Here is a 72,089-nt window from a genome sequence, read left to right as displayed (position 1 = left end):
TAACCTCAACCATTAAATCTCCTTGTACACCTTGCTGACTTTTTTTCCCTCTATCATGCTCAACCCTTGGCTTGTCCCGGTTCAATTAACCTGTTCAGATTATACACGGATTTGTTGAACATGCACTGATGTAAAGCGCTCTGATGCCCTCAGGCATTGCCAATGCTATATAAAACTCTTAAATAAATACATTTGTTTTATACATTTTTTATTTTTTTAACTGACTAATATGTGGGGCGGTAGGTATTGAAGTTATACCATTACTACCCAAGTGTGTCTGTAAGGAATGTGCTTTGGAGTATAGCATAGTAGCATTGTAGGAAGGTTTCAAACTACTGTCAATGGAAAGAGGTGCTAAATTAATCCACCAAGCCGAGATAACAATGCAGTTGGACACTAATGCTCATCCTGAATTTATGCACAGTTAGTCTTGATGATGTCCCCCCCTAGAATTATTTAAATGGATTAGTACAAGTGGCACATAATGTGCATGATATCCCAGAGAGTTTGGTGGAAGAAGCTTAGTGAAGCTGTTGTCACCAAGCTTATAAAGGTGTGTGGTCTTCAAAAAATCCTGATAGGAACAATAATTGTGTGTGACCGTCTGAAGGTTTGTTAAGCATGCCATTCAAGAGGAGTGGGCCCACAGTTAAGGTGAATAACTTTAGCTTTAGGTACCAAATGATTCAGTTCTTCCTTTGTGTATGTGGTTGTGATGGTGTGAAAATAAACAGGAAGCTGCAAAAAACTATCATTTAGGCAAGGAACAAAATCTTTCTTCCCCATGGTGAAGTTCTTTCTAAAATTGTAAATAATTAGATAGAAAGAGCATGAGAAGGTTAGTCAATAAAAGAGCTGAATTTGAGTGAATGAGGAATTTCTGAAGTTGTGATAGGAGGCCAGAGCAATGTTCCTCCCTTAAACTGATGCTAGTGCATATCAATCAATCAGCATTTCGAGAGCATGGCACTGTTGCTCCTGGGGGTATCTGGGTGCTGGTGTGCTAGGTCTCTGTCGAAAAGCAAGGGCTTGACAAAACAGCAGGAAGGGGAAAGAAACAACCAGAAAAAAGCAAAACAGAGGGCAGAAAAACAAGGGAGCCGCCGAAAAGACAAAACTGAGGGCAGAAAAACTAGCAGAAAAGGCAAAACAGAGAGCAGAAAAACCAGCGGAAAAGGCAAAACAGTGCAGACGAGGGCAAAACAGAGGGTAGAAAAACAAGCAGAAAAGGACAAACAGAGGGCAGAAAAACAAGCAGAAAAAGGCAAAACAGAGTGCAGAAAAATGTGCAGAAAAGGCAATACAGAGCAGAAGAGGGCAAAACAGAGGGCAGAAAAACAAGCAGGATAAGTCAAAACAGGGGCAGAAAAATTAGCAGAAATTGTAAAACAAAGCAAGAGGAGGCACAAATAGAGGGCAGCAGGTAGACAGGCAGCAGAGGGTAGTGGATTGAATGAAAGCTGGACAGGAGAACTGTCGCTGAGGGAGCTGGAACGAAGTATTGCTGGCATATTAAGGCAAGACAGTATTAATGCAGTTGAGAGGAGGTCATGAGGTCCCAGCAGGTTTGTGATCGACTGCTAAAAGGTACCAAAATCAGGATTTTGATAATAGGAGCCAGTGGCAGTAAACTGTGATATTAGGAAGTTAGAATGTCTGAGCGAGGGGCAAGTATTAAGGTACGAGAGGATCATAAACATTTTAAAGATGTTTGTCAAAGGGTGGGGCAGAATGCTTTCTGGGATTCGTAGATAGGTAACTCATATTCAGAAGCCTAGATTTGAAGTGTAATTAGTGTTAAGAGATAAGATTTTTTTGGTTAGATTGCTTTCCTAGGGGGCAATGTGGTGTATTATTATTATTATTATTATTATTATTATTATTACCACCACTACTAATAATAATAATAATAATAATATATCAGGGCTTTAATAGCCTAAACATATCATTATTATTATTATCATTATAATTATAATGGATGATAATAAAAGTAATCACAATAATAACAGTAGCAGTTTGTTCAAGCTACTAAAGCCCTGATAAACATATGCTCTATGCTCTATGCTCATTACTTTCTAGATGTATGTGATGTGCCAAGCTGACTGTAGGAAAGTGCCTCTTGTGGACATGGTTAGCCTTTTGGACATGGTTTGCCCCCACTTTTTGCCTGGACAATTATGTAATTTTGACTGGAAATGCACAGGGTCCCTGCCAACTAAGACCCCTGTGCCAGATCTCCTTCCCTAAACTGTACCTATTGTTTCCATAATTGGCACTATTGGTACCACTTTAGCTCCCATATAAGTCCCTTGTAAAAGGCCCAGGTACCAAGAGCCTAGTGGTTAGAGAGGATCCCTATAGGCTGCAGCACAAATTGTGCCACACTAAGGGACCCATCACCAAGCACATGCATACTGCCACTGCAGCCTGCGTGTCAAATAAAACTGAAGAGTCGATAAGGCACAGATCCATGTGTGAAGAAATGGGGGTTAGAGGAGCACTCCTGTTTTTCCTATATGCCAGAAGCTGAACTGCTTAACACTTAATCTCAACGGTGCTGCAGTGCTGCACTTGCTGACAAAACATGTGCTGAATTCTAGATCAATTATAACAAGCTCAAAGACTTGAGTGCGCTGCGCACTGTTCACTTACTGATTGTGTCCAAAATACACATACTTTGTATGTTTTCCTTTTCGTTCAAAACAATAAACAATTCTTGTTTTTATATAAAAAGATTCTTATTCTTGTGGTTATCCTACAACATTACAATCATTTATAAAACAAACAAATTACAAGACACCCCTATAGCGGGCCTCAGCCCTAAGACAGGGTCACAATTTCTCCTGTCACGACATGTCTGCATGAGCAGATATGCCTGTGCAATATCCTTGTCGATTCCTGAATATTGTAAGTGACCAGGGAAGCCATAGTAAGTACCTGGGCTGGACACGCACCATTACGACTTTCTCAGCTCCATGGTGGCTTCACTGAAGTATGAGATGTTCGGTACCAAACATCTCAGCATAATAAAACTGTACTGATTCCAGTATCATATTTATAAAAAATTGCACACAGAGAACCTACCCATCCTTAGTGTGTTTATCGACTGGCCGCTGATGGTGAAGTGTTGGTGCTGCTTTGGGCCCTGTCCAGTGCTTGCCTCAAACCCCGGAGACTGGTCCCCCAAGCGGCTGCTACGTACCTGTAAGACCCCCTGTCCGATTGCCCCAGTCCCCATTGATTTGTATTGTGTGCCCCACCTCAAACTTGCACCCTACATCCGGCTGCCCCTGAGCCGCTGGTAGTGTACTGTTTGTGAACTTGCCCAATACTGACCTTAACACTCGAAGACTGGTCTTCTAAGTCGACGTTATCTATATGCATGCTGAATGTTTTCTCCCTCCCATAGGGTAACATTGCAAAGTTTGAAAATTGCACTGTGTCCACTTTTTACATTGAAAAGTATTTCTATTGCAAAACGTATTTACCCAAGACAAAGTTCTGTGGTTATGAAAAATAAGTATATGCAAGTATTATTTTTATGAATTGGTCTCAGGTTTATTCATTGAGTGTGTGTCTCATTTATTGCCACTCTGTGTACAACAAATGCTTAACTCTAACCTCCGATAAGTCTAACTGCTCGCCCACACTACCACAAAAGAGAGCAATAGTATTATCTACTTTAGCCTCTGTAGAGCCTTTGGGGATCCACTGGACTCTCTGCATACTATAACTGTTTTTGGTACAGCATATAGAGACAGCTTCCTTCACTGACTTTAAGCGACTTCCAGATAAAATTATTGCTGATGCCAAAGAGAGTTCATAAAATTCATGAAATCATATATTTCTGCCATTCTGAATGTGTTCCATGTTGTAGGGTAAATGAATATGGTTTGAAGAAGACCTGTTGGAGGTTGATTCAAGCGTTTCCCCTGAGAACAAACAGTACATGAGGCTACATATTCCCAAACATCATCGATCAGTAATGGCTGCCAGAAATATTTCTGTACTAATTGTCTTTTCTCCTAGGTTACCTGCCAGGGCAACTGTATGGCACCACTTTGATATTTGTTTCTGTAATGTTATAATGGGCAAATCTAGAGTTACATCTTTGTAATATAAGTCACCATAATATGAGCCAGCACTCTGTTTTGACTTGCCTTATAAAGACTGTGGGCCCGATTCACAGAACTAACATAGGACAAAATCCTAAACTTACTACCATTTTGGTATTCACAGAAGGCACTTACTCATTTTGGTATTCACAGAAGGCACTTACTCATTTCGGTATTCACAGAAGTTAGGAGTCCTAACTTTAGGACTCCTAAATGCCTTCTGTGAAAACCGAAAGTCTTAAAGTTAGGATTTTTCTCAGTTTAGGAGTAGTAAAGTTAGGACTCCTAACTTTACTACTCCTAAACTGAGAAAAATCCTAACTTTAAGACTTTCGGTATTCACAGAAGGCATTTAGGAGTCCTAAAGTTAGGAGTCCTAACTTTACTACTCCTAAACTGAGAAAAATCCTAACTTCAAGACTTTCGGTATTCACAGAAGGCATTTAGGAGTCCTAAAGTTAGGAGTCCTAACTTTACTACTCCTAAACTGAGAAAAATCCTAATTTTAAGACTTTCGGTATTCACAGAAGGCATTTAGGAGTCCTAAAGTTAGGAGTCCTAGCTTCTGTGAATACCAAAATGAGTAAGCGCCTTCTGTGAATACCAAAATGGTAGTAAGTTTAGGATTTTGTCTTTAGTTCTGTGAATCGGCCCTGTGGTAGTTAGATATAGTGTTTTTTCTTCTAGGACGATCAATAGTGGTCTTGATTGGTGCTTGTGATTACATCTGTGTAACTATATTGAGACAAAGCATCACTTTACAAGTTTAAAACCCGATTGATACTGCATCACAAAGTCCTAGTCTTTGATAAATTGTGACCATCTCTATTTCTAAGCAGATAACGCTTTGGCAGACTTCAAAAATTGTAAATTCATATGGTCTTTCAACGTAACTGTACGGCATGCACAAAAAAGATGCCTTCATTCTTGAAAGCCAACTTTATGGACCACAGTTTTCCTCTAGCAACTAATCTGGGATAGAGTTTGTGATGTGAAGCAAGACAGACTGGGGCAGTGAAATTGATTATGCTAAAGCCTGAGAGTGTGCTGCTGCACTGAAGAGAGTGCATTAGTGAAAAAGGAGCTGTGGTTTGGAACTGAAGCTCTACCTTTCACTGGAGTCGGACCACCCTCACTTTGAAGGGGGAGTAGAGATCCCCTCTCAGGTGGGTACATTGAGTTCCCATTTCCCAGATGCATCCGCAGGTGAGCGTTGACTGAGTGGTATCTTCAACCTGGTGCACAATCAGTGCGCCTTCTGAAATCTTCTTTGCCACTGCACGCACGTCTGTCATATACAGCACAAAGGCAAAGGATTCCCCAAGATGTGTGCACTTCATGTGCATGATCCATAATACAGATGGGACATCGCAAACATCTGCGGCCCCTTCTATAGTACCACAGCGCCCCTTTGGTGCAAACAACAGATGCTCATGCCTAGGACACTTTTTATAATACAGCCCCGGTTCAATTCCGTGTCAGTGAACCACTCAGCGAGATGGCGAGTCCTACGGCACAGTCTACTTTTAATGAATCTAAAAGTTTCAGTCTTCCCTGTACCAGAGGAAAAACTGTGTTCCCTATTACACTAATAAGCGCCACTTAACTTGAAAGGTGTTTCATTATAGAAGATGCTGTGATTTATTGAGTTGTCATGGCAAGGTAAACTCATACCAACAAGGTACCGCAGGAGAAAGCTACAGACTTCAGATGATGGTAATATTTAGGCTTAGCTTATTGAATGGTCCCATTGCTTTAAAACGGCACACTAGACGTATAAGTCTGCGCAGTGATGACAAATAAACTGTGATTTTAATGAATTAAATGCAAAAAATGTCAGAAGGAAATTATGTTTTCAAATGCACAAAGAAACCCAGAGATTATATTTGAAAACAAACACAGAACAGCACATGCTATATGTGCTGTCGATTGACTAAATGAAAAAGCAATTTAGATCTACAGTGTATCTGAAAGGCAAATGTCATTGAAAGCAGGTCTTAAAAAGGTTGCACCTCAAGACTGAAAATGAACTTTACTGTGTTTAGGAGGGACGTAAATAATTATGCATTTAATAATTATTGGTTAGTCTATAAAGCATTTAGATCAACTAGTATTGCTTTGGAAACCATGTATTAATAATAATTCAATAGTTACACGAAGTTAAGTATTTAATATATGCTAATTACAAGTTTTATTTTAACTATCGTTGCTTGCTTGAAATGGCATCACTTATGTTCATGGATATTTTATCAATATAGTATAACTTTACAGACGTTTGCTTGCATGTGGAAGTATTTCCAAGCTGCTTGTGTAACTGCATTTATCTGTTTATGTTATAGATTTGACATGCATACATGATCATGAACTTAATATTACACTATAGATTTAGATGCACACATGCATACACCTACAAAGTTACCCTCAGTTTAGTGCTTACTATGTGGAAAGGGCTACGGTTGACTTATCCTCAGATTAGCAAAGCCTAGTAAATGTTTAAAGGTGAAAACCAGACGTGGAGTTGTGAAGTAAATTGCCACTGATCCAGCGCGAAGGACAACATTTACATATTCTCCTTATGTCACAGATTCTTATTCACAAAGGTTCATTCATACATTCATTAATTGGTGGGGCCCATAACACCAACACGCTTCTCATCCACACAAACTCACTGAAATCTGTACACAGGAGAAAGGGCTGCTGGACAACATGTGTACCTTATTACCTATCAGGACTAATTTTCTACTATTTATATATACATTCTATATACAGACTTCAGAATCCTGACTTTATCATCAGGGCACTCCACTGTTTGGTCGATGGACCAACTAGTTGGACTGGTTGATGGTTAATTAGAACCAGCTAAAACACAATTAAAGTCTAGAAAACATTTGATATCTTCAGTGACTAATTTAAGAACCACAAACTCATTTCTTGTTATCTTGATTTTGTTTACCTAAATCATTAATCAATCCTTTTAGCCTTACATTTATATACTCCAGCTCATAATTTGAAATTTAGATTTATTAAAGAGTAATTAAACATTTAGAAAACTCATTTAAGCATGAAATTAGAAAATTGCAGTAAATCATTTACCAATGAACAGGCGACGAATAGCTTCAGGTCGAACCCCCCAACAAGAATTCCCTCTCAAATAGTAACCCAAAGACAAACGTAGCCGCAACTCCAACTGCAACTCTCGAACTTCTCCCGAACCCACTAACTCCAACTCCAACCAACTCTAACTCCAATAACCAACTGCAACTGCAATTTCCGAACTCCGAACTCCTCCGTAATGACAGATGAGGGGTTATGATACCTTTTTGTGCCTTACTTCACACAAAATATGGCAACTTTAGGGGCAGACCAAATGTTATGATTGGACAGTTCGGGGTTATCAATAGTTGTCACAGTCCCTTCCGATTCCCATGCAGGGACCAGCAAATGTATCTTTTCAAGGCGAAAGGGTCCTATTGACAGGTTCATTCTTTGTCTCTTCCTTGGTTCTCATATGGTCATCTTCTGGCTTTCGGTCAAGTCCCCATCACATCGACCTTGGCAAGGAGCACGATGTCAGGAGTTCATGTCACCTCGTGATCTACAAAGCTATCTGGACATGCGCAGAAATCATCGCGCACACAGGGTGGCATCTGCTTCAGAGAACGCCATCTTGAGTACTGCGGCCTAGTAGGCCCGAAAGTTAACTAAGCGAAAATAGACATAGCAGCAATTAATATGTAGAAATGAAGGTTCTAATGTTCAAACCCACACTAATCCCAATATATATTAGTATTTTCCTAGCTGCAGTAACATTTAAAGCGAGAATACTTACCATACGATAACTTTAAGCCACAATACAATCACAAAGCAATATAAATCATGCAATTTTTCTATCTCGTCCACAATCTAAGTTAGTTTGTGTACCATTGTTAATTAGTTAATTTTTGCCATGCAATTAGCAATTTAGTCCCACGTGTATTTGTGTTTATCAAACATTGATTAGTACCACTTCCACTGCAAACATGTTATGTAAATTAATTTTAGAATGATTACATAATTAATTTCATTCAAATTAGAGGAGGTATACAAATGTTGTTTTACCTGCTCCATCACTACATTAAAAAAGATACCAGTAGAGACCTTACTGACTAGTCACCTACACCAGAGTAAATTACAGTCTGCAGTATGCCTAACAACTATGCAATGCTGTGTATGATCTTTGGCTTGCTCCAAACTCATGATCAATTAATGGCAATCCCATCCAAACACAGAAGACTATAGAATCATGACCAAGCTTATCAAAGCTAAATGAGTGATTCAGAAGAAGTCTTCATAATCTATCAGATAGGACAAAGGTCAAAATGAGGCAGAAATCACCCTAAATAGGAGGTACCTCTGATAGCCTTTATTGACAGCAGCATTATCAACATAAGGGCATTGAAGCAGTTTCAGAAACTGAAACCTGGGCTTCCATTTGAGTAATACTTTGACTAGGATATATGCTTATGGGATAAGTGCCCATCCTTCTGAAGGGTACACTCTAAGCGGAGATCCAGAATAATTGTAAAGAAGTAAAGGCAGACATACTTGTAATGAGGTAGCGATTGGGTCATAGCAATCGTTTAAGGATAATCCAACTAATTCGGTAAATATATTTGGGGTGATTTCTTCTGACAGTGTCTGGCCTCTAGCTCTGAGATATTGTCACATACTATTAAACATGTGTTCTAAGCTACTGTAGAATGGTATCATCAGAAATGAGGGTGTCACAAAATTGTGGTTTTCTACTTTATATGCCCACCAATGAAGCAAAGCATCTGTGACAGGTCAGTATATATATCTACATGAGTGTTCCCAAAAAAGAAATAAAGAAGGAGTGGCACATTACAACAATCATTAACAACATCCTGGTGAATGGCAGTGCCACCAAGTTGTTCTCTGAAACCTACTGGAAAATAGCTAGCTTTCCACCTTGATCACAATCATAATGCCCATCTTCCAGATCTGCTTTGTGTGTGCTTACACAAGCAAATAAACTTTGAAGTCACATCTACTGTAGAGGTACTCCAAAATATGATCTAGTTAGTATCTGGGATATCCTAACAAAAAGCAGCACCATAACCAGCTGAGACCAATATTATAACAAAAAAAATACAGTGGCCTAATTCTGAATTGCAGGTAATGTGAGGTATGAAGCCCAGCCTTGAGTTCAGGCTCCTCAGCTACATATTTATTGGAATATGGGTCTCAAGATGGCCACTGTCCATCGGAGTGACAGATCGCAACCCCTGTTACAAATATTCCAGGAACTGCTTTAACCCACCCTTCTTTCATCAGAAAAGGAACACAGCACACTGAGTTCTGTTGTGGTACTGACAGCATGTTGACCTATCTGTTTCTACATGCAAGGTTAGATACATCATCACAAGTGCCAGGACGTTGATAAGAGAGATGCTTGGTCAGGCTGGTAGCTTGTCATCAACAAGTTACTCTGTTTGCTGACACCGAATGGGGGGAGGGGGGGCAGAAAGGTGAATGAGATACTTTTGAATATCTGTGTCTATCTTAGTGGAGAGTGATCCAGTTTAGGACCTAGGAGGCTGGGATCAATACATACTATGTGTCTCTGTGTACCCCTATACCATTGATCCAAAGGGATTTTTTTCAACAGAGAAAACATATCATCATTGTTTCTCTGATCATCAGTCTACGATTATTGGTGGATTTTTGTGAATCTTGGAAACTGAACACTGATTTTGCCATGTGTCAAAACTCTTATATGGCACTTTAGTCCCCAAAGTAGGAGAGAACAAGGGATAATGTGTGTAATCTGATGTTATTTTTCTTCATAAGTGGTTAATGGATCAATTATAGTTGATAAGACAAATATATATAAATATATAGCGTCATCGAAAAACAGTTATGTGTAACTAATGAGACAAATATATACATATACCGTTATCTGTCACATACACATATGAGTGCATTGTTGTGAATCGCTTCAAATGACAGACATTGATGACCTTGTGTATAATGTTGAACATATAGTGTAATCAATCAAACCAAAACAAAAGTATGTGAAAAGATTGAAGATAGTGTCCTGTACTGTTAGTACATTTGGGGTACCTATTCTAACCCTCTATTGTGTAGTCCAGATGGTACTAATTGGCCCTTTCCTTTGGTGGTCAGAGATCTTTAGCTATTCCCCGGTGAAATCAATATTCACTTCACCGTTTTTGGAAAGATAGTTCATTCTTTTTTATGATTGCTGATTGCTCCTGGCCACGCCAGTTAATATGCCAATGTGTTTTGGCCTTCGTGTAGCGCCTGGTGTCTTTTGTTCGTGAAGGTCTTCTTCAGGGCTGGTGGACTTTTTGGTAGGACACTGTATTAGGAGTGTAAAAAACAAATGTATATTTTAGTCCCTTATATTCTCATGGGGGATGGAGCCATGTATAAATTCTACTGTGAGTTTTTATGCATGTGAACATACCAATGGTTGATTAATCCTACATGTTTATGCGGCTCATGGGTACCGAGGTTGTGCTGGACCTTCTCATGCATTTGTTGAGGAGATTCAAATCTTGGAACCCTAAGGGGGCAAGGTAGAAATTATGAATGTTTCTCATTTTAGAAGTAATTTTTGTCCCTGATAAAATATTGAGGCCGGAACGTACCTAAAGTAATCAGGATGTCTTGGGTCCATCCATGAATCCCAGGAAGTACCTTGGGGCTAAAATTTTCCTGAGAACAACCAAAAAGCGAGAGTTGGTTTGAGTGCAGCTAATAGATCAACAGGTAAGTCTTGAATGTCATTAGTGGCATGCAGGAGGCTGTTTCCTGTTGTGTTTGTTCCCAGTGACTGTAGAGAATTTGGCTGTGTAGTTATGGAGTTTGTGTGTGTGTTTTCAGATTCAGACCCGTTGTGGGTTCCTTTCGCTCTGGTTTGTTTAGTCACTGTGTTAACCCGATCACAAGGTGCCCTGTTGTGTTTTCGCATTCTGTGCTGGGAAGATCAGGGCATTGGGGTGTGATTCCTGTGTTGCTGTCAAGGAAAACATTTGCATGCATGTTCAACGTGTCCCTCTTTTGCCGCTTAGCTCATATCGCATGATGTAGGGGAGGTTTGTGCCATGGGTTACAAAGCGTCAAGGTGTCCTCCCTGTGTTAGCATCAAAGGGTGCACTGTGAGCATGCATGTTAGACCTGGTACCATTAGCGTGAGTCTTCCTTCCATTTTTTCTGATTGCTTCCTCTGTTTTTGATCTGTTTGCTGGTTTTAGATGCTTTGGGCACTGTGCCACTGCTATACGGTGCCACAGTGCAAGTGCTCCCTATTTTAAATTGATGTATTGATTAGTGACGCCATGATTGGGTTATTTGATTTACTTGTCAGACCCTAGTAGAGTGCACCATGTGTGCCCAGGGCTTGTAAATCAAATGCTGCTGGTGGGCTTGCAGCACTGGTTGTGCCACCCACAGAAGCAGCTTGTAAAGTGTGTCTCAGGCCTGCCATTGCAAAGCCTGTGTGCAGTCTCTGACTGCCAGGTCGACTTGGCAAGTGCACCCACTTGCCAGTCCCTAAACCTTCCCTTATCTTCATATCAGACACCCCTAAGGGAGGTCCAAGGGCAGGGTGCAATGTAAGTATAAGGTAGGACATGCACTGGTGTGTGTGGCATGTCCTAATAGTGAATTACAGCCGTTTTTGTATTTCACTATTGCACGGCCAACTGTTCCCCATAGGCCAGAATGGGCAGTTTGATTATAACATCCTATAATCCTAACTGACACAGGGAACATGGTAGAAATTCTAGTTTACTATGCCTGAACTCAGAATGATAAAATATATATTTTAGGGAAGTTGGTTTTAACATTCTGTGTTTGAAAATACCACTTTTAGAAAGTGGGTATTTTCTTGCCTAACTGTCCAAGCCTGCCTCTGCTAGGTTGTGTATTGTGTGTCTGGTTTTGTGAGTGACAGTGGCTGGGGGATTCCAGGAGACAGGGTGAGTCTGCACAAGGCTGAATAGAGAGATCTGCATGTAGAGTGATGGGAGTTACACCTGGGTCTGAATATGGCTGTGCCTTCCCTCCACAATGCTGGCTCCACCTCCTGTGATGCCTCTGATGTCCCTGGCCTCCACTGTCAAAGGAAAGAAGGAGTCCTGTAAACAAAGTGCTCCAAGACTGACCAGAACTGGTTTGGACTAGGCCCAGGCCTCTCTGCCTTCAGAGAACAAAGAGAATAGTAGTATAAATATGGGGACCCAGACCCCAAGACTTTAGATCACTTCTGGAACAACAAGACAAACCTCTGCCAAGGAGAAGAACCAAAGGAAGCTGTAGGAGTTGGACTGCCCCCCTGCCAGCGTGCTGTGTTGTTGGGTTGGCCTGCAGTGGTGTCTTCATTGCCAAGGAGAGGAGAAGGAACTTTTACAGAACTTTCATCATCTTGCAGAATATTTCTCCAAGGGCTTGAACTAGTGCTTGCCTCCTGCTGAAGTCTCAGGGACAAAAGACTTCATAAGCAGCTCCCCTCTGAATTTCCTTGCTGGGAATTCTGTCTGCAGAAGTCTGCGTGTCGCTGGGAGCTGGAAGCATGACTCAACGAGAAGAAGCGTGTCATCGTCACAGCTGTTTGCCGTCGCATCACCGGAGAAGCGTGTCGCCACCGCAAGTGTCGCCGTCGCCTTCACCGGAGAAGCGCGTCGCAGGGCCTGTCGTGGCTCCAAAGTTACAGAGTCGCCGCACGGCCGCCAGACGTGCATGCATCGTCTACACGTCATCGCATCAAGGGTGCCATCTTATCGCATCGCACCGGATTGTCGCATCGCATCGAGGCGCCATCTTGGCGCATCGCAACTGGGCTGCAGTACGAGAATCTACGCATCACCTCCTCTCCGGTAAGGATCAAGACGCATCCCCTACTCTGCGCAAGCATTGAGGCATGACGCATCGTCTCCCCCGAAGCAAGGAACCGACGCATCTCCATCCCTGTGAACCTTTTGTTTGTTTTGCGTTACGCAGCCAATTACTTTTGTGAGAACTTTGTCATATTTACCATCAACTTGAACTAAGTTACTTCTACCATCTTTAAGTCAATTTTGAGTACAGTAATGTGGATTTTTGTCGTTTGTGGTCTTGTGTTAAGTCTATATAAAGAATACTTATTTTTATAAAACCTGTGTGGTGTCCATCTGTAGTGTTTTCACTGTATTACTGAATGTGTTCACAAATGTTTAAAATACTGCCTCTCATATAAGCCTGTCTGCTCGTGCCAAACTACCAAGGGGGTGAGCAGGGGTTATCCAGTAGTGTAATCCCCTTTCCCTGACTTAGAAGCAAGGGTCCCTATTTGGTCAAAGGTACCTACCTCTGCCAACTAGAGACCCCCAGTTCTAACAATGCATATTTCTTTGGACTCCTTTGAGTCGACCATTGTCTCTGGTGTTATAAGTGCGAATTGTCATGTGCATATCCCACGCGGTAAACATATGTTGTACTTTGTCTTGACACAGCTTACCTTATGGGCGCATTTCTCTCGGGGGCTTTCATCTTTCCTCTCCTTAGGCTCTGTGGCAGCATCCATTAGAATATCTGGCACCTTGCTGAAATTTGGCACAGACTATGAAATGGAAGCATTAATGTTTCTCTGCGAGCACGGGGACACTGCCTTAAATGTTCATGAGACATTTCTTTTGACCCTGCTAGTTTAACTTATGCTGATTAGCACACTCACAGAGTATGGCAACTGTCCTTCTGATGACACTTTCATTTAAAACAAGAGAAACCATCAACAATGCTATGAACCAAAGGGGAAGTATTTGTCCACCTTAGAAACAGTAAATTAATGTAATGCTTATTAGAACATTGGAATGTTGGGAGCTCCATTGAAAACAATTGAGTGCTCCGGGCTTCTAATGGCCGGTAGAAGCCCAGAGCATCAACATTCCAATGTTCAACAAAAGCCTCATGCAGCCCAAGGGGATTTCAACTACCTCGGGCTTCGTGAGGCCTTTGTTTTAAAATTAGAACATTCTGCCCTCTAGAGGGCGGAATGTTCTAATAGCCTTATAGCCCTAAGTAGCTGGATCTACAGGCCATTAAAACACTGGACCGGTCCTTTAATGGCCGGTGGAGCCCACTACGGTGGGCTCAAAGGCTATATTAAGCACTGATAACCTTAAATTAGGTTTAGAGAACGTTTTGACATCTGGTTATTTATGGTTACAACCACATAGGTACCATGGTGAACTCATCATAGGGGGCAAATCAATGGTAGTAGACTTGCCTCAGCATCTGAGTGATCTCATGACACAATGATCTGCATTAGCGGGGGGCCCTGGCCAGCTGAAAACTTTGCCCTGGTTAATCTGAGGGTTATTCATACTTTAAAAAGTGCAGAATTACTTTGCTAGCTACGAATGGCCAGTGTGACTGGGAAAAGACTTAAAATTCCTTATCCAAACTCAACTTCAACCACTCGCTAAGTTGGAAGACAATTTAGGCATTCTACCCATTTATATATTTGGTGTGTTAAGTGAAGAAGACAAATACTTCCAGCACGGGTTCTGGTAAGATTTATCGGTAGAGCTCAGACGCATCTGGTTATGTCGATAGCAAATAGAATCTGAACTAACAGTCATTAAGTAACTGTCAACTGTGGAATGTACAGAGGTGGGGTGACACGCAGTACCATTAGGGTGTGAGGGAATGGTTACATCATAAAGGAACAGTTGCATAATAATACAGTATCACAACAATGTGGAAAATCTTTGAAGTAGAAGAGAACAAATTCTGTTTTGTTTGGATTTTATTTCAGGGAGAGAAAGGACCTCCAGTTGCTCAGCTTTTCAAGGAAGGTTTTTAGGTTGTCTGTGCTGGTAGGGTGGGAAACCCTTAGCTAGTGTTACATGTTATCAGTATATTGATGTATAGAAATATTTTTGTCTTGAACAATGGTCGCATGTGTTCCATATAAAGTTTAAAAGGTATTGTGAGAGAATGTATCCTTGAGGACTGCCACATTTGGCTGGGATTGTGGGAGACTCAAATGGGTCTAGTTTGACAAACTGTACTCTTGAGGATAGGAAAGATTAAACTAATTCAGGACTGCATATTTCGATCTCATTCTTAGGGATTGATTGCATATGAGGAGATGGTGGTCAAGAGTATTGAATGCTACTGAGAGGTCAAACAGTACCAGCAGGGAAGAGTACTCATAATCAAGGAGTTTTAGAGCGTCTTCCAGTACCTGAATTGTGGTTGTCTCTGTTGTATGTTTGGGATGAAATTCAGGCTGGAAGGTGTTGACAAGATTGTTATTGGTGATGTGGGTAATGAATTGTGGGGTAGCTGCTTTTTGAATCATTTCTCCTAGGAATAGGAGTTTTAAACTCGATCTGAGGTTTTGTAGGTTACTGGGATCAAGGTTTAATTTTTGGATATTTGAAGCTATTTGACCAGTTGTTTTAGAGAACAGAAAGGTGCCTTCTTCAAGAGTGGTGTTAACAATTTTAGGAAAGAGAAGTGTAATGTCTTGCAGGCAACTTTTTTAGCAGCATCAATGTTATGGTGTCCTTTGCACATAAAGAGGGAGTAGGAGAGTACATTATTTTTACAACTGTCTGCAGATCTAGCTTTTTGAAAGAATACCATGTGGGTGGGTGGCTCACAGAAAAATTGAGTCTTCCTTAAGTTCTTTGCTTATGGACAGAGGTTTGTGAGAGAAGAACTTAGTGACATTGTTGACAATACATTGAGAGCTTGGAACGTTTGTTTGGGAAGTTTGGAAGAGGTCTCTTGTCTGACTGGTTGTTTTTACTGTTGAAATTTAATTAATGTTTTTGGTTGAGGGAATATGTGCTTTCTTGGATATCCTTTGCTATTTTAGGGCTTGAGATGAGGTTGCTGTGCGTGAATTTCTCCAGATCTTTTCTGGTTTCCTAGTGATCTTTTAGCTGGCATTTATCACTTTAGAGTAGCAGAGTGCTGTAGGTCTTTCTCATATTGATTTTCACGTTGGTGGGGCAAATTTGTCAATAATATTTTGTTATGATCTTAGGCAGAAGTCAGTGATTTGGTCAATGGACTTAAGCATATTATCAGAATTTACAATCAGAGTTAGGAGCATTTGTATGTTCCGCTGCTACGTTTTGAATTGGAATGTTTTAAGTGATCGACTCCAGATTTGTTACGTTTTCCCTTTTCTTTGAGTGTTCTTAAAAGTTCTCAATTTACAATGTTTGCATTCACAAGCAAAATAATATATCTGAAGGTAACATAGCTCTTCAAGTAACTGGCTAATCAGGTAAATTATCATATGAGGTCATCACACATTATTCATATAACATACAAAACCTCCAAACGTAAGCAATTCTCATTTGCAGTGTAGGTGGTATATTGTATTGGCATTAATATGAAACTTTCTTACCAATTGCAATGCTCAAAACGCTTATTGATGGACTTGTAAGTATTTACTCCATTCATAATGTACAGTTGCAAGAGTATCAGTTGTGGTCTTGGTTATTTGAGAAATACATGTCTTGGTTTCATGCATGAAGAATGAAAGTTTGTTCTAATAGTGCTGTAGTAGGCATGCTACAGCAACACTATCAGGAGCGAAGGTAATGAGAGACTTCAGATTAGCTGGATCAGGAGGCCGACATTGCCAGGAAAGAGCAGGAAGAAGAGGGATTGAAGAATTTGGAAAGGCGGTCAGTGGTGGCTGGTGCACAATGGTATTTTGGGCATGCTGAGCCTCTAGAACATCTGCATCTCAATACAGTGCCCAGAAGGTGAGTGGATCGTGGATGGTGTTAAACCCGAATCATGAGGCAATATGTCCAAGAGGCAAGGTTGAAAACAGTGTTTCAAAACACAGTAAAAAAACAGAAAAGGACTGACTCGAAAAAGTGAATTCTAGAGCAGAATTTAGAAAACCCATGAAGGTTTCTTAGAAACATTCAAAAGTACAATGCAAAGCTATAGGTGAAGCAGTAGTCTAATTTAAATGCATACAGTAATTGCCACAAGGGCTCTTAGTGAAAGGAACAATGGATAAAATAGGCAAAATCAGAAATACACTAGTCTCAAATATGCAGCAAAATCAGTAAGAAATAGGGCAGCATCCCTAGTAGAAGGCAAAGTGTCTCAAAAGGGTTCTGGCTCACCCCCAAATTTAAGGCTTTATATAGTCAATTTCTACATAAGAAAGCATTGAAACAGCAAAATCATCAGGTTGTGAGCAAAGAATTATATTTTCAACAAATCAGTTTATATCGTGATGAACTGCCCCATAATCGTATAACCTTAGCACTAACCCATTAAATTAATATTGATTGATTCAGCCCTACTAACCTGATGTCAACCGGAAGTGTTAGAACAAACCACTTACATAAACAACTTTGAACCATTGTGAATAAATGCAACATTGCTTCGAACCACCTTCTGCGTGTAAGAAGAAGGTTCTTGAAATATATTACTAAAACTCTAGCAGGTTTGCTTCGAGAACAGTGTAATTCAAATATACACAAATCCACATCTTGCTGTGGGTAGTGTCACACAGAAATCTAAATATGATAATGTGACATTGATTTTGAACGAAATGGCGTTAAGGTCTGACAGAGGTCTAGTTTGCTGAAGCGGGGAAAAACACACTTTAACAGCTCATAGCCAGTTTGTTTCAACTGCAATAGTTTCATGTCAGTATACACATGTGAATTCAGTGTAGATTAATTGTTCTGCATGGTTAAATAATGCACATTTTGATTTAACCTTTCGAGTGCGTCAGTCAGCCATTGTCTAACACCGTGAGGGTTTAAAAGGATCCTCCGGTGAAAGCACCGGAGGATTCCTTTTTAAAAAGAAATGCTAGGGCAGACACAGCATCATCTGTCCCCACACCCCTTCCACCCATCTGTGATGTTAATGCACCACCAGACGCGCTGACGTCACAGTGGAAGAGACAGGTAAGCGCTCTCTCCGCTCCAGTGACGAAAAGGCCCAAAAAGGCCTGCCCATGTTTCAGGGAGGCCTCACTGGAAAGGGGAGAATCTCTCCTTTTCAACAAGGCCTCTCTGAAACTGTTTACTGTCAGTGGATTGCAGGCACACTGCGATCCTCTGCCAAGAAACCCACTAAACCATCAGGGAAATCACTTTGGGGGTTGGCCCTTGGGGTAATGGGCCACACCCCTTTGAGGGAGCATTTCCTAAAAAAAATAACTGTGTCTTTTCCCGTGGGGGGGCAGTCACTCCCCCCCCCCAGGGGATTATAATTTGTTTTTTTAAATGAAGTTGTGAGATGGTTGGCTTTTAATCTTAGGCCCACTCCATTTAGGCCCCCAGTTTTTTTAAAGAAATGTGTGGTTGCCCTAGGGGCCCTGATCAACCCCCAGGAAAACAACACATAAAAAAAAAAGATATATATATATATATTCACTTAAAATAGGTTTCACACATGTTATAGTTAGCTGGACATTTCACTCGTAAAAAACCAATGAAATTCCCCCGTTATAGTTAGTGCAGGCAACTATAACTCACGCGACCGCAATCCTCTGCTGATGGCGTCAGATATTACATCACTGTATTTAGACCCTTATTTACCCATGTCTTCTTCCATTAATCTTTAGCTATACATATATTACAAATATTTATTTTTCATAAAGACACATATGTCATCAGTGATGTAATATCTGACGTCATCAGCAGAGGATTGCGGTCGCGTGAGTTATAGTTGCCTGCACTTACTATAACGGGGGAATTTCATTGGTTTTTTACGAGTGAAATGTCCAGCTAACTATAACATGTGTGAAACCTATGGTTTTTTAAGTGAATTTGCAAGGTTTTTTAAATGCTAATTCGTAACTATGCCTACAGAGATAGGACATGTGAAGAAAGAAGAAAAAATGCACAGAAAGAAACAAAAGAAGTGCAGAAAGAAGCAACAGAAGTCCTCAAAGACGAAGAAAAGTGCAGGAGGAAGGATAACGTGCAGAAAGAACAAAAAGAAGAGCAGAAAGAAGCCTTGTTGCAAAATCATCCTGTACCTTCAACTTTTTCAGACGGATACTGGTGGTAACTGTCTGACTAACCAGTCCTAGAGCCAGTGCTATGTTAAAAGACACTTAGAATACAGTGAAAACACCTACATACACTAGGGAACATTATGCGTTGGGGTCCCCCTGTGATTAGCATGACCTCCTCTGTAAGCCCCTAGTATATAATAGGGCATGGGGATTAAAACTACCTCTTAAAACAGGCCACAGGGCGTTTTTGCACACGGTAACTCAGGCCCCGTCCCCTCCCTTCACCACTGTGTAAACACGCCCTGTGTCCGTTTTTAGTTGGGAGATTAAGTTCATTTGAATCCTGAGGGTCCCTAGGGTCCAACTAGCCCACTAGGTACCTCCAGTAAGTGCCACAGAGCTGCGTTGCAGAGAGGTGTAAAAAGTGACACGGCCTGGACCACCTCTCTGCAATGCAGCTCAGTGGCGCTTACTGGAAGCACTTGGTGGGCTAGTTAGCCCCCAGGGGCCCTCAGTATTGAAGGGAAATTATATCCCCAATTTAAAACGTGCCATAGTGCGTGTTTGCACACGTCACCTCAGGCCCCGTCCCCTCCCTTCACCACTGTGTAAACGCGCCCTGTGGCTGTTCTAAGTTGAGAGATTAAGTCCCCTTGAATCCTAAGGGTCCCTAGGGTCAAACTAGTCCACTAGGTACCTCCAGTAAGCGCCACAGAGCTGCGTTGCAGAGAGGTGTAGAAAGGGGCTTGGCCTCAGAACACCTGTCTGCAGCGCAGCTCCCTGGCGCATACTGGAGGGGGGCGCGTTTGCAGAGTGCTGCACGGAGGGGGCATGGCCTCCGGCACGATGCCAGTATTTTATTTATTGTAATTAGGGGGCTGTGTGGTTCCCCTTCTTATTCTAATTTATTGGCCCTGATGACCCCATCCCCCAGGGCCTGTCTCCTAATTATATTTTTTTGACCCCAATCCCCAGGGCCGGCCACTGTTTTTTATTATTTTTAAAAAATATATATTTATAGACACACCTAGGACATGCTGGACAAACCGTACGTACCTATCACCATGACGAATTGCGTGATAAAAGGCGACTATGCATACAATGAATCCACATGGAATGTATTTACACCACTAGTGAAGCTCTGACATGTCTGATGCCCTACCGTGCCTAATCCCGGTAGACGCCCTTGTCGTTTATTTATACAAACATGGGTAGCTATTGACGAGCACATTTAATACACATGCACACCAAGCCATTCAAAGGGGATTCGACAAAAATTCGACCAAAACCATGCAAGAAACCCCCCTCACGGTTAATAAAACACACATCCACTGCCGGATGTGTAATACTTTTTATTTTACTCTCTGGAAAGGGGACGAACATCACTTGAGAGTCACAGCGCGCTCCTGACAGAGCCCAATGCTGTGTTACACCCACCATTGCCTGCCGAGTGCCACACACCTCTGTGTTGTATTCCACTAGCTAGTGCATATGCTATGACACTCTCTAGCCCATGTGCACTGTAACACCACCCCGTGAATATGTCATGCCACACTTGTCTTCGCACGGGTTATATTGCCCCATCTAACGTGCCTTCCTCGATGCCTATGTTATAACGCACAGTGCTATGCCATACATATTACAATCTGGGATCCATATCTTTGTCAGAGTGCATATGCAACGTTACACTCACCAGCACATATTTTATATTACAACTTTAGAGACTAGTTAGGTTACACAACACTGCCCTGTGCATATTACACTCCAAGGCGCATATCGCATAGCACGCGCTAGTGCCTGTGCTATCTCGCGCTCTCCAATGAATCTGTCATTGCGCACAATGTATTGCATATTATATTTCACGCCCGGTTCATCTTATATCACACTTTTTGGTGCATAGTTTATACCATACACTATATCTAGTTTTCATTTTCAATCGTGCTCTCAGGACTATGTTCTATATAACACTGTGTTCACCTACCCTTTTCACGGGCATTACATTTTGCGATAGGGGGTGGAGGGTCAGGGGGTGTTTCTGCCAAGTGAGCCCGGAGTCACAATCACAAACGTCCTCTTCTTCCTGAATAAAAGTGAGATTATGCTGCATACTTGTTCATATTTTAAGTAGTTCGCACAGACACAATGTTTTAAAAACAATAAAGTTCCTAATACCAGCCTTCTCTGAACAGTTAGCTTGCTGCCCCATCCCCCTCCTCCCTATCCTCTGTTGTGTGAATCCATGGACTAGCCTCCTCCCTCCTGCCATGCATGGTCTGATGTGCTGCCACTGCCCTCAATTTAGTATGATGTACCAGTCCACTCCTCCTGCCCTCCATTGCCCAATTCTATGCCCCATCATTGACCTCCTGCTTAAACTCTGTGCTTAGCTTGCTGCCCCTATTCTCCTTCCCCCTGCCCTCCGATGTCTTTGTGCATGCCCCTGCTCCATCCTTTTTGCCCACCATGTTCCATGGACCTGCCACTCCTATCTACTCTGAGTGTTCTGTTGAGCTGCCACTCCCCTCCCACCTGCCTAGCATTGTCAGATGACTGTAACCTGTCCCTGCCACCTCCACCCTGCCTGTCCACATGCCATGCCCCTATCCTCTTCCTCCTGTCCTACATGGTCCATTGTACTGCCACACCCTTCTGCCCTCCCTGGTCTGTTGTGCTGCAACTGCTCCTCCTGCCTGCCCTGTGTGGTCTGTTGTGAGGCCCCTTCCCCTGAACTTTCTTGTCTGTGCACAGGTCCTGACCCTCCCTTCTATCCTCCATCGTCCTTTGTGCATGCCCCTGCACCCTCCTTCTTGCCCATCATAGCCATTGTGCTGCCACTAACCCTCCCACTTGCCATGCATGGTCTTCTGTGCTGCCATGGCCCCTCCCACCTTCCCTGTGTGGTCAGTTAGCTGCCCCTGACCCCCTCCCACCTTCCCACCATGGTCTGTGTGTATGCCATCACAGTCTCACTGTTGCTCTTCATGGTGTGTCTTGCTTCTAGTGCCCATCCTGCCTGACCCCCATGGCTATCTTGCTGCTCCTGCCCTGCCCCCTTGCCCCCAGCCCTCTGTTTACATGTGCAGACCCCTACTCCCTCCCTCCTGGCTTGTCTGTTCCATTGTAATGCCCCTGATCCGTCCCTCCTGCCCTTTATGGTCTGTTATGCTGCAGCTTTCTCTCCTGTCTGTCCATTATGGTCAGCTATCTACCATTGCCTCTTGCCCCTCTGTTCTCTGTTGTCCATGTGCATGGTCCTGTCCCCTCCCTCTTGCTTTCTATGGATTGTTGTGCTGCACTCCCGTCCTGCATGCCCTGTGTGGTGTATTGTGCTGCTGCAAACCCTGATGCCTGCCCTGCAGGGTCAGTTTGGTGCACCTCTCCATGTCCCTCCTGTCCTCTGTTATCCAAGTCCATGTCCCTACCCCATTTCCTTCCATGATCCAATGTACCATACTTGCGAACATTTTGAACTTGGTAAGAGGGAGATTTTGAAAAAAAACTGGGGTATTGATTTTCCCCTTTGAGTTACATGGAAAAAGAGGAGATTGTAGACAGGAGACAGATCAAATAAAGCCCATTTGAGCTTAAAAACATTGGACTTTTCCTGGCTGAATCGGGTCTGTTGGCATGTGTGGTTGTACTACCATTGCCTCTTCCTTCTGCCCACAATGGTCTATTACATTGCCACAGCCTCTCTTGCAAGTCCTGTATTGTTGGTTTGTTGCCCCTGCCCCCCTTTCAACTGCCCTCCATAGTCTGTTGTGCTTCCACGGCCCTTCCTGCCTGCTCAGTGTGGTTAAATTGTTGCCTTTGCACCCTCCTACCTGCCTTCAATTTTCAGAGTCCGTGCCCCTGGCCTCTGCCTCTCAACAGTATCCTAATGAACAACTAGATTGCTAACATTCTATATTTATTACAAAAGTGTGGAACGCCTGACGTCATCTTGATGTGATCAAAACTGTAATACCTAGAGCATTTCCTTTAGAAATTACATATATGAGAGGGTATTATTGGCATCAAAATTATGGTAAGTGCTCTAAAAGACTAAAATAAGGACATATTTTCTGAGTTTTCAAATAGCGACAAAGCACTTTTAAATTATTTGTTATCTTTATGTTTTTTTATCCAGTTGACCACTTGATTAAATGTTGCACTTAGGGGAGAGGATGTGGTGTTACTTCCAGAACTGCAGACTTTGCAACTGGGGAACCAGGTTGAAGTTTCTGATTCAGCTCGACATTCTGTGATTCTGGTCAAATCACTTAGTCTCCCCATGTCTACAACCAAAATGAATTTGTTCTTGTGTGATGTAACCAATGCTCATGTAAAGCACTCCAATACCTGACAAGTCTGCACTATATAACACTGCAAAAACACAAAATAATAAGTGTTTTGCACACTTCTGTCATTGGGCTATATTTGGGCTACATTTGGGTGATTTTGGGCTACATTTGGGCTCTTTTGTCTCCGGTGGCCATCTTGGGAGATTTATTTGTTATGAAGTTTCCTAATTTCCTCATGTACTGCAGTCTCCTCAGTAGGAAATGCTTTCAGTTTTTTACTTTGATTCCATCATGAAGGTATTCAGATATGTCACACATTTGCCATAAATTCTGAATGTTAGCACTCTAGTTGCTCATTAGATCACTGTAGTAAAACTAATGTTCACCATGGAAGTCTGCTCCTGGTATTAAAAGTGCATGTTTCAGTCTGCATGTCAGAATTTTTTAATGAAATAGAAGAGGATTTGAGAAGTCACTCAAAATGTGCCCTCATTTTCTTTCTTCAGCATTAATCATAATTTCTATGGCAAAATGAACCCCCTCATTGTGTTCCTTTTTAAATTAAATGTTTTAAGTGTTACCAGTTTATTCCAATCAAGATGGCTTCAGGTGTGCCATACTTTTGTCATAATGAAGACAGTAAGCGCTCTAGTTGTTTTTAAGAACATTCTGGGACATTCTGTCATTGGGCTATACTTGGGCTACATCTGGGTGATATTTGGGCTACATTTGGGCTCTTTTGTCTCTGGTGGCCATCTTGGGAGACTTATTTGTTATGAAGTTTCCTAATTTCCTCATTTACTGCAGTCTCCTCAGTAGGAAATACTTTCAGTTTTTTACTTTGATTCCATCAAGAAGGCATTCAGATGTGTCACACATTTGCCATAAATTCAGAATGTTAGCACTCTTTTTGCTCATTAGATCACTGTAGTAAAGCTACTGCTCCCCAGGGAAAACTGCTGCTGGTATTGAAAGTGCATGTTTCAGTCTGCATGTCAGAATTTTTTAATGAAATAGAAGAGGATTTGAGAAGTCACTCAAAATGTGCCCTAATTTTTCTTTCTGCAGCACTAATCATACTTTTTATGGAAAAATGAACCCCCTCATTTTGTTCCTTTTTAAATTAAATGTTTTAAGAGTTACCACTTTAATCCAAGCAAGATGGCTTCAGGTGTGCCATACGTTTATCATAAGTAGGACTGTTAGCGCTCTAGTAGTTCTTTTGAACACTCTGGGAAGCTGCAGTAGAACACAAAGGAATCAACTGACAGTCTCTGCCCTTGTTGGATGTACATGTTTTACTGAGAATGTCAGACTTCATTCTCACATGACTGTACAGTCGTAGGACAGTCTAGTGGTCCGAGGGGCGGAGTAGAGGGGTGGAGAGGAAAGGGAGGAGCTAGATGGGACGGGGGCAGTCAGGGAAAAGTGAAGGACGAGAGAAGACGTGTGAATAAAGATCCTGTACCCAGACCACGGTGTCTGTCGTCATTTGGCCCCGATAGACACGACAGCTGGCGACGAGGATGGGATGCGTGTGATGCTCCCCTGAACCCTGAGAAGACCGTGGTCTGCACCCTGGCCGAGGCGCAAGAGGAGACGCCTGAAAGCGGCCCGTCCGGAGCGCGACCGGAACCTGTGCGGGATCAAAGGCCCTGAGAGAGCGGGACAAAAGTGAGACCCCAGCCCCGAGCCTGACCCCTGCTGCGTGTGTCAGAGAGCAGCGCTGATCGGGGTGAAGAGAAATCCGCCGTGCGGAAGGTGAGCCCCAGCGTGAAGCCAGAGCCTCGCGTGTGTGCCAAAAGGGAGCGACGGCAACTGCGCATGCCCACCTGTAATGAGGAAGGCCCAGGGAGCGAGCGAGTGAGGCTGCCAGTAGCGCGATCTGCAGGGGAAGGAATCCGAGGGATTATTCAGCCTCGTGACAAGCACCGCGTGTGGAGCCGGCCCGGCGGCCATCTTTAAACCAGGCGGCCACCATAGGACAGTGCTCTGAAAACAGGTAGGCGGCCATCTTGGAGTCAGGCGCCAAACAAGCCCAAGCAAAGGCAATAGCAAAAAAAAAAGCACGAGCTAGAGCAAGCGAGCAAGAAGAGAAGCATAAGCAACAGCAAGTTATAGAGACCTCATAAACACGTACCAAGCAAGATGTCGAACCGAGGGTCGCCTGCACGCCAAGAGGTGATGGGACTGTCTCACCTGCGTCCTCCAGAGCCTCTAGCGCTTGTGGTCGGGAGTAGCATGGGCCCCCGCTGGGAGGAGTGGATTGAAGACTTTGAAGACTACATCAAAGGCTCCAAAGTAATTGGCGATGAAGACCAAATAATCGCGCTTCGCAACCTAGCGGGAAAAGACATCAGCAAAATGATCAAGGAACTCCCGGCTGCAGATGCAGGGACATACGCCAAGGTACGGGAGGCCCTAGACAAGAAATTCCTGCATAAGAAAAATGTGGACTACGAAAGGTATGTGTTCCAGCGGGCGCGCCAAGAAAAAGATGAGATGATGAATACCTACATAACACGACTGCGCCGGCTGGCGCGACATTGCAATTTTGAAGCGTTCTCGACGGATGATGCCATACGACTGCGCGTCATTGATGGCTGCCTGTCCGAGACCCTTCGGAGGAAGTTATTGAAGAAAAGTCACACCCTCGACGAGATCGAAGAAATGACGAGGGTGCATGATCAAGCCGAGGAGCAGGCCAAGACCATCGAAGCAGGGCGTACGAAACGCAGAGAACAGATATGCCAGGTGCGAACCAGCCGGCCCCGCCGAGGGTCCCCGGAGCACAGACGTCACACCCAGCCGCCATCGCGCCGCCGTCATTCGGGACATCGACGGCCAGACTCAGGGAGGAGAAGCAAGCGCCATGACCACGTGCGAAAGACACCGGCATGAAGATGCTATAGATGCGGGTATGATTTCCCACACACCGGAGCATGTCCAGCCATGGGACAGCAATGTCGCAAGTGTGGTCGAAGCAACCACTTTGAGGCCATGTGCGGAGAGTATCGCCGCGAGAAGGAAAAGGATAGACCCGAGTCATCGCGAGGCGACTCCCACCGGCACCACGCACGAGCGGTGCATGACCGCCCAAGGTCTTCGTCAAGGTCTTCGCATTCCAGCGGGGAGTCGCGGACATCGCGATGGTCGAGGAAGTCGCCATCGCGGGATTCCAGATCGACATCCGAGGAACGAGACTACTCGGTGGAGTATGCAAACATGATCGCTGACCCAGATCAGCTCAAAAAATATCCCCGACTGGACATCAGCGTCGGTGAACACAACACAAAGTTCATAATGGACAGTGGGGCGTCACTAAACTACCTCCCAGTGACTGAATACAACAAGATGAATCCCCGTCCTCGACTGAGCCCCGCGCACGTCCGTGTCTACACCTGGATGTCCAGGAAGCCACTCCCATGCCTCGGGAAGTTCTCAACCATACTACGACACAAAACAACATCTGTCCCTGCCGTGATACACGTCATAGAAGGACCGGAGGCCGACTGCCTTCTTAGTCTGCCGACGGCCGAACGTCTCCGGCTAGTGGAAGTCCTATACCGCGTCAGCAATGACAGTGATATTGTCCACAAGTTCCCGAAGCTGTTCATGGGACTGGGGAAAATGAACAGAAACCAGATACGTCTCCACATCAATGAACAGGTCCAGCCAGTCGCCCAGCACCCCCGGAAGGTGCCATTCCATCTTCAGCAAGCCGTGGAGGATGAACTGCAAGATCTCCTGCAAGCTGACATCATTGAACGTACGGAGGGTCCCACGCCATGGGTGTCGCCCGTAGTGATCGTCCCAAAGAAAGGGACTCCGGGGAAGGTACGGCTGTGTGTGGACATGCGGATGCCCAATACCGCTATCGAAAGAGAGCGTCACCCAGGCCCACACTTAAGTGACATGATAGCTGCGCTGAATGGTGCTCGAGTATTCTCCAAGCAGGACCTTAATAAAGGGTACCACCAGTTGGAACTCCATGACAGCTCTCGGTATATTACAACCTTCGCGACGCACCTGGGGTTATACAGATACAAGAGGTTGAATTTTGGAATTTCCTCGGCCGCTGAAATATTCCAAGAAGCGATTCGGCAAACCATTCACCATATGCCCAACACACTGAACTACTGTGACGACATCCTAGTGTATGGGGCAAATGTCCAGGACCATGACACGGCCTTAGATCGAGTCTGCCACGCCCTCCTAGAGGCGAACCTAACACTCAACAAAAGAGAAATGTGAACTGCATCAATCGAAGCTGAAATTCTTCGGGCACATCTTTTCAGGGGCTGGGATGAAGCCTGACCCGGACAAAGTGAGCACGCTAAACGACACCAAAAGCCTGCGGGACGTCAGCGATGTGAGATCTTTCCTGGGCATGGCGAGCTACTGCTCAAGGTACATCAAAGACTATGCCACACTAAGTCACCCACTCCGAACCCTGACCAAACAAGGGCAGAAATTCGAATGGACCTCTGAGTGCGAGCAAGCCTTCCAAGAGAATAAACAAGCGGTCGGAGCAGCCGAGAGCCTAGCCTATTTCAACCCTAGCCGCAAGACAGAAATCACAGTAGATGCTAGCCCGGTCGGTCTAGGTGCCATCCTAGCCCAATACGACGATGACACTGATCAACGCCACATAGTGGCCCATGCCAGCCGGAGTCTCTCCGACACAGAAAAAGCTTACTCACAACCTGAAAAGGAAAGCCTCGCGGTCGTATGGGCCTGTGAACACTTCCACGTGTTCATATATGGAAAGCATTTCACCTTAGTGACGGACCACCAAGCGCTAGTCACCATCTTTGGCAATCCACGCTCCAAAATGCCGCCTCGCATCGAACGATGGGGACTTCGGTTGCAGGAGTACACATACACCATTGTACACAAGTCGGGAAAGTCAGCCAACCCTGCTGACTACATGTCGCGACACCCGGAGCCATCCCAATCCTCCAGACCGTCAGTTGCTGAGGAATATGTTCACTTTGTGGTGGACCAGGCGCGGCCACCGGCTGTCCCCCTGGATGTCATCCACCAGCCACCTCACAAGATGAGACATTACAGAGAGTGATTCGCAAGGTTCAGGCACACCGATGGCGGCACGAGGATACCCAGGAAGGGAGTGATCCGGTGACGAGTCAAGAACTGCAGGCGTTCAGGAATGTGAGCGAGGAGCTGTCTGTCACCTCAGAGGGTCTGCTACTGCGAGACCACCGTATCGTCATTCCCAGTCTACTGCGCCAAGGAGTCATCAACTTGGCGCATGAAAGTCACCGAGGTGTAGTTGCGACCAAGAGAGCCCTTCGTGAGCGTGTCTGGTTCCCCTCTCTCGACAGGATGGTGGAACTCACCCTGAAAGACTGTCCGCAGTGCCAGGTGGTGGGGCAGGGAGACCCTCCGGCCCCACTCCAGATGACGCCACTACCGTCGGGTGTGTGGTGCGAGCTAGCCATGGACTTCTATGGCCTCATGCAATCGGGCAAGTATGTTCTAGTGGTGGTTGATGAATACTCGCGTTTCCCCATTGCTCAGTTTGTGTCGTCTACCAGCGCAGCCGCGACCATTCCGGTGCTAGATGAAGTCTTCGCAGCCTGGGGTGTGCCCACAGAACTGAAAACAGACAATGGCCCACCTTTCAACAGTCAGGAGTTTGGGGAGTTCATGAGACTCATGGATATTCGACACCGGCGGATAACACCGTTATGGCCACAAGCCAACGGCACGGTCGAGAGGTTCATGGCCACCCTCAAGAAAATGTTCCAACAGGCCACGTTGGACAAAAGAGATCTGCAAACAGCCCTCAATGATGTACTCCGGTCATACCGGACGACGCCCCATGCCACCACGGGCAAATGTCCTGCGACACTCATGTTAGGACGTCCTGCTCGGACAAGGATACCTACCTGGGAAGGAGCCCTTCGACTAGTATCACCCAACCGCATACATCAGGAAGTAAGGGTCGCAGACAGAGCCTGCAAAGACAGTATGAAAGCGTATGCCGACGGCAGGAGACGTGCACGGTCACTCTCCCTTCGGAAAGGGGACTGTGTGATAGTCAAGCAGGAGCAGAGCAGAAAGACTGACAGCAGGTTCAGGGCGGAACCCCTGACCGTCATCCGACAAAAGGGCACCATGCTGACCGCAGAATCAGACAACAGGCGTATCACTCGCAATGTGTCGCACTTTCACAAATGTAGTCCTGCCCTACAGGAAGCCCTTGGGTCCCGGGCAGTGACGCCGAGAACTGAGCAGACTGAGGAACGAGCCGAGGGTGCCACAAGCCTGGAAAGGGGAGAACGGGGCACCCCCAGAGGTGAGGCAGAAAGTCGATCCCTCAGACCACGACAAACAATTCAACGGCCCAAAAGGTTAATTGAAGAGATGTAACACAGTGTTTCTTTATTCTGTTAACAAAGGGGGAGATGTACAGTCGTAGGACAGTCTAGTGGTCCGAGGGGCGGAGTAGAGGGGTGGAGAGGAAAGGGAGGAGCTAGATGGGACGGGGGCAGTCAGGGAAAAGTGAAGGACGAGAGAAGACGTGTGAATAAAGATCCTGTGCCCAGACCACGGTGTCTGTCGTCATTTGGCCCCGATAGACACGACAATGACTGAGAAAGATAATGTGAATTTACTGAAAATAAGCTCTCAGTTTAGCTTATAGATCACCTTCCAAACCTCTGTGGTAAAAGCATGAGAAAATATTTTTCTCTCAATCATGATATCTCAGCAGAAGGCTTTTTCACATGGTGAAATCACCTTAGAACATACCACAATTCCTAAAATGAGTATGGTACCATCAACAAATGATTTATAATGTAACTAAAGTCTTAAAACCTTCTATTAACTGCAATGCTTTTTAATGAGGTGCTATCATGTATATTGGTCCCAAGATGGCTGCCAACACTTCTTGGATGAAGTGCTGACAGCCAATCAGATCTCAGGATGAGATGTGTGGTTAGGCTCCGCCCACATATATATATGCTTTTAAATGCTATTTTCTCAGGAAATACTGAACAGATTTACACCAGACCTGCAAAAGGCACTTCCTTGACCTTATGGCTACCTCTCTGCCAAATTTCACGTAATTCTGTTCAGCCGTTCGGGCTGTAGCTGCGACTAAAGGTCCCTATGGAAAAATGCATGGGGAAAACGCGTTTTGGGACCCCCCTTTTTCTCGGCCCCCGCTTGACGAATCACCCCGAGACTTTCAGGGTAGGAGCTGAATGGAGCGCCCCATTAGTTTTGAAAATTTCGCGAGGATTCGTCAACCGGCGCCAAAGTTATTCAAAATAGAATTTTGAGATTTCCTATGGAAACTAGGTTGTAACTATAACTATCTACTGGCGACCGCCAGTAGATTTTATATATATATATATATATATATATGTATACATATATATATATATATATATATATATATATATATATATATATATATGAATTAGCAAAGTGTCCTTGCGGGGGGAGCGCTTGAAGCTGGTGCCGGCTGTGAGGTAGGACGGCCTCACAATTATTTCACGAAGCAAAAGAACGAAGCCGCACTCTTCCTGGATATGAATTTAGTAAATTTTAATGACCTTCTCTGTTACCAACGCATTTCGAACTCCACTGGTTCCTGATCACGGTATATACATTTTTCCTATTTTTGTCTTTTGATTCCAAAGGAATAGGGCCAAAGACAAGAAAACAATGAATAGCAAACGCTTTCTCCATATAATGGTGTGTTCCAGTTCTCCATACATGAGGATACTCTCAGCCAAGCACCCTCTACCCTTAGGTATATTACAATTTAGGTGTAAGCAGCTCTGGGGACCTGCTATAACTTTGGACCTACTTTTGCTAGTGATCAGATGTTTGGTGGTCTTTATGTATTTGTTAATTCGGAACCCCATATAGGTGAATAGTATTTTGGAGTGTTTCTCTTATGCCCCTCCTCGCTTGATCCCCGCAGTATTTTATCATCATTTCACTATTTGCACTTTTCTCACTTCTTGATTAGTTTTAGGATCATTTACATAGGCTATTGGTTTTAACAGCAATGCCGGATCTTTTTATATAGGTTTTATCGTTAGATATTACTTTAACATATGTTGTCATGTTGCAATGAATTCTGATTGTGCAATATTTAAGGACATCAATTATGGTCCGTAACACAATTACCATATGTATACATATGAATTTGTTTGCACTTTGCACTTTTATTGCGGATTTTGCACATTTGCATTTTGGTGCACATTGATGGCACTATTTGCACTTTACATATCAGGATTTGCACCTACTATTTGCGTATTTGCACAACCTACTACTGCACCTTAAATCTTTGTAAACCACCAGCATTTACAAGGTCGGGATATATTCCGTGAACAAAGACAGGTATTTAGAAGCAGATATATCTAATGATTCAACTATGTAATATCTTAGACCCATGCTGTCACAAGTACTAACGTATGTGTATTTGTTACATGTTTTTCATCACTATAAAAATATTATTTTTAGACTAATGTATTTTTTCCATGTCTATGGTCACAAGCATCACGAGATTTTAGAGTGCTCTTGAATTATAAAAGCTAAATGAATCAGCAGTTACTTCATGTGATCAAGGCCATCTGGTGGCCGAAACGCGTAATGGCGTGCTGTGTGGGCGCTGATTGTCATTAAAAACCTGTGAAGCACGATTTGGTGTCCGTGTGCTTCTTCCTCGCCGGTCGGAGGTGGGAGACAGCCTGTTGGATTTCATATATATATATATATATATATATATATATATATATATATATATATATATATATATATATATTATCTACTGGCAGTCGCCAGTAGATAGTTATAGTTAGGACCGTGTTTCCATAGGAAATCTCAAAATTCTATTTTGAACAACTTTGGCGCCGGTTGACGAATCTTCGCGAAATTTTCAAAACTAATGTGGCGCTCCGCTCAGCTCCTATCCTGAAAGTCTCGGGGGGATTCGTCATGCGGGGGCCGAGAAAGAATTACTTGAAATTTGGCAAAGAGGTAGTCCTCAGGTCAGGGAAGTGCCTTTTGCATATATGGAGTCAATCTGTTCAGTAGTTCCTGAGAAAATTGAGTTAAAAGCACATAAATATCTATAGCCGCGCATCGTGCGCGCTCTGTGCATGCACCCTAACGTGCGCAAGCGTAATTCTGATTGGTGGTTAAATGTTAGCCAACATTCGAATCGGTCGAAATCAGGAAGTGTCGGCCGCCATTTTGTTTGTTTTGAGTGCGAGAGTGAAAAAGGAAGGTGGGGAACGTGAAAAGGGGGCAGGGTAGAGAGTTCCTGACCCCCTAGCCTTTGTCAGGGGGTCAGGAGGACCCCGAAGGCAGAAAAAAACATTTTAATTTTTTTCAAAAAATCGCGGAGTGCGCGCACGGTGCGCGCACCGTGAAAAACCCTAAAAAAAAACGTTTTAATACGTAGTTTATTGTAAAATAATTATTTAAAAAATATAAAAATACATTCATAAATTAGCATTTAAAAAACCTTGTAAATTCACTTAAAAAACCATAGGTTTCAGACATGTTATAGTTAGGAATTAGCATTTAAAAAACCTTTCAAATTCACTTAAAAAACCATAGGTTTCACACATGTTATAGTTAGGTGGACATTTCACTCGTAAAAAACCAATGAAATTCCGACCGCCACTTTATCACAAGGATGATGTCATGAGTGACGTAATATGTGACGTCATGAGCAGTGGATTGCGGGCGCGCGAGTTATAGTTATCTGAACTAACTATAACGGGGGAATTTCATTGATTTTTTACGAGTGAAATGTTCACCTAACTATAACATGTGTGAAACCTAAGTGAATATATATATATATATATATATATATATAAATGTTGGGGTGCTCTCTCTCTCTCTCTCTGTCTATTATATATAGACAGAAAAAAGGTGGTCCCAAAACGCGTTTTACCCATGTTATTTTCCATAGGAAAGTTTAGACAAAGCTACAGCCCGAACTGCTGAACGGAATTACACCAAATTTGGCAAAAAGGCAGATCTTGGTTCAGAAAGATCCCTTTTTGTTAAATGGTGTAAATCTGTTTAGTTGTTCCTGAGAAATTAAAGAAAGAAAAAGTTTCGATATCTATGGCCGCGGTGGGGGAACCCTCCCGACCACGAGCTTCTTTCTAATTGGCTGCCAACACTACAAACCAGGAAGTGTTGGCAGCCATCTTGTGACTCGGTAGAACCGAGTCACAAGAAAACAGTAAAAAAAACATAAAAACAAGAAAAGGGGGCAGGGTAGAAACACCCTGACCCCCCTAGGCCTGCTCAGGGGGTCCCTCAAGGACCCCAAGGGCCAGAAAAAGCATTTATTGTTTATAATTTCGGTGGAAATCGCGATCGGGGTCGCGAATCCCGCCAAAATTAAAAAACAAAGTGAAGCGCGAGCTCCCGTGCTTCGATTGAAAAAAGCCCCGGGGTGGGCCAGGTCCTGGGGGCACTGCCAATTTATCAGTGGGAGCCCACGGGGGCCCCCGCAGCCCCGGGGACCGCCACCTCCCCGGGGCTCTTTCTTAAATTAAACATGTGTGGGGGGGCTCGAGCATTTCAAAATACAGTACACATAGAAAAGGAATGACTGATAAAGTAATTTCCAGCGCAGAATTTAGAAAACACTTTGAAGGTTCATTACAAAAATTCAAAAGTGCAATACAGAAATAGTAAAGTTCAGATGCAGAAATAGTTTCCTTTAAGTGCACAGAGCCATTGCCATGGAGGCTCTCAGAAATAGAAACAATGAAGGATAATAGTCAGAATGAGAAATAGGCTAAATCTCAAATGTGCAGCAACATCATTAGGAAATTTGGCAGCATCCTTAGTAGAAGGCAAAGGTTTTCAAAATGCTCACCCCAAATTCAAGTGGATATATAGTCATTTTCTCTATAGGAAAGCATTGAAACTGAAAAATCATCATGGTGCGAGCAATGAATTACATTTTCAACAAATACGTTTAAAGCGTTATGAATCGTCATATAACCCTATCACCTTAGCAGTAACAGTCTACATGAATATTGATTTGGCGCTCCTGACCTAATGTTATCCAGAAAAGTCAGAATAACATAGCTACATAAACCACAAAGAGCTATTGTGAATGAATACAATGCCACGTGCAAGTGGAAGCTTATCGAAATATGTTACTAAAACTTAAGCAGACTTTCATCAAGAACAGTGTAAACAATAAACAAATCCACATCTCGCTGCACATAGTGTCAATCAAAAATATAAACAGAGAATAAACATGATGATGTGACATCCATATTGAACAGATGGCATAGAGGACTGAGGCCTAGTTAGCATAAGCCATAAAAACACCCTTTAACAGGTCATAGCAAATTCATTTTAACTGCAATAGTTCCATGTCAGTATACACATGTGAATTCAAGTGTAGATTAATTGATCTGCATATTATTATAATGCACATTTTGAATTCAACATATAAAAGTATTCACAATATGAAGCAGGCATTTTAGGTCGCGATCACTAAGTGACCCATCAGAGTGAAGCCCCAAGGGAAGACAGGAGCTTCAAGGGTATTTAAGAACTACCGTCAACAACAGTGGTCAATTGCCTCATGACTGCTTAACTGTATGGCTCTACGATAGTCTTGCCCACTGTGTACTCCTTGTCTGCACCTTTTTTAATTTCCGTCTTTTTTCCTTGTTTTCTCCACTCTACATCTGACTAGCTCATTTTGGTATTTATGTTCCTGCATCCAATGACCAGCAGACTCTGTGGCGTTCTGAACCTACCTGGCTGGTGCATTAAAATTGTGGCTACTCTCTTAACATCTGTAATCAAAAGGGGGGACAGAAGAGCTAAATATTTATAGAGGTCCTGTTCCTATGCTCCTCTATGTACATATCTGAGACATGGAAGGAGATCAGTTCCTCTGTCATGGCAACACGTGTAAGATGTCACTGTATGCCTACAGTATTTGTCGCTGGGAGATCTGTATTTCAGATCGCAATGCCCTCACACACCTGTTAGGGTGTCATGCTTCATCATAGGGCGCTCCTCGTCAGACGGGCGCTGCAATGTCTGACGGGCCTGGTGGCTTCTTTAGCGGAGTTCTTTTAATCTGAGATCGCCGTATGTGAAGGGTGTATGTGGGCAACAGGTGCTTGGTGTGTATTAGAGTGATTAAGTGATTTAAAATAGGCTCCAGACCTATGAATGTTTTAATTTGAAAGGTAGGGCTGGGACTAGGTAAAAACAGTGGTGCTACCAACAGGTGTTAAGGTACCCAGGTAGCTAATGAGTGTGTATGGTTGACATGTTTCGTGTCATAGAGGCTCCAAAATCGAGCGACACTTCTTCAGGACCAAGAAAATCTAAAGGTGATGATCCCCGTGGGGGAACACTATTGGATGTCAACCCAGATTATGGGGATGTTAATAGATGAGTATCAGGTCCCGAGTCGGGAACCTGTTGTGTCTCCACCTGTGTAGAGGGAGACAAAAGCAAGGGAGGACATGAAGAGCGACATAAGCAGATACCGTCACAGACAATATTCACAAGAGTTAAATGGCATAAGTAAACTCTGGCAACCACACTCGTGGGGGAGTATATCTAGGTTAAGTGGATAAAACTCTTACCTATCTGCGATAAGGAATATCTAGGAATAGTACATTGATAGAATTTAAAAATTATAAAAATATCAAACGTAGGAGATGTAAAAGTCGCCTGTAGAGACCTGTTTTAACATCCACATGCTGCCGCCCCTATTGCGCGGTGTGAAAGGGAAGGTAAAAAATAACATAGTTAAATCTTACCTTACTTGGTGGAAAGTATCACTTCATAGAAGTGGGGGAGGGGGCCCAACTACTGGAGGGGACCAACTAGATCAGGAAATACGAAGAAAGGACTAGACAAAGGCAAATACATAAAAATATATATAAAGAGACATTACACTATGGGCGCGGGGTGTGGCCTCTGCCTATATATAAAACAGAGGTAAGAGAGCGTGTCTCTAAACAGTGGTATTGACTTTAGGGAGGTGATATATAGATACACATATAAGCCAGCCGTAATGCTATTGATTGAATAGGAGCGGAAAAGTGCAGGTATGTCTACATGATGTTAGCATCAGATTCTACCCGTCTCAGTATGAAAATAAAATTAAATGGGGCGGTCATGCTGGGTAGATCTACACAGCGCTCATAAATAGGAAGGGCAATATGCACCGGGTAGAGAGCCCTAGAATTAAAATTAAACATTGGCCTCAGAATAGGTTAAAGACACCGGAACGGGAGTTACTGATGTCAGCATGTGTGTGTGCTGTATAAATAGACCTACTCCATATTGGAAACAGTAATAAACAGTCGTAAGGGTGTGGGTCCCAGAAGAATATGAGACCGCCAACTAAGCCTTGAGAGACGTACACTGACCGAGATATACAGAAAAAGTCGCCTAAAGTGGGTTAAGCCAGCTAGCAACCGGCAACGCGGGGAAAGTCATGCCGGTTATCGTAAAACGTCAGAGTTGTCACTTACCGAAACTGAAAGAAGGGCAGTGCCGGATGATCCTACATATCTCCCTGACCTCTGAATCTTACCGGCATAATGAAGGCGCCTGTATTATAAAGGCAAGAGCCCGCGGAACGATGATCTTGCAACAATTGCGATGTCAAAGTCACAGGAGGCGTCACCATCTTGTCCCCACCATATGTGCCAGGCTAAGTGAAGACAGACTATGTCCCAGAATGAGACGGCCCCCAAGCGGGTGAAAGCGGTAGGAATGAGAATCCAAGACTACCGGATTGTTTGGAGTATCTATGGATAAATAACAAACGGCTCAAAAGAGGAAACAGGGGGATGAAGAGCAATGAGGCATGATGCAAATCAGTCAAGAATACTGAAGGGCTCTGTTAACGATCAAGTGTGATCTACCTCTAATACTACGGGTAGTGGTCTGTCTGGGAGACCAGAGATGGTTCCAATAGAAACGGTGTGTGACTGTTATATAAGGTTCTAAAACGAATGTCTGTTAGAGAACACATACTTAGAGTCCTGGATGTATGGTGAATGTAGGAGTTCTTTTATTCCAAAGGTGGGGAACCATACTCATAATAATTCGGACCACGGGATATCATCATTCAGACCCCTGTGTTGTGTTGACAAGCGAAATATCCATCTTTGCTCTGTTTCAAACAGTTTTCGCATGGTCCAGTTGACATTGCTTTCAATCACTGTCCAGTACATTTCATTTGCCCCATGTGGGTGGGAGAGATAGTGTGTGCTCATTTTGGTTGTGGATCTACCGCACCGTATGTTGCTGCGATGTTCCATAATCCTTGTCTTGACTGGGTGTGTGGTCATGCCAACATACTTTAGACGGCATGGACATTCGATTAAGTACACACAGTTCCTTGAGTTACAGTTTGTATGGGTTCTTTGAGTCCAAACTTTGCCTTCTTCCAGGTTTAGTTCTTTTGTCATCTTTTTGAGGTCGCACACCCCACAGGGTCGCATGGAAAATGTCTGCGTACTGGTGTGGTGTTCTATAGGGTTCCTCGTGTGTTCCTCTGATTGATTTGCGGGCTAGTATGTACCAATATATCACGGAGGTTATTGGTCCGTTTATTGGCAAACCTAGGTAATGGCAACAAGAGTTTGCCTGTGGAGAGGATTTTCCAATGTTTGCGGATGATTCTTTGAATTGTGTTAGACTCTGGTGTGTATGTAGTGACACATGTCATCAGGTCTTCAGTTCTTCTTTGTTTAGGTTCCGGCAGTGCCTCCCTGTTGTTGTTGGGTGCTCTATTGTTTGATTTTTTGGTGATGTTCAGCGGGTAGTCCCGGGCTGCTAAGTTAGTACTCAGAAAAACTGCTTCCTTTTTGTAGTCAGTGGTCATCTCACAGTTCCTGCGGAGACATAAAAATTGTCCGAAAGGTAGGTTGTCCCTTAGTGCTTTCGGGTGATGGCTCCCGTAAAGTAGAAGGTTGTTACGATCCGAAGGTTTCTTGTAGGTGTGAGTGGACAGTCGTCCATCCCTAAGGGTGATGGTAAGGTCGAGGAAACGTATCTCTGTAGTGGACACGGTCCTAGTGAACCGTAGATAGGGGTCCAAGGAGTTGACCCATGTGAAAAAGTTGTCGCATGTTTCAATGTCTCCTTTCCAGAAGATGAGGATCTCATCTATGTAGCACCTCCACAAGATGATGTTATTCGCATATGTGTTATTATCTGCAAGGTGGAGGCGTTCGAATTCGGCTACATAGAGACAGGCCAGGCTCGGCGCGAATGTGCTTCCCATGGATGTGCCCTGGGACTGGTGGTATCACTGGTCTTGGAATTTCAAGAAATTCTCGCACATTGCTAGTGTGGCGCATTCCATTATGAAAGCCACCGGAGTCTTTGACGTCCAATTTTCTGCTAGGAGGCGTTCTTCTACCACTCTGAGGGTCTCTGCCTGAGGAATATTCATATAGAGCGCCTCCACATCCAATGTCATCAGGAAGTTTATTTCTTCACTTCCGGTGGTGTTGGAAATGAGGTTCAGGATGTCTCTTGTGTCTTGTAGATACAAGGGAATTCTTTTTACCAATGATTGCAAAAAGCAGTCGCAGAATTTGCTCAGTGGTTCTAACAGTGAACCAATCCCAGACACAATCGGGCGGCCAGTGGGGGGTGTCACCCCCTTGTGAATCTTTGGAAGAGTGTAGAAGGCCGGCGTCCGTGGTTCCAAGTTCACCAAGAATTCAGCTTCATTTTTCGTGATCCAACCCTGCGCTTCTGCAGAGGTAACGATCGATTTTATTTTAGTTAGTAGTGTTCCTGTCGGGTCCTTATACATTTTTTTGTAGTGTCTTTCCTGTGCGAGCTGTCAAAGGCATTCCTGATCGTAATCAATTGCATTCATAAGGACGATTACGCCTCCCTTATCTGCCGGTTTTATAGTCAATGTGGTATCCTCAGTGAGATGTTTGATGGCTAACCTCTCTGCCACAGGCAGGTTGTTGTAGTGTTGTTTGTTGGGAATGTTAACCACTTCTTTAATTACTGCCTGCTCAAAGGTGAGCACCTCGTGTGGGGTCATGCCATCGTGAGGTGTGAATTTAGAGGCTGAACTTAGACCAGTATCTGAGTGTTCTTGGTAATCTTTGTCAAGGAAGTAAGCTTTCAGTCGCAGTTTGCGAAATAAGTCGTGAAGTTCTTTGAGTAAGCGGAAGCGATCCAATCGTGGAGTAGGTACAAAGCCCAAGCCCCGATTAAGGGCCCTATTTTCTATTGTAGTCAGGCTTCTTGTTGAAAGATTCACCACTAGGTTCTGTTGTTCTTCTTGCTCCGCAGTTCCATCCGTTCCTGTTGTTGTGGAGCTGGTTGGTCTTGCCATTGGACCTGATTTTGCATCCCGTTTCACCTTCTGCCTCTTCCCCTGCCCCAGCCTCGTCCTAAAAAAGGCTGCTGATTCTGGTTGTAATGGTATATCGGTGGGGGAACATGGTACATAGGGTTCCAAGGCGGTTGTTGGCCAAAAAAGGGAGTCATCGGGTATCCATACATAGGTGGTTGTGGTAGTCCCCAGTTCTTTTTGAAGCTCGAACGACTGTCACTGCTTGAATTACTGCTGTTAGAATCCAGGCGTGGTCTATTATCAGATGAGCCTCCATCCGAGGAATCATCGCCACTAGGTATTTGATAATCCTCTTTGATGTACGGATACACCTTTTCTTTGTCGAATTTCTTAATGTCTTTTTGCAATTTTGATATCTTTTGTCGCATCAGGTGATTTTTGTGGTCATCCATTTCGGCATTGATTTCTGCTAACCTGCTTTTAAAGGCAGTGATGTTGATCGTTGCTTTTAGGTTATTCTCTGCAATCGTGATCTCAATGAGTAGTTTATCAGCAAGACGTTTAACAGTGTTTATGATTAATATGAGCCAGTCCCTGGTGCACTTCCAGGCCACCAGGGACCACTCTCTTCTGAAGCCAATGTCCTCCAAGAAGATCCTCAGTGCATTAGAGACCAAGAGTCCATTAGGGGCTATGTTTGCCCTCAAGTATTCCGTCATCATCGCGCCGTGAAGTGCTATTTTAGTCTGTATAGTCTCTTCTGATTGGCTTTGGAATTCCAATCTTTAGTCGTGCTACTGGATGGGTTTCCTCCATCTGGTTGTAATAGAGATGGTGCACGTAGAATTTCTGACACCACGTCACCGGTGAAACTCAACCCTTTATTGTCCAGTCTCACAATGGTGTGGTTCAAAGTTTTAGGATGTTCGAGGCAAGTGAAGGAAGGCTATGTGGTATAGGCACTACGTTTGAATTCTGAGAGTCACAATGGTCCCTCGGCAAAGCTGGGTTTGAGTAAAAAAACAGGTGCTTGGTGTGTATGTCGCTCTTTATGTCCTCCCTTGCTTTTTTCTCCCTCTACACAGGTGGAGAGACTCGACAGGTTCCCGACTCGGGACCTGATATTCATCTATTAACATCCCCATAATCTGGGTTGACATCCAATGGTGTTCCCCCACGGGGATCATCACCTTTAGATTTTCTTGGTCTTGAAGAAGTGTCGCTCGATTTTGGAGCCTCTATGGCACGAAACATGTCGACCATACACACTCATTAGCTACCTGGGTACCTTAAGACCTGTTGGTAGCACCACTGTTTTTACCTAGTCCCAGCCCTACCTTTCGAATTAAAACATTAATCGGTCTGGAGCCTATTTTAAATCACTTAATCACTCTAATACACACCAAGCACCTGTTGCCCACATACACCCTTCACATACGGTGATCTCAGATCAAAAGAACTTCGCTAAAGAAGCCACCAGGCCCGTCAGACATTGCAGCACCGGTCTGATAAGGAACGCCCTATGATGAAGCATGACACCCTAACAGGTGTGTGAGGGCATTACGATCTGAAATACAGATCTCCCAGCAACAAATACTGTAGGCATACAGTGACATCTTACACGTGTTGCCACGACAGAGGAACTGGTCTCCTTCCGTGTTTCAGATACTCTCTTAACACCTCATTAGCTCCATAGCTGCCACACCTCACTTGACACTCTTCCAAATACGGAGGGTTACTGGTACTCTTGGCCCGTTACCAGTAACTCATTACTGAGAACCTGGCAACTCCTGGACTGGAGTGAGGGTGTTGCTGAAGGGGGTAGCTCCCTGTGTTACCGATCTCCTATCTTATTTTATTAGGTGTTCCGAGAACACGTGCAAGCATATTGATGTCTAAAGAAATACCAGCAACTTTGAAATTGGTATGCAACTGCTGAAGATGCCTTTGGTGTTTCTCTAACCCGTACCCCTATATTCCTCCAAATGGGAGCCTGGAGGTCTGAGCCTCTGTTACTCAAAAATACACCACTCTACAAGGGTGGAGTCCTTGGGATTAGCATGGGAATCCAGGAAATGCATCCTTTAGCTGTCAGACCTCACAAAACAAACACAAATGCAGAGTTCACGTGAGGAGTGCAGGGAACGGGTATGAGTGATAGAATTGCCTCTTGCATATACGGACCACTCTGCTATTGAGTATTTTGCCCATTTGGTATAAATTTTCAGGAAAAAGCCGGGTCTTTAATAGCTGTTATAAATTTCAGGTATTACGGAACAAAGTGTACCCAGGGTCTGGAAGTTAAATGCCACTAGTGGACTGCAGCACCTATTGTGCCACCCGCTTCGGTGGTAGCGTAAATATAATTTCAGGCCTACCATTGTAGCCTGACTGTAGTAGTGTATGAGAAAGCAGATTATTAGTTGGGATGGATGTAATAATGTCACTTTTCTTGTTAGGTGCAGAAAAGTTTTCAGTAATTTAAACCTGAGCTCAACCCCTGGTAGCTAAGGCACATAGCAGACTGGCTTAATTTAAGAAAATGTGAAAATACATTTAAAAGTGCAAAACAGTAATAAAATCAAAAACATAACACAATAAAAATCCCAATCCAATTTATACCAATCATTTGTAATGAAATCGGTCTCGCCTTTGGGACCTTATAAGTATTTAGCGATGCAGCACATAATATCGTACAAAATGTAAGCAGTATAATTTTAAAAGACCACATCCCTGCACACAGAGCAGCGGTACACATATTATAAATAAAAATCAGGAAAACAGCTGATAAGGATCACATCAGAGGTTTCCATTCTATGCATCAACCAGGTATTGTAGTACCTCCAGGAATGGTGCTGTTCCCCAACCTGTGGAAAGAAATGTTGAACAAAGAATTACGAGAAAATGAAAGTAGTGCTTTACTGGCAAAGTCGGTAAAGTGGCGCTCTGGCACAGTCTGTAAACTGGTGCTAATGTGTGCGATTGTGATTAAATCTAATTTTGCCACTTTGCGACCATTTTGCCTTGCTTTATTTAGTTGTTTTTCTTCCGTATATTGATCCTTTTTTCACCCTCATCCCAAGGCTGCATTTTGGAATGTATAAATGACTCTGTTGATTACAATACTTCATTAAACAATGCATTCATTACTTCATTTTGACACGGACAACACTACATGACAAGTGCTTTGAGAGATTTCCTCTTGACTGTGGAGTTACGCCTGTAATGCAATGTTTTACACAAACCCAACAAGGGAGCAATACTTGCTTTCCTTCCACTGCACCCAACCCCACAAAGAGATGAGCAAAATGCAGAGCAGGGCAGAGATTTCCAATGAAGATTTTATCACAAATATATGGCTGGGTTTCCTCTTGAGAGACAGGAGAGGTTCCAGAACAAAATGCATGCATGATTTACACTTGGAGTAAATAAAGCCTTGTTGATGTCCAGATGACAGGCGCATCTGAGGAGCACGAGGATATGCGTGGACGGGCAGGGACATGATATGCGATAAATAAAGCCTACCTGCTCCTGGGGTGTTGCGGACTTGATGCGATAGCGAGGACAGCAGCCAGGAGACTGGAGTGGGCGGGAGGGGGGGCAGGGATAATAGAGAGATGGGGAGGAGGGGTAAGATTGGCGAGAAAAGACGAGGCAGAGAGATAGAAACGATCAGAAAGACAGGAGAAGAAAGTAAAGGAGGAAGGAAAGGGTTAGCACGTGAATGGAGGGGCTGGGGAATCGGTGGAGGGTAAAAGAGAGGAGAAAAAGAATGGAGAGAGTAGATGTTAAGAGAAAACACAGAGAGGGGATATTAAGGACATAGATCGGTGAAATGTAGCTCGTGCAAGAGAGTGGTCAAGGAAGGCTCGAGGGGGAGGGTAACCCAAGTGTGAATGGAGTGGGAGGGGAAATGAAATTGAGGAGAAAAGAGGACAGAAAAAGAGGGGGTAAAGATTACAGGGATGTAGAGGTGAGGCTGAGCCTGTAGATAACCATATACAATTTGGGAACGTGACATCATGTGTGTGGGCGGGGAATTGATGGTGGGAGGAGTTGTTAGCATTGTAATGGTCGAGACAACTTACTTACTACATACTTGTCCCAATAAAGCATCCCTCGCCAGTGGCATGTATTGTGTACCATCTCGCGCCAAGGGGGAATGAGGAGCAGGGACAACAGGGAGAGAGCAGGGAGGGAGTTCATGGGCGGAAGAGAGAGAGCAGGGAGGGAGTGCAATGGATGGAAGGGAGAGAGCAGGGAGGGAGTGAATGGATGGAAGGGGGAGAGCAGGGAGGGAGTGCAGTGGACGGAAGGGAGAGAGCAGGGAGGGAGTGAATGGATGGAAGGGGGAGAGCAGGGAGGGAGTGCATGGATGGGAGGGAGTGCATGGATGGAAGGGGGAGAGCAGGGAGGGAGTGCATGGATGGAAGGGAGAGAGCAGGGAGGGAGTGCATGGATGGAAGGGAGAGAGTAGGGAGGGAGTGCATGGAAGGAAGAGAGAGAGCAGGGAGGGAGTGCAAGGATGGAAGGGAGAGAGCAGGGAGGGAGTGCATGGCTGGGAGGGAGTGCATGGATGGAAGGTAGAGAGCAGGGAGGGAATGCATGGATGGAAGGTAGAGAGCAGGGAGGGAATGCATGGATGGAAGGGAGAGAGAAGGGAGGGAGTGCAAGATGAAAGAGAAAGCAGGGAGGGAGTGCATGGATGGAAGGGAGAGAGCAGGGAGGGAGTGCATGGATGGAAGGGAGAGAGCAGGGAGGGAGTGCATGGATGGAAGAGAGAGCAGGGAGGGAGTGCATGGATGGAAGGGAGAGAGCAGGGAGGGAGTGCATGGGTGGAAGGGAGAGAGCAGGGAGAGAGTGCAAGGATGAAAGGGAGAGAGCAGGGAGGGAGTGCATGGATGGAAGGGAGAGAGCAGGGAGTGAGTGCATGGATGGAAGGGAGAGAGCAGGGAGGGAGTGCATGGATGGAAGGGAGAGAGCAGGGAGTGAGTGCATGGATGGAAGAGAGAGCAGCGAGGGAGTGCATGGATGGAAGGAAGTGATCAGGGAGAGAGTGCATGGATAGAAAGGAGAGAGCAGGGAGGGAGTGCATGGATGGAAGAGAGAGCAGCGAGGGAGTGCATGGATGGAAGGAAGTGATCAGGGAGAGAGCAGGGAGGGAGTGCATGGATGGAAGGGAAAGAGCAGGGAGGAAGTGCATGGATGGAAGGGAGAGAGCAGGAAGGGAGTGCATGGATGGAAGGGAGAGAGCAGGGAGGGAGTGCATGGATTGGAGGGAGTGCATGGATGGAAGGGAGAGAGCAGGGAGGGAGTGCATGGATAGAAAGGAGAGAACAGGTGGGGAGTGCATGGATGGAAGGGAAAGAGCAGGGAGGAAGTGCATGGATGGAAGGGAGAGAGCAGGAAGGGAGTGCATGGATGGAAGGGAGAGAGCAGGGAGGGAGTGCATGGATCGGAGGGAGTGCATGGATGGAAGGGAGAGAGCAGGGAGGGAGTGCATGGATGGAAGGGAGAGAGCAGGGAGGGAGCGAATGGATGGAAGGGGGAGAGTAGGGAGAGAGTGCAAGGATGGAAGGGAGAGAGCAGGGAGGGAGTGCATGGCTGGGAGGGAGTGCATGGATGGAAGGTAGAGAGCAGGGAGGGAATGCATGGATGGAAGGTAGAGAGCAGGGAGGGAATGCATGGATGGAAGGGAGAGAGAAGGGAGGGAGTGCAAGATGAAAGAGAAAGCAGGGAGGGAGTGCATGGATGGAAGGGAGAGAGCAGGGAGGGAGTGCATGGATGGAAGGGAGAGAGCAGGGAGGGAGTGCATGGATGGAAGAGAGAGCAGGGAGGGAGTGCATGGATGGAAGGGAGAGAGCAGGGAGGGAGTGCATGGGTGGAAGGGAGAGAGCAGGGAGAGAGTGCAAGGATGAAAGGGAGAGAGCAGGGAGGGAGTGCATGGATGGAAGGGAGAGAGCAGGGAGTGAGTGCATGGATGGAAGGGAGAGAGCAGGGAGGGAGTGCATGGATGGAAGGGAGAGAGCAGGGAGTGAGTGCATGGATGGAAGAGAGAGCAGCGAGGGAGTGCATGGATGGAAGGAAGTGATCAGGGAGAGAGTGCATGGATAGAAAGGAGAGAGCAGGGAGGGAGTGCATGGATGGAAGAGAGAGCAGCGAGGGAGTGCATGGATGGAAGGAAGTGATCAGGGAGAGAGCAGGGAGGGAGTGCATGGATGGAAGGGAAAGAGCAGGGAGGAAGTGCATGGATGGAAGGGAGAGAGCAGGAAGGGAGTGCATGGATGGAAGGGAGAGAGCAGGGAGGGAGTGCATGGATTGGAGGGAGTGCATGGATGGAAGGGAGAGAGCAGGGAGGGAGTGCATGGATAGAAAGGAGAGAACAGGTGGGGAGTGCATGGATGGAAGGGAAAGAGCAGGGAGGAAGTGCATGGATGGAAGGGAGAGAGCAGGAAGGGAGTGCATGGATGGAAGGGAGAGAGCAGGGAGGGAGTGCATGGATTGGAGGGAGTGCATGGATGGAAGGGAGAGAGCAGGGAGGGAGTGCATGGATGGAAGGGAGAGAGCAGGGAGGGAGCGAATGGATGGAAGGGGGAGAGTAGGGAGAGAGTGCATGGAAGGAAGGAAGTGCATGGATGAAAGGGAGAGAGCAGGGAGGGAGTGCAAGGATGGAAGAGAGAGAGCAGGGAGGGAGTGCATGACTGGGAGGGAGTACATGGATGGAAGGTAGAGAGCAGGGAGGGAGTGCATGGCTGGGAGGGAGTACATGGATGGAAGGTAGAGAGCAGGGAGGGAGTGCATGGATGGAAGGGAGAGAACAGGGAGGGAGTGCAAGATGAAAGAGAAAGCAGGGAGGGAGTGCATGGATGGAAGGGAGAGAGCAGGGAGGGAGTGCATGGATGGAAGGGAGAGAGCAGGGAGGGAGTGCATGGATGGAAGAGAGAGCAGGGAGGGAGTGCATTGATGGAAGGGGGAGAGCAGGGAGGGAGTGCATGGATGGAAGGGAGAGATCAGGGAGAGAGTGCATGGATGGAAAGGAGAGAGCAGGGAGGGAATGCATGGATGGAAGAGATAGCAGGTGGGGAGTGCATGGATGGAAGGGAAAGAGCAGGGAGGGAGTGCATGGATGGAAAGGAGAGAGCAGGGAGGGAGTGCATGGATGGAAGAGATAGCAGGTGGGGAGTGCATGGATGGAAGGGAAAGAGCAGGGAGGAAGTGCATGGATGGAAGGGAGAGATCAGGGAGAGAGTGCATGGATGGAAAGGAGAGAGCAGGGAGGGAGTGCATGGATGGAAGGGAAAGAGCAGGGAGGGAGTGCATGGGTGGAAGGGAGAGAGCAGGAAGGGAGTGCATGGATGGGAGGGGGAGAGCAGGGAGGGAGTGCATGGATGGAAGGGAGAGAGCAGGGAGGGAGTGCATGGATGGAAGGGAGAGAGCAGGAAGGGAGTGCATGGATGGAAGGGAGAGAGCAGGGAGGGAGTGCATGGATGGAGGGGAGAATTTAAAGGAGATGAAGAGTGCAATAACACAGGGTGTGTTTGGTGAATGCATGGAGGAGAAAACAGTATTTATTTAAAGGGGAGATCGAGAGAAAGAAGGGACAGCTAAAGGCAGAAAAAAGTGGAAGATGAGAAATATGGAGAATGGGTAGAAGAGTCTGTGCGGCGAGGGTGAGGCTTATTATTCTCCACAAATTAGAAGAGGATTTGTGCTATAAAAGCTGACTGTGTTTGCCGTGGGGAGGGTCAAAAGTAACATTAGACCATATCCAATATAAAACATGAAATAATTAACATAGGGCCTGAGGCCGGCCTGACACTTAGTAACAGTCCTGAGTCACTCGGGGCAAAGCTGGAGACACTGTGGGGTGATGAGTGACAAGAGGTGGGACCTCATTGCCAGCCTTCTCTGCCCCAAAACATGTATTTCCTGCATGTCTGCTCAGAGAAAGGGCTTGTTTTCATCTCTGCTAGAAGCAGTGCCCTTCCATCACTGCCTCCTCCCGAACTCCCTTGGCCCCCCAGGGGCCCCCTTTTCATATTCTGGACACATCCCCTCGAAGCAAGTCTGGGCTGCACACCACAAAAGAAACTCACAGAACAGGTGAAACCATCACCTCCTCCTCCCAGTTTTGAGAAAGGGGGAGGGAGGGTGTCCAGTTACCCCAACTCAGCATTCCTCGAGGGTAGTAGCAGTGTTTTGAAATGATAATGCACAATTACGAGTGCCATCACAAGAATGGGTTTCACTTCCCATTCTAACAAGATTGTCAAAGGCACTTTATCGTGCCACGAACAGGCTTCCTTCCACAAAGAAAACTTCAAATGTTTGTTCTTGCACCAAATCCATCTTTGTCAAGATAATGGGATGTGCGTATCCCTTATTGGACGCCCGAGGGGTGCCAATGGGACTGAGTCTTCGTAGTGAACAACTCAGTGACTGAGTATTTCAGTGTCAAGTGGGGAGGCCCGCAAATAAAACAGAAAAGTGGAGGGGGGGGGAAACGCACGCCAAGGGCATGAGCCCTGAATGCAACTTGGAGTGCATATGGGCACAACTGCATGCGAAATCCGTCCCCCTTGCCCCGAAAAAAACAACTACTCGTACATAGGTTTTAAGAGCCAGACCATATATTGGTTCAGCTCTTGTTCAGCTACCCCTTTTAACTTGTTGGCTCGTCCACCTCTACCCCGCCAGGCAAGAGCCCCATTCAACAGTCCAATCAGGGTTTCAAAAGCCCCACAATCATGCAAATCCACAGGTTTTTAGGTCCCATTCCCATGTGTTAAACATGCATCAGAAACCGAAATAAAATGAGGAGTGCAATGTGGAAGCACAGAAAACTAAAACAAACAAGCATTGGCATAGCCAATAGGTCTCGCTTTTGGGACCTTATAAATATTTAGTTATGCAGCACAATATCCTTGGTGCAACAACATCAACTGTTGCATGGCTAAACACGTATAAGGTCCCAAAGGCGAGACCTATTGGCTATGCCAATGCTTGTTGAAACTTCACTCCAGTTCTGACCCCGGGAGGGCTGGATCCCAGGGGCTGGTGACCCTCCTGCTACTCTGGCCCTCTGGGGCATTAGCACACGGTTCACCTCAGTCCTGACTTGCTGATCACAGAAAGTAAATGCATCACTTCCATGCAGTTCTGTAGGTAACTCCTATAGCGTGAGCATAGCTTCGAGGAGCAGCCTGGCGCTCTATACAGGCAATGGGCCCGAGGGGGCTAATAGGCTGGGGGTCGGTGCTGCATTGGCGACTAAACCAAGCCTTCGGGGCATAAAGCTGCCGCTGCAGGGCATCCCCAAAATGCTGCTCCAATAGTACTGCAATTATTGTAAAAATTATTTTTCTTAAGACAGCACTCTGTCTGCAAATCCTTGTGAATGTGTGTAATGCAGGGACGGAAGCCTGCAAGGGACAGCAGACCTGTGCACCCGCTTCCTGTCTACATTGAGCTGGTATTGGGACCCAGTCGGATCATCAAAGTGACATCCCTAGAGGGACTCCAGGGGACAGGCATGAGTTCTTGGGACCCCCTCGTCAGACTAGGACAAAAATTAGGCCCCGGCTCCAAATAAAAAGGTGAAGCCCAATTAGTGAATTAGAAACCTAAAAAGTGTCCCATGCTTGCAAATTGGTGCAGTTTTGAACTTGCAAAGACACCCTGTATAAGTGTTTTACAAGGTGTGGAAGGATCCAGGCATTTGAGCTTACTGCAGATGCTCGTTTTACTATTAGTAAAATCAACAGTAAAAAACAGTCCACCAGACCATAAAGGGGGTCCACAAACTCCCCAAAAAATGGCCCACACACTGAGCTGACAGGCCAGCCCGTCTGGCACTGACTCAGTGGAAGCTGTCCCTCACAAACGGATGTTTTCACGTTACAATATTGCGTTTTTGTTTTGTCCCAGTAAAGCCTGAATAAAGTCTGAAGCACCGGACCTGAGGCTACTGACCGACTCGACGTCCTCGGACACCTGATGTTTCTTTCCAGCTTTTCCCTCCATCAAACCATTGTAATTTGAAACTTTAGTCAAACGGGTTCATTGATATGAATCAGGACTACAACTCCCAGAATGCAATGGTTTGATGTAAGTATGCCTTTCAGCCGACGGTATCTCCAAGCAGAGTGAAGTTAGATATTTGTGGTGGGTGACACCCTTCAAGCCCGTGACTGTATAGGGCCTTCATACAGCTCTGGGGGTTCACCACCCCCCTCTCTTAAAAGGGTCTGGGTACTGGTTCTGTTTTATTCCGCTTTGTGTGTCTGCGTTTCCTACACAGCAACACTTTAGATGTGCAGGAAGCACCACCCCTTGTCTGTTCCGTTGGAAAAAGAATCGGAATTCCACCTCTAGCGCCCAGCCCATTGGCTTGGCGCTTTCAGTAAATCACTACTGGAAGGCGGAGACACCGCACCTAAGCTATTTCTATGTCTTGAACCCCAAAACAACACACAAAGATACAGAAACAAGGATACGTCAAATAAAAAAGCTATGAAATGTTTTATTTAGTTTACAAACACAAAACATGCAGAAACCGGAATCTGAATGTGTTGATGCAATGGTTGGAGTTTTTGAAATATTCAAGCTGAAATCGTAATTTTAATGGAATGGTTAGAACTTTTCAAACTGTAATTTTATTTCTGAAGGATGAACTGATATGCTAGACTCCAGGACACAATGTCGTGTATTGGCTCCCAGTTCGTGCTCGGTTTGTGGCGCACACCAGTGCTCCAGTGGAGGCCTCCATCCTCGGACAACATCCCCGGTCCCTGTGCTGGTTCCACGGTTCAAGAGAAGGCTACCATCTTCATTCATATCCTTCAATGTCAAATTCTCTCACATTTCCAGCGCGTTTTACAGTTTTGAATTTCGCTTTTTTATATGTCTATACTTTAAGCTTCTAATATTATTTCATTTTCTAATCAGTCGTGGGCCCCCCCGAGTAGGGCTAGATGAGCCCCGGAGGTCTGCGAACCCTAGGTTAGGATTTGCTGGCCTGGTCTCCCAGAGCCGGCTTCCATGGCTCCAAATACACATTTTGGCACCATTATGGCAGAGTTTAGGTAGCTGTTGACAACGATGGACAGGGTCTGGTGGGCGACAAGCCATCCACCCCCAGTAACGGAGACCCTGGCATGGAGTGACTTGTCAGTCATTTAGCGTATTGCTCTCTAGCCCCAACCATAGCATTTAATCACTTTTCACGTGTGCCCAAGATCAGGCAGTGTGTAAATTAACTGAGCTGGGACTTAGTATGCACACATTCCGCGATTAGGCACTTTAGGTAACAGAGTATGGAAAACATCTGCTTTAGAGCTAATTGTACCAAAGTGGAGTGCGGGGCTAACATCCCGGACAGAAGCACCCCGCTGGCTTGTTCTCGTGTGTCTGCTTGCTGCGGTGTTGTACACTTGTATAACCTTGAACCGCACGCCTGGCGTCATGCTCCCTCACATGTGCCCGTGGTTGTTGTACCACCTGCCTGCAGAATCCCCAACAGTGGCCAGCAGGGCCCAGTACCCCTGGGCACCCGGCTGCCTGTCAATTAACTCAAGGCTAGAGATAGGGAATCTGTAACACCCCTGTGCGTGCAGTGCATATCACATCGGTGCATGCAAGCTACTCCCAAGGGCTAATGCGCCTGCAGCTGAAACCTCAGCATAAGCTGCATGTCACAGGTTAGAAACCTGAGTGAGTCCATTCCGCGTTTCATCCTCTCGGGCCGATAACAAAAGAAGTACCGTTAAGGTGTAGTTAAAAAACACAGAAAACAACAACTAAGAACGCATTCGCAGCTCTTCGATACCGCCAGTTTCTCACAGAAATGTGCAGTGTTTTTGAAGCTCTACCGAGAGAAACTGCTTCACTAAAACGTTTGTCAAACAGGCGAAAGAGAGTGGGTGAAAAGGACGGGGGTGCGGAGAGAGGCAGCGCGGAGGAAGGAGGGACGCGGAGACGGGGAGAAAGAGAGAAGAAAGCTGAACAGGGAGGGTTTAGGAAAACAGAGTGGAGGAATAAGGAGAAAAGGACGAGAGGCTGCGGGGGCGTAAGGAGAGGGGGGAGGCATGGTCAGAGAGATCGTTTATGGAAAAATTGCATGTAGCAGACGATGCCTCCTGGAGGGAAAGAAGATCTTGCAGACAATCTCATTGCTGGGCAATTCCTTCTTCTGGACTCCAGATCATTAGCGATGCGCGGCCGCGAGACGCGCTCTGTGGTGGGGGAGGGGGAGGAGCATTGAGGCGCAAAAGTGAAAGCAGGCTGGCTGGCGAGTGGTGTGCGATGTGCGCGCACCATGACGAGAGAGGAAAGCCATATGGCGCCTCTGCTTGTGCTGGAGCAGAGTTTTCAGTTTGAAAATTCGTTGGCTTTTGAAGCTCTGGCATGTCTATTCGTTATATTAATTTATTAATGACTAATTATTAATTATTTGTCTTGTGCAAGTGTGTTTATACTAATCAATCTGTTTGTCTTAACATAAGAGAGAGTTACACGTGGGTACGCATAAATGTGCTGTTTAACAATAACGTGCGAGTTTTCATGTTTAAACGTTGCTATGTGCTGTTTATTTTTGAGCACAAAACGCTTTCCGAATTAATGCTTTTCTATGTTGCAAAAGCTAGATAAATACATACACATAAGGGTATTAGTGGGGTTAACACTGTTTAATCATTATGCTGTGGTAACGATTGTTTTTGTCTCTTTAATTAAGATGGTCTATTGTGGCCTATGGTGGCCTAGAAAAGATGGCCGATTTTGTGAGCCTGGCCTCGATTTATAATATGAAAAACTGTGACGAGGGAGACCCCTGCTGGAAATGGTCCTGAAGTTAACTGACCATAGTCCTTGCTTGCTTGTTTGAAAACTTTCCATGAGGACAGCAGCAGTTTTGGGAGATCTCCAAGTGAAATGAAACGTCCTTGGCAGTCTTGGGAAACAAAGGAGCCTTAGAGAAAGACTGTGAACTGTGGCTCGATTGCTGAGGAGAAGTAGAACTAACAAGATACATTTTGTTTCTTGGTTCCTGTTCCGTAGTCTTTATTTTGTGAACTTTTCCTGAGCGGAGATTTTCAAATGTAGCGATGCTACATTCTTTCCTTCTCGCTCTGCTCAGCAGGTCCGGCGGACATTACAACTTTTTTATGTTTCCAATGTATCTTTCCTTTGTCTTAGACACTATAAGAAATGTTAGCCTAGAGAGGGTTTTTGCCACTTGCCACTTGCCATTTGCCTTTGCCGCGTACCGAATCTGCGTTGGTGAGGATCGATGCTGAAGGGACTTCGTCTTGAGAGACTTTACTGAGAGACTTGTCCTGACCCGTTCTGACATTTAGCTAGAATAGGTAACTATGAGAAAAATGATTTATTCTGATTTACCTACTTTGACTAATTTAGATAAAGTACCATACTTTTGAATACGGTGTTGATTATCATTTCTTGTCAATTATTGTGTACATTATTTGATTATTGTGGTATAGATTGTTTAGATTATGTATCAGGACAGTCATAATAATCAGGTCTTATCGACCTCGATACAGATGCAGGGTGTTTAGGAGTTTTCCTCCCACAGGTTTAGTGCTGGTAGAGTATTTGAGCGTATGTTAGTGAAATGGGCCCTAGCGTATGATGAATGTATGTGCGTGTAACTGTGAGATTACTCTATCTATGGTAGCGGGAATAATATACACATCCTGATCTCTATCAATTTCCTGGTAGCAGAGTTGGGATGGTTATTGATGGTTGTCTTGATCTGATAAGATTGCTTGTACATTAGCTTATTGATTATTGATTATTGGTTCATGTTGGAATATGTACTAATACTATATGTTGGAGTCGTCTTGTTGAGTTATATGTAGTGCTTCTGGAATTTGGGAGCTAGTAGCAGTTCCGTAGTAGGGCAGAGGGAAGTATATGCTGCTCTCGGGAAAGACGGGATTGTAAGGAATAACGTGTGACAATTGAAGTTGCGCGTCACATTGTCTGGGTTCGGAATTAGTGACATTATTGTATGTTACTATTAGAATATATTTCTGGTATATAAGGAGTGTGTATGGTAGTGAAGGTTATCTGTGAAACTCTGGTCTTAAGTCCCAGGGATCCGTAAGGTTTACCGTTAAAGCTTATCGCGGGAGGAGTAATAGGTATTTTCTGAGCTTGTTTGAGGAACTGGGCAGGGGAAAGCTGCTTAGTTGTTGTGAGTTATAATTCTGTAGTGGGACAGATTGTTCGCTGTTCTCGGGAAGCAGGATTCTGTGTGTATGTACTATATTTTCTTGTATGAATGTGCGTGAATGCATATACATTTAATTGATTGTAAGACTCTTTGGATAAGTCCTGGAGGAAACAGTTAAGGGATGTATGAAAGTTGTTGATTCTTGAGAAATAGATTTTCTTTACTATTCTGTGGTTAGCGAAGCAGACAATGGAGATGTTTTTATGTTGTAACTCATAGATTTTGTAGAAGTTTTGACACGAAGTCTACAGAGATTTGTAAAGGAGGGGTAGACGAGTGACAGAAGACAGGAGACAAGCGACTGCAGCGACTGTTGACGTCAGAAAGACCGCGCTCTGATTGGATAGTGATCAGAATAGTGTTCGCGCTGGTAATTGGTGCGTTGGTGTGAGCTGCGCAAGGATTGGAAGAGCTATTTAGTGACGTAAACACTCCAGGATTGGTGTGTTGGTGTGAGTCGCGTTGTTATAGGTTGAAAATTCGTATTGTATATTTATAATACGGAAAAGAGTAGAAAGTTTTGGTAAACGCTAAAATGTATTACCAAGAAGAGAAAAAGAAGAAGACATTCTTTGGAAGAATTAAAAGGTGGTTTAACAAGGATAAAGATGTTAAGACGAGAGAGGGTGAATTATTACCTCCAGCGAAAACACCTGCATCCATCATGGCTGCGAAATATGGGTATCATACCTGTATATGGTTGGAGAACTGGGTTAGGTATACTAAAGAAGATGGTGTTCTAGCAGTTCCAGAACATGGTTCATTTAATCTGGCCGTGTTGAGAAATTTACGGGAAAAGATGTTATGTCTAGACCCGAAACCAAGACCTACACAGTTTGAGGCTTTAGTGGAAGGGGAATCTTGAGGAAGCAAAGAAAAAGTTCCCGTGTCACAACTGTGGCCAACTGGGACATTGGAGGTCTGAATGCACTAATCCACCATTAGTGAATAATGAGGGTAAACCCTTAAATCAACAGGTGCAGAACGAAGGAAATAATCAACAGCAGCAACAACAGAAAGTTGTGAGACAGCAGAGCCAAGAGCCGAAACCGCCCTTGCCGCAGAATAGAGGGTCACAAAAGTATAATCAGGATTCAGGATTCTACAATGATGAACAGGTAAACAAACCAAGGCGTTCTAACCAGGTACAACAGTACTTGTTAAAGAATGAAGGAAGTGAGTCTGAGGGTGATTATTGACGGTGCCGAAGAGCGGAGGAAGAGTGCATACTTGGTGCAACTCTAGAAATAGACCAGGCAGGACCATTTGTGGATGGGAAAATAAATGAAGAGAGTGTTACTTTTTTGGTAGACACAGGTGCGACAAGATCAACTGTCAGGTCAACAGATGTTAGAAATCTTCCTCTCTCGGATGAAGCAATCCAAGTAGTTGGTGTAGCCAATACACAAATCAGAACACGTCTTACTGAACCAGTAAGAGTACAGATAGGGAAATTTTCAGACATGCACAGGTTTATTGTTTGTGACACAAGTCCAGTGAACTTGTTAGGTAGGGACCTATTGTGTAAGATGAATTGTACAATTTTCTGTACACCGGATGGAATAGCTTTTGAGACACCAGATGAGGATGTTTTGTACCGAGTGACTCTAGAGAATAGAGAAAGTGAGTTAATTGGTGCATTTGCTGTGTTTAATCCAGAGGATTTACCTCGAGAACTGAGAGACACAGTGAAAAGGGTAGTTTGGGATTTTACTGGAGAGGATGTGGGATTGATGAATAATGTAGATCCAGTGAAAATTGCAGTGAAGGAGGGAATTACATATCCTAACATTCCTCAGTACAAAATGACACCAGAAATAATTGAAGGAATAACTCCTATAATTGAGAAAATGATTCAGCAGGGAGTTCTGAGAGAACTACTGAGTAGCCCGTGTAATTCACCGATAATGGGGCTAAAGAAGCCTAATGGCAAATTTAGGATTGTGCAGGATTTGAGAAAAATTAATCAAATTGTGGTGGCATGTTGTCCTATCGTGCCATATCCATCAGTGATCCTGTATCAAATACCACATGATGCTGAGTGGTATACAGTGATTGATTTGTGTCATGCGTTTTTTTCAATTCCATTGCATCATGACAGCCAGCCGATTTTTGCATTTAGGTTTGGCCAGCGTATTTTAGCATGGTGTCGTATCCCACAGGGGTATACAGAGAGTCCTTCAATATTCAATCAGTTATTGAAGAAATCGTTGGAAAGCTTGGTTATGCCCGAGAACTCAGTACTAGTTCAGTATATTGATGACCTACTTGTGGCATCAAAGACACGTGAAGCTTGTGAAGTAGATACCATAGCTTTACTGAATCATCTGGGAAATGGAGGGTTAAAGGTATCTCCAGCCAAATTGCAATTTTGCAAAAAAGAGGTGCATTATCTTGGACATAATATTGAAAAAGGTCTGAGAAAAGTGACTGATGACAGGATCAAAATCATCAGGGGAATGAAAGCCCCGAAAACCCAGAGGGAAGTGAGAATGTTCCTGGGTATGGTGGGTTATTGTCGTCAGTGGATAATTAATTTTTCGCTGATAGCAAAGCCACTGATTAAGCTGACAAAAAGTGAGATGACAGACCCATTGGAACTAGATGCAGAACAAATGGCAGCATTTGAAGAGCTGAAGAATAGAATGTGTGAGGCTCCAGCTTTGGGTATGCCTGACTACGAAAAGGAATTTGAATTGTACTGCAGCGAGAGAAATGGATGTGCACTTTCAGTGTTAATCCAGAAGCATGGACAGCTGAGAAGGCCTATTGCGTACTTCTCATCGACACTAGACCCTGTAGCTGTGGGTTTACCAGGTTGTCTGAAATCTGTGGCTGCAACATGCAGAAGTTTGGAACAGAGTGAAGGAATCATAATGGGATATCCTGTAAGGGTATTCGTACCTCACAATGTGGCAATTCTTTTGACAAGAAGCAGAACTCAGTACATGTCACATAGTCGGTTGACTAAGTATGAAAAAGTGATTCTGGGAGCATCAAATGTGACTCTTGAGAGATGTGTGAATGTGAATCCAGCGACACTCTTGCCGGATATTGAAAACGTGGGTGTGAAAATGGAAGATGATCATGATTACTTGGATGTGCTTGAGTACTGTACAAAACCGAGACCAGACATAAGGGATCTTCCCTTACATGAGAGTGATCATGTGTTGTTTGTGGATGGATCATGCCTGAGAAATGATAATGGTGTGCTATGTGCAGCATATGCGGTGTGCAAAGTTTCAGAGGTTATGGAAGCATCACCATTGAAAGGAGTGAAATCTGCGCAAGTTGCTGAATTAGTGGCATTGACAAAAGCTTGTGAAATTGGGAAAGATTTGAGAACGACTGTGATGACTGATAGTCAGTATGGATTTGGAGTGGTGCATGATTTTGGCCAGCTTTGGCTACAAAGAGGTTTCTTGACATCGAGTGGAACTCCAATAAAGAATGCTGAAATGATTGGTAAATTACTTGAGGCGATACAGCTGCCTAAGGAGTTAGCAGTTGTAAAGTGTGCTGCCCATGGACAAGGAGAGGATTTTATAACGGTCGGAAACCGTTATGCCAATGATGTTGCGCAATACTGCGCCAAGACGAATCAGTCCATTAATCGGGAACGAGAGGGGGAAATGTCTTTTCTCTCTGTGATGTTTACTAATGTCTTAGAGACATGGGATGAAGTGAAACAGTTGCAAGATGAGGCAAGAGAGGAAGAGAAGAAAGATTGGATTAAGGCAGGATGTGCTCCAAGAGAAACAGACCATGTTTGGGTCTACAGAGATGGCAGACCAGTAATGCCGAACTCCATACTGTCGTCAATGGCAAGAATGTATCATGGCCAGGGACATTTGGGGAGGGACGCGATGGTTAGGTCATTTAAACAAACCTGGTACAATGCAAAGTTCAGGACAATTGCAGAAAGCATCTGTCAAAGGTGTTTGGTTTGTCAGCAATTTAACACTGGGAAAAAGACAGTGGTGAGTCTGGGAACAATAGGCAGAGAAGGAGGTCCTTTTACGAGAATGCAGATTGATTTCATTGAAATGCCCCAGGTGAACAGACTAAGGTATGTTCTAGTGGTAGTCTGTTTGTTTTCAAGATGGGTGGAGGCCTATCCGACCAGGAGGAATGATGGAATAACGGTGGCAAAGTTACTGTTAAGAGAGTTGATTCCTAGGTACGGGTTCCCAGTAACGATTGAGTCTGATAGAGGTGGACACTTTCAAAATGAACTGATGGGTTTGATTTGTGAAGCATTGAAAATACAGCAGAAGCTACATTGTGCATACCGACCAGAGGCTTCTGGTGTGGTTGAGCAGATTAATGGCACAATCAAGAATAGGATTGGGAAAATGTGCTTAGCCACTGGCATGAAATGGCCAGATGTTTTACCTCTAGTGCTGATGACTATTAGATCTACTCCAGATAGAACTACTGGCTTGAGTCCGCACGAAATAATCATGGGACGTGCAATGCGCCATGCATTTGTGCCTGTCAATAAGTTGGTGACAATAACTGATGACATGATTTTGGATTATTGTAAAGGCCTGGCTGACGCAGTTCATTCTGTGTTTCACCAGGTTGGAGAAGAAGCTACCACACTTGAGAAGAAGCAAGCTCATGATCTGAGTCCAGGGGACTGGGTGAGGATTAAGGTGCACAGAAGAAGAAATTGCTTGGTTCCAAGGTGGGGAAGGCCGAGACAAGTCATTCTGACTACGACAACTGCAGTAAAGTGTGCTGGAGTGAAACACTGGGTACATGCGAGTCATACTCTGAGAGTTCCAAACCCAAAAGAAGGGACTGGTAAAGAGTATTTTGAAGAGTCAGATTCCAGTGATGATGAAGATACAGAATCAGTGAGGAGAGAAGCAGAAAAAACTTCAAGTGAACCACTGCGAGTATCAGAGAAGAGATCAGATTCTGTGAGAGAGCCTGAAGTTTCAAAAAGCAGCAGTGAAGGAAAAAGAAAGGAAAAGAGAAATTTCACAGAGACCACTCCTGAATCAGAAGAGGAGGAGATTGAAGAACCACTTGAGATTATACTTGAAGAAGTAGGGTCAGAAGAAGATAGAGAGGGACAGATTGCGGAAGACCCCCGAGGAGGTGTAGGGAACATTCTTGATGAGCTAGGTGAAGGGACAAGTAGACAGCAAGAAGATTGCGTGTCGGAGACCCGAGGAGGGACAGAAATAGGGAAGTCCCAAACAGTGGTGAAAGAATCTGTGGAAAAAAAGAAAGCTGCTAGAAAACGAAAACAGGAGGCACTTGAAACAGAATTGGATGAGAGTGAGAATGAACAAACAGAGGGTCGAGTTCTGAGAAAGTGAACTTGGATTGGAGAGAGAAGTAATAAAGAAATAAGGCCTAAAAAGGTTGTGAAAGGAGATCGTTGGCCTAACAACAGAGTTAAGAGGCTGAGATACAGAATAATAAGAGCAAATACATCAAAAGCAGGACAAGTGAATGAAATATCGAGTCAAAATTTAAAGACAAAAGGAGAAGAATCAAAAGAATCAAAGGAACCAGAGGAGATCAAACGGATAAGAAAACCTAACCAGAAGTATAGGTCGCCGGAATGGATGTATGTGACACTGCCTGAAGGTAAAGAGGTGGAAAGTCAAGGAAATCCAGAGGAGACCGTACGAGAAGTGGTTGAGAAAGATACTGGTGAAATCCTGAAAGTACTATTGACTGACATTGGTGAAGAGTCAGATACTGAGGATTTTGATGTTGGAGATCTAATACAATTTGACGTTGAAGAAAAGAATGACGAGTATCCAAACTGAATGAAGGAAAGATTCGCTTGGATTAAGTGAACGGAAAAAAACATTTTGAAGAAACTGAAGAGACTGCAGTAGTGGAGTAGTAGAAGCTAAGTCAAGAGATAAGGTCAACGTAGTAAAATGGCTAACATAGAGGATAATCAAGATAGATGTGCCTTCCTGAAAAGGTGGTGTAGGATGTGCTGCTGCTGTACTGGATTATTAATGCTTCTATGGGGTGTTTTAATTTTATTAGTGACTTTAAAAATTGAATTTGAGATACATACAGAGAATGTGACAAATGTAGAAGAGAATTCGCAAAAGGTAGTTCCAATTAGAATTAGTAACACTTACATACACAAAGATAGATCAATTAATAATTTTTCTAGTAATGTTTTTTCAAAGTTGTTATATGAATATGTGAAAACAATGGAAGTCAGGGATTGCTATGTCTGTATGCAGTTACCTGCATCCGTTTCAGAGGGTGTTACTTATCACCATTTGCCAGCTACATATGGTATTTCTTGTAGTGTTTTAAGTAGTGTTTTTTATCTGTTAGGGAAAATAGATTATAAAATGTCTAACAGAGATAGTATTTTTGGGCACTTGCCAATGAACAAAGAGCTGAATCCGGCTAAAGAAGCTAACACTTTTGGTGAGATTTTTATTGAAGAAAAAGGATTAACATTAGATTACATTTTTAAAAATAATTTAACTTGCAATCTGAAAGAAGAGGAGAAAGTTTTCCTAGATATGGTAGAGGAAAGGAGATTAAACATGCAGGAGAAAGCAGGAGAATATAAAGTGAGTGAGACAATTTTGGACATTGAGATGGGAGAAAAGTTGAAAAATGGGGCTAGTCCGACTTTAGCTCTAGATGCACCACAAAAGGGTAAATTGTGCATTACCAGAAGGAAATCCCAATATGATACATACTTTGTTGGGACTAGTGAGTGTCATGATACATACTTCATTGCAACAGGATGGGGTTTCAGAGGTGGAGAAGATGCAGTTTTTCCAGGAGTGTATTATGTTTGTGGGAACAAGGCTTATTACAAGTTGCCTGACCATTGGTATGGCACGTGTTATGTGGGCCTGGTCTTTCCAAAGATCTTTCATGTAGATAAGATAAGAGATGTAGAGCATATTAATTTACTAATGCGTTTTAAGAGAGAAACTTGGTCTGAAATAGTGGGTGATATTTTTGGGGTTTTGATTCCAGCAGTGGGAATTTCTTTGAATGCTTATGGGATTCGGAAACTGTCGACAGTGGTTGATCGTTTATCGACAAATACCGCTGGAGGGTTTCTTTTGGTGAATACGGAATTAAGTGCCGTACGTGCCATGTCTATGCAAAATCGGCTTGCCCTTGATATTCTATTGGCCAAGGAGGGTGGAGTTTGTGGAATGCTGAAAGTTCAACATTGTTGCACTTACATTCCAGACGAAAGTAAAGACCTGAAGGTCTATATCAAAAATATTACTGATTTGCATGAAGAATTAGTACCACTTGAAGCTGAGAGTTTATGGACTAAAATAGCTAATAAGATGATAGCTGTTAAGGATTTTATTGCAAAAATAGGTAGTACTATTATAGGTAGAATATTGTTTCCTTTAACTTGTATAATTGTTGCTCTATTAATACTGAGATTAGTGTGTGTGTGTTGTAAAAACAGGAGAGGGAAAAAGAAATTGAATAGAGAAAAGAGAAACAAGAGGTTGAAAAGGGAACCACAAGAAATTGAATTAGAGGAATTGAGGGAGAGTGTTTACTTGGAGACAAAGAAGGATGACGAAAGAGTGACTGGTGTGTAATGTTGTATAAGGAGGAAAAGACATTTCCGATTTCTCCTAAAATGGGACTAAAATTTTCACTATTTTTTTTTTTTTTTTTTGGGTTTATTTGGTGATAAAATCACCAAAGGGGGGATTGCTGGAGCAGAGTTTTCAGTTTGAAAATTCGTTGGCTTTTGAAGCTCTGGCATGTCTATTCGTTATATTAATTTATTAATGACTAATTATTAATTATTTGTCTTGTGCAAGTGTGTTTATACTAATCAATCTGTTTGTCTTAACATAAGAGAGAGTTACACGTGGGTACGCATAAATGTGCTGTTTAACAATAACGTGCGAGTTTTCATGTTTAAACGTTGCTATGTGCTGTTTATTTTTGAGCACAAAACGCTTTCCGAATTAATGCTTTTCTATGTTGCAAAAGCTAGATAAATACATACACATAAGGGTATTAGTGGGGTTAACACTGTTTAATCATTATGCTGTGGTAACGATTGTTTTTGTCTCTTTAATTAAGATGGTCTATTGTGGCCTATGGTGGCCTAGAAAAGATGGCCGATTTTGTGAGCCTGGCCTCGATTTATAATATGAAAAACTGTGACGAGGGAGACCCCTGCTGGAAATGGTCCTGAAGTTAACTGACCATAGTCCTTGCTTGCTTGTTTGAAAACTTTCCATGAGGACAGCAGCAGTTTTGGGAGATCTCCAAGTGAAATGAAACGTCCTTGGCAGTCTTGGGAAACAAAGGAGCCTTAGAGAAAGACTGTGAACTGTGGCTCGATTGCTGAGGAGAAGTAGAACTAACAAGATACATTTTGTTTCTTGGTTCCTGTTCCGTAGTCTTTATTTTGTGAACTTTTCCTGAGCGGAGATTTTCAAATGTAGCGATGCTACATCCTTTCCTTCTCGCTCTGCTCAGCAGGTCCGGCGGACATTACAACTTTTTTATGTTTCCAATGTATCTTTCCTTTGTCTTAGACACTATAAGAAATGTTAGCCTAGAGAGGGTTTTTGCCACTTGCCACTTGCCACTTGCCATTTGCCTTTGCCGCGTACCGAATCTGCGTTGGTGAGGATCGATGCTGAAGGGACTTCGTCTTGAGAGACTTTACTGAGAGACTTGTCCTGACCCGTTCTGACATTTAGCTAGAATAGGTAACTATGAGAAAAATGATTTATTCTGATTTACCTACTTTGACTAATTTAGATAAAGTACCATACTCTTGAATACGGTGTTGATTATCATTTCTTGTCAATTATTGTGTACATTATTTGATTATTGTGGTATAGATTGTTTAGATTATGTATCAGGACAGTCATAATAATCAGGTCTTATCGACCTCGATACAGATGCAGGGTGTTTAGGAGTTTTCCTCCCACAGGTTTAGTGCTGGTAGAGTATTTGAGCGTATGTTAGTGAAATGGGCCCTAGCGTATGATGAATGTATGTGCGTGTAACTGTGAGATTACTCTATCTGTGGTAGCGGGAATAATATACACATCCTGATCTCTATCACTTGTCATTGTGCGCGTAACCGCACGCCCGTCGCCAGTGCATGTGCCAGTGGCCTGAAGCGCTTACCCAAAAGTGGATTGCATGGCGGCACGATGCACATGATTGTGCGCGTGCTCGCCATGCAATCCGCTTTTGGGAGCCCCTTACTAGAGTCTTGCTGAGTGATCGCTTACGCGATAGCCAGGCGAGACCTAAAAATACATTTTCCTGAATACGGTGGTGACTTCAGGAGGCAGCTTGGAGGACTCAGCACGCACCATGGGTGCAGCGCGAGTCTTTAGTAAACTGGGAAACTCTTCAGCGCACGGGTTTCCCCAACAACAAAGGCACACTGGAGTGAAAGCCTGCTTGTGCCCTGGGGGGACTGTAGACTGTGTGCTGAAAAAGTAACACTCTAGTCGGTCCCTGCGTGTGCCCCAGGTGCACTGTAAAAAGCACGCTGCGTGAGCGGAATGCCGAAGACATGAATCGTGCTGGAAATGGAACAGCGTGTGCGTGGCTGCTCTTCTCCCGGCTATACTCCAGGGGAGTCCGCTTTTAAAACAAGGAATTCACGGCAGCAGCCACAATTGCATTTGTGAAGATCGGTTCTGAACCAGATCTGAAAGTAAATAGAACACATGAAGGTAGGAGGGGCCATCACACGCTACACTGTGATGGCAAAACAACATAGTCACTAAGTGAAATCGCCAAAAGCACACAAGGGAGGTACAGTTGCTAAACAAAACCCAAAAAAAGCCTACATTTCTGAATGGCAAAAGCAACAGCCAATAGAAACCACTTACATTTTTAAACCATATAGAATATAATACAACAGGTCTTGCAGACAGAGCAAGCGCTGTCGAGGCTCGGCCTAAAAATAGGGAGTTATTTAATGAACAGAATGACACCAAAATGACAAAATTCCAGTATGGGAATTGGAAATATAAATGTTTCAAATTTTAAATGAAAATAGTGCCAAAAAGCGTTAAGCGTCATCTGATTACAGCTGAGCAATAACTAGGCATGATTTAAATCCTACCGTGATAGAGTGCAGATTGGATACAGGAACCAGGGTCATACCCTTTGAATCTTTTACCTTCTAACTTAGGGCCTGATTTAGAGATTTAGAGATTGGCGGATGGGCTACTCCATCACAAACATGACAGATATTCTGTCAATTGTATTACAAGTGCATTATATCCTATGGCACTTGTAATACCTGCCACAATTCAGATGGGGTATCCAATAAGCCAAACTCTTAAATCAGCCCATGAGCTTCTGAAGTGGAAATCAAAAATCCTCAGACGGGCATGGCAGCAGGCTATGGTCAAAAAGGATTCCAGAGGGCTGGATAGCCATCAAATGAGGTCCTTGTAAAGCTATTGACGTTTAGCGAGAGTGGGAGAATTTAGAAATTGTGAGATGGACTAAGCCACGCCCTATCTCCAACACTCAGTTAGCATAACCGAGATCATGGTTAACAAGCAAGCTTGTCATTTCTGCTGCGCTGCACACGACACTGTTGTTATGTGTTATTCATTTTAGAAATGCTGACTCGACTTTGCCTTACAGGATAACGAACTGTTGTTGCACATTCTTAATGAAATGTGCCCTTGGTCTGTACATCATGCAAAGAACGCGTCTGGGTCACTAGAAGGTACAGAGTGTTGTATTTAGATTGATCGTACCACTTGTTAGACATATCATGGATACAGCTGCCAATATTTGAAGGACAAGCGTCTTTAATATTGCAGAACAGTTTGGTTTGAGGGGCATTCGAAAAAACTGAAAAAACTGCAATCCTTGCTGGGTTTTCTGAGTTTTGGTCGATCCTACATTCCTGATTATGCCCAGCGTATCAAGACACTTTATGCCTTGATACAACCAACTTATACCAGATCTTGCTGGCTGCCAGAGCACTCGGCATTATATACTTTGCAAACTGATCTTCTTACAGCTAAATATCTAAAAACTCGTGACAACCACACCAACCTGGTCATTAGAATTATTCCAGGCGCGGAAGGTTTCACGTATTTAACGTTCAATGAGGGTGACACAGTCCCCATTGCTTACAAATCTCATCTGTACACTTCGGCTGAGCTGCGATTTTCCACTGTTGAAAAAGTCTTGACAGCAGTTCAGATGGCGATCCTGAAAGAACGAGCGCTATCAAAGGGAAAGCGCATGCTGGTGGTAACACCGTTTCCTGCTCTTGAAGCAGTCACTAAAGCTAGTGTACCGAATTCTAAGGCTTTGCATCCGAGGTGGATACAATGGGCAACCTCCTTAGCTTCGCCTGACGTCGAATACATCTTTGACGCGGCGTTGCAGACTCAAGAGAGTTTGGAGTATGAATTCGTTCATCCTGCTCCACAGTCATTGCGCCCCATCGAGGAATACCATTGTGTCCTATACACTGACGGATCGGCGCAACCCGCAACTGGATCAAGGCACGCTTATTCAGCGGCTTGCGCAATTGTAGTCGGTACTTTCGTGAATGGAGAGTTCAAATCTGATGCAGTGCATACACAGTCATTGGGTGATTGTACCGCGCAACTGGAGGAGCTTCGTGCTCTGGTGCTTGCACTCGAGTTTGCTGATCACAGAGTCACTACTCTTATAGTGAGTGACTCTTACTATTGTGTTCAATCTTACAACGACAATATACTTTTTTGGATTATGAATGGTTTTCGTGACTCCAAAGGTTGCTCAGTAAAGCATAAAACAATTTGGGCTCGAGTGTCAGAACTCAAAGGGAGTTTGCCACTTGTGGATGTAATTCACACTCTTGGTCACCAACGAGTTGGTGTCCATGCTGTCGGTAACAGTTTGGCTGACGAGGCAGCCAAAACAGCAGTGGCAACATATTTAGTAGCGGCAGTTACAAGATCAAAATCAAAGATAGAGTTACATCAGATTGGTCGCACACTGCTACACCTACCAGTCGTGTTCCCCCAATGAAAATGGTCCCTGAAGGTCAGCGTCGGCGGATACACCTATGCTCAAGAGTGCGTGCAAGTATGCGTGGCGTGTGCCATCCCTGGACACGTGTTTCGAGGTAGTTGCCTCTCGTCAGCAGGGAGTAGGAAATTGAGAGTGGGGTTGCTGTGTAAGCTGCTAAAAACATAATCAGGTCTAGTACCTCTCTTAGCGCGCAGGTGCGTAACCATGAGTCCGTCGACCATTTTCATTGGGGGAACACGCCTGGTAGGTGTAGCAGTGTGCGACCAATCTGGTTTAACTTTATATTCAGGCTCCCTTGAGCCGGTGGAGTCGACGGACTCATGGTTACGCACCTGCGCGCTACGAGAGGTACTAGACCTGATAACGATTTTAGCAGCTTACACAGCAACCCCACACATTTTCCTACTCCCTGCTGACGAGAGGCAACTACCTCGAAACACGTGTCCAGGGATGGCACACGCCACGCATACTTGCATTCACACTCGAGCATAGGTGTATCCGCCGACGCTGACCTTCAGGGACCATTTTCATTGGGGGAACACGCCTGGTAGGTGTAGCAGTGTGCGACCAATCTGGTTTAACTTTATATTCAGGCTCCCTTGAGCCGGTGGAGTCGACGGACTCATGGTTACGCACCTGCGCGCTACGAGAGGTACTAGACCTGATAACGATTTTAGCAGCTTACACAGCAACCCCACACATTTTCCTACTCCCTGCTGACGAGAGGCAACTACCTCGAAACACGTGTCCAGGGATGGCACACGCCACGCATACTTGCATTCACACTCGAGCATAGGTGTATCCGCCGACGCTGACCTTCAGGGACCATTTTCATTGGGGGAACACGCCTGGTAGGTGTAGCAGTGTGCGACCAATCTGGTTTAACTTTATATTCAGGCTCCCTTGAGCCGGTGGAGTCGACGGACTCATGGTTACGCACCTGCGCGCTACGAGAGGTACTAGACCTGATAACGATTTTAGCAGCTTACACAGCAACCCCACACATTTTCCTACTCCCTGCTGACGAGAGGCAACTACCTCGAAACACGTGTCCAGGGATGGCACACGCCACGCATACTTGCATTCACACTCGAGCATAGGTGTATCCGCCGACGCTGACCTTCAGGGACCATTTTCATTGGGGGAACACGCCTGGTAGGTGTAGCAGTGTGCGACCAATCTGGTTTATCAAAATCAAAGATAGATGCAGACATCTTAGCAGCTATTGCGGCATCAGAGACAGGGACAAACTTCCCTAGAGGTTTCCCTTCTCGATACCATTATCACTTAAGTCCTGATAACGTCCCATTAGTGAGGATTAACGACGTTGGTGATAGATTGATTCCCAACGCGGACTGCAGACCAAGTTTGATAACAGCTGCCCACGAGGGTGTTGCGTCTGCGCATGCTGGAGTGTCAGCAACTGTCTCTCTTTTGCAGCAACGTTATTGGGGGTACGGTTTGTATAAACAAGTGCGGGCTTATGTACTCAATTGTGACATTTGCCAGCAGATCAAACCTTCTTCTGTGGCTGCATATATCTAATCAACCACTGGCGTGTGTTTATTTAGATCACTGCGGTCCTTTTACCTCTGATACTGCGTACAAGTACATCTTGGTTGCAGTGGATTCGTGCACACGTTTTCTGTGGGTGTGGCCACAAAGGAGTGCTGATGCCAGGACTGTCATCAAAGCATTGCGTGTCTTTATAGGGAGTTTTGCGTGTGGTACCCTTCACTCTGATCAGGGCCCGGCGTTCGCCTCTAAGGCTTACAAAGAGGCTATGAGAAGTTTGGGGGTCTAAGTCAAATTTTCGTCTCCATACCGGCCTGAGGGCAATAGTGTTGTGGAACGGATGAACCGTGACCTAAAGCAATCGTTGACAGCCAAGGTGTTAGGTACAGGCCGGAACTGGCTTGCCCACTTGTATGACGTCCAACGTGCACTTAATAATCTCCCTAGAAGGTCTCTGGGTGGGAGGACCCCTTACATGATGCTCTTTGGAGTGAGAATGTTTGTTCCGGACCTTGACGGTCTAGACATGGCGGCGGCTGCCGCCCCTTTTGACCTAGATGACCACTGTGCTGTATTGCAGAATCTACAAGAAGCAAGAGACACTCTGGCGAAAGAACACGTGCCCTCTACATCTGAAGAAGCGCTCCTGATTCCGGTAGTCGGCTGGCTACCTCGTGTTGGTGATCTGGTCCGTGAGAAGGTGGAAAACAAGAAGGAGTTTGGCCCCTCTTATCGTGTACCAGTGCCGGTGCTTGGTGTATTGGGTACACGTACAGTTGTTTTACCCCCACTTCCTGGTCGCAAGGAAAAAAGGTACATTTCAATTGAGAATGTCAAGCTACACAGGGTGGCCGATACTCCATAGTATGACACCTTCAGTTTCCTGCCCTTCGATGCTGAGAAACTCTGTTGTGGTGCCACCCTCTATCATAGTGCCTGAGGTTTCCATTGAGATGAACACAATAACTCAACCGCCACCTACTGCTAGTGGTATGCCCGCTGATCCTGAGTATGCTTATCCAACAGAAGTTTCTTTGCCCCTATTACATACAACAACACTTATCCAGTCCCAGTCTTCCTTTGAAACTGAATCATTGACTTGCACTGCCCCTTCCAAAATTTTTATATTTTTTGCCTGGTTCAAGAGACATTTTTTGGTTGCACCTTGGACTTACATCTGGTTGGTGCTGATTTGTATTTTTTTATTCATGACAATTGGCTTTGTGGTAGTGTTTTTTAGACTTATCAATGGACACTACCTGAATGAACGTTCTACACTTCAATTGATTGATGGAACTTTGGCCCCCCACTCCTCGTCACACATCATGAAAAGAGACCTGACGTTTGTGAACATCACCGCATGGCCTGTACGTGATGGGATTGCTTGGGATGCGGTGAACTTTCAAATTCATGGTCCCACAGAGGTTATTAATGTGCCAACTGTTTTTCGTGTTTCTATGGGTGATGTAGTTAAACAAAACATCCGCTCAGATGATTGGGATGTACAAGCAATAGAAGCACTGTTTTCTGATTTAAAATATTAGGCTGCATTTGATGCTGAAGATCTGTATTCAAACACCGCAAACTATGACGAGCAATTTTGTTTTCAGCATTATGGCACACATTTCCTACACAGAGCAAATACTTTTCGAAATGTTGTTAATTTCACTCAATGGGAACATTGTCCTGTCCCTATGCCCGGCAGCTCTGCAACTTTATTGAAAAAATTCACATACTTTTCGGATTTTAGTGTGTCAAACCCTGAGTCTTTTTATTTTAAAGTAGTGGTAGAACCCACTTCTAAGATCAGACTGACACACACAAAATTACTATACTCCAAATCCTTTATGGAGGAATTGGCTATTGGTGGATATGACGTATGGAAAGCTTCTGTCGATCTTAAATCGGTTTGGGGAACTAAACCATGGCAGGTACAAGGAACAGAAGCTTTGCATCGTGCCTGTCTTATCCCAAACCATATTCTATTTTTAAATTCATCGATTTTTCAGACCACCTGTTTTGGATTGGCTATATCTAAAAAAATAAATTCCCCTCGATCCCTGATCTGGGTGCTTATCAGGGTTGGGAAAATCACACAGATCTGTCCCTTACTATGTTGCAGTCGCTTGTTTCCAATAGCACCTTCAATATTTCAACATTGAATCCTGAGGGTTGGTTGGTATGGCAAACAAGTTCGGATTCCTGTCAACGTAGGTTCTTAGATTTGGCTCCAGGGTATACACAACTTAGGGTTGACCCTCGTTTCACATCTTCACACACGGTGACTACCTACTCTGTAGGCAAACTATGTCAGTCATGGCTGCAACATTCCACGTTAACTTCAGTTAAGCTTCATTTATCACGATTAAATGACAAAATAGATTTGAATGATTTTATTAAGGGACCTGCAAATGGCAGGTCGAAAAGATGGGCTTATGCTATTTACAATGAAATCTGGAAATTGTCGCAAATTGAAGCTGCTTCTAGGTTATGTGCTATTGACCAGGCCAATATGGAAAAAGTATTGGCTGTGATAGATAATAGTATTAATACGTTGTCTTCTAGAATTTATACATTAGATAATATTGTTTCTTCTGTTGTAGACATTGTGCAAGATGATGTATCTGTGTTGTATCATGGTCAAAATCAGTTGCGTTCAATTATGCAGTTTGCATGGACATTGCAAACGTTAAAAGCAGGGAAAGTACCTTGGGATTACATGAATATTTCATCATTATTCCTGCCGTTTAATTTGACTGAAAAACAGCAGTTCATGTGCATGAAAGATGCAACTTATGCATTGCTGCACATTGAAAAATTAGAACCTTTACCTTTTTCTGTAGCTGAGTTAAATTCAGCCGTGTGGTTAGTACACGGATTAGTAACTTTACCGTTCAGTTTGTTCAAGTTTAGTTCGTGCATGAAACACTATGCTATCGGCAGGTATGAACAACCTGGTGATGCATTTCTGCATGAAGTTTGGTCACTTCCGTTCACTTACAGATGCGTGAGGGATGGCAAGGAAGTTTACTTAAAAGGTGAAGAATGCAATTCCGCTCCTGATCACTCTGTTGTTTGCAGACATATACAATTACATGGCGCTTGCAATATACACGCTCCTAATTTAGCTTGTGTCCTAAAGGGGATTCCAATGCCAGTTATAACGTCTTCTTTTAAACTGCTTGCCAACTGTAGTTATTTGCTTTTAAATAGTGAAGCTTGCTGTGGGATGCTAGTGGGTATTCCTTACATAGTCACTGTTTCGCATAAAGTAGTTTGCTGTAATAACGTACTTTTCCCGCCCCCGCAAAGCCGACTCGATATATCCATCTGGCCAGCGATTCCAACCTTGAATGCAGAGTTCAATGGGATGAGCAGAATAAGGGCTCTTTTGTCTAAAAAGGAGGTTGCGTTGACTTTGTCCCGTGAAACATTTCTTCTTAATGTTGCGAACACAGGCGCTGAGGTACAAGCTCTTTTAAATACTGACCTCCCCCTTCATTTTGGAACGTTGATTCAAACTATCTTTAATGCCTCGTCTACGACTGGCCTTGTTCATTTTTTTTAAATTGTGGGCTCGGGACTCGTGACATCTTTCCAGACTGTTTTTGGTGTGATCCCCGCATTTTTACATTCTATTTTTTCAAGTGTCTTCGGAGGGCTCCCATTGCACCCCGCTTTGGTGGCTGGGATCCTCTTGTTGATTTGCGGACTTCGATATGGCTGCACACCGGGAGTTGCACAACGGCATGCTCCGCCTGCTTCATCTTCGTTGCCGGATGCTTGATTACTACGGCACCTTACCACTGGCGGTCTTAAGCGTCAAGTATGGATTGTCTTTCCGGTTTTCCTTTTTTACGTGTGTGCAACCTGTCTTTCATTGCCTAGATTGTCCCTTCCAATGGGCTCTTGACTTGTGCCTGACAAACTTAGCGTCACCTGACCCAGATTTTGATGAAATAATGTGTCCCTTAGTGGCTCATGAATTTGACTGTTCTGGTGTCGGGTTTATGGCTTTGGGTGCTGCACACGGAGTCCGTGGAAACTGGGATATCGGAGAGGCAGCTATTGATTTCCTTGAAAGGAGTTATATTGAGGAGACTGACAGTTGTCCCATCTTGGTGCTGGATGCTCCGATAATTGACGAACATGTGTGTTCCTTTCCTTTGCTCAATTGGATGGCAGATACTTTTGCGGAACGCTCCAATGATTTCCTCTTGGAAGCAGTTGCAACTTATGGTGCATATACCTTCATGGATTGATTGACTGACATTATCACTGCTGCTTGCATCCAGAATGCTTGCTTATTTTTTAACACATCATTTTTTCATTTTCCAAACGAACATTTTTTTATTCTCGGAATTTACACTTACTTTATATGCCCTTGGTTCTGCTCTAAATCAGTTGAACTCTGCGTTCTTGATAAGCGTATCCCTATTGGTTAAGTGCTCCGATCATGGGGGAGTGTGAGATGGACTAAGCCACGCCCTATTTACAAAACTCAGTTAGCATAACCGAGATCATGGTTAACAAG

The sequence above is a fragment of the Triturus cristatus genome, chromosome 6 (genome assembly GCF_964204655.1).
Source record: "Triturus cristatus chromosome 6, aTriCri1.1, whole genome shotgun sequence".
Taxonomy (NCBI): domain Eukaryota; kingdom Metazoa; phylum Chordata; class Amphibia; order Caudata; family Salamandridae; genus Triturus; species Triturus cristatus.
The sequence above is the reverse complement of the archived record's forward strand: the minus strand, read 5'-3'. Positions refer to the sequence as shown.